Source organism: Lathyrus oleraceus, chromosome 7, assembly GCF_024323335.1.
Source record: "Lathyrus oleraceus cultivar Zhongwan6 chromosome 7, CAAS_Psat_ZW6_1.0, whole genome shotgun sequence".
NCBI lineage: Eukaryota > Viridiplantae > Streptophyta > Magnoliopsida > Fabales > Fabaceae > Lathyrus > Lathyrus oleraceus.
Window position 1 is genome coordinate 494,627,701 of NC_066585.1, and position 72,089 is coordinate 494,699,789.

Here is a 72,089-nt window from a genome sequence, read left to right on the forward strand (position 1 = left end):
TTATATTGCAGTACTTGGGCCTTTGCACTTGTATTCTCCTGAATTTAAGGTCACGCGAGTTCCCCTAAATTCCACATCTAGGTTACTAACAAATAGGCTATTTGTTAGGTTCATTAAATGTAGCTTGGTTGTTGATTTCCTGGATTTTCTCTCAGCTGTTGAATCCCTGAAGAATAGCCTGAGAAAAAGCTGAAACAGAAAACTAAACAACCTACAATATAGCATATGCTGTCAGGAATGAATGTCACAACATTCAGCTTGACATCAAGGACCATATGCTAAGTCTGTTTTTCCTGAAAACAGACTGTACAAACTTTGCTGAACTGTACAGGACCAAACTGTCCATTCTACAGTAGCAGCTTACAATAATAAATGCCAAAGCATCCAATTTGACATTTACACATTTAGCCTTTAGTCAGTTCTGTTTTACTCTTGAAGAACAGACTAAGAAACATACTGAAGTGTAGCAGAACTCCACTCTGTTTATTGTTCAGTATATGCTGTCAATGATGAATGTCATAACATCCAGTTTGACATTCAGACAGTAGGCTTTATGCCAGGTCTGGTATTTCCTTGATAACCAGACTGGAAATGAATACTGAGCTCTAACAGAACACCAATTGTTCTATTCCTCAGTATCTGCTGACAGGGATGAATGTCACCACGTCCACTTTGACATTCAATAAATCCTGTATTAGCTAATCCTGCAGTAACTCCTCAAGTATGTCATGACATTAGTCAAGACATCAGAGTACAGTTAGATATTCTAACCTACAATGCAGTTACACAAACATGTCATGACATCAGTCAAGACATTAGAATCCAGCTAGTGTTTTACCATACAATGCAGCCAATTAAACACCTACACCAAGGTATGATCCCAATGCTAATGCATATGATGAAATTGCATGAAGGATCTTATGGTCAAAATTGGGGTCTTACAGGAGGTTTGTTGTTTTTTCTAAAGAAAAATAAAAATGGCCTCTTGGAATGATAGGTGGTTCTTTTCTTTTTAGTGGGGAGTCTCTCCTCACTTTTCTTCACGTGACCGAGAGAGACAAAAAGGAAAAGGACCAATCCTGAGTGCTAACTGTCACATTCGAGGTGGTCCTTCCGGGTACACACTGGCCATACGTCTCTTTCCAAGAGGATAAAAGAGAATTCCGTTGGGGATCCTATGCAGATACTTACCTTGCTTTAAAGTGAATATTCATTATTGCTAAGGAAAGAAAAAAAATGCTTATTTAAAATTCTAATCCAACTTCAAGCTAAATAATAGAAAAACTAATTAATTAATTGGGATATTTGGACAATGAAACAAAAATAAAAATGACTGATTACGAATAAACGTCGGGCGAAAATTCGCTCGAAAAGTTAAATCGGATGCATTAAAATGATCAGCACGAAATATACTTATTGAAAAAATACAGCGTTTCTTTTAATTTTGAAATAAATTTTGACTAGTTAAAAGGCTCAAGCGGGTCAAAAAGTGACCGAAAACTTAGCCGAAAAATAAATCGAGCATACCAGATTAAACTACGTGAAACATAGATTAATAAAACTGGTGTTTGCAAGCTTGATTTTAAATTTTTCCGTCTACTAATTTGACACACATCTAACGATTAATTCAACCCGTTCACCTGTAATTTCAAAAAAATAGTTCGACTTATATTCTAGGCATTATGCGGTATGGAATACATGTTATGCTATGTAGAGATGCAATAACTATGATGAATGTGTTGAATCAGCGGTTCAGGGTCAAAATTTGGGGTGTGACAGTTGCCCCTATTTAAGTATCTTCAACCAGATTATATGCAGCAGGACACTCTTCATATGATCTCGGTGGGAGATAGTTAAATACTAAGAATACCCGAATTTTGATCCTGAAATGAAAATGATATGATGTGATATGCATGGGTGAAAGACTTTTTACTTCTGAATTTATTTGTTAGGGACACAGTGAATCCTCAACAGGAGATGTCATGCCAGACAAAATAATTTGTGGGGAATACTGATGGCCCACAGAGAAACAGACAAATAGGGTAAAACAACTTGTTGGGGATAACAATCCTGCTGGAGAGTCAGACACACACTGGGGAGTACTCAAAGTGAAAGTTGATAAACGACACTTGGAGTACAAAAGATTTCGATAGTAAGTTCACACATGACTTACTAACTACTCGAATATATGTTTTTTTATAGAAAATTCCCACAACAGGTTCATACATGACCTGACAACACTGGAATAATCAAAGAAAAAAAAGTTCTTCCAAAAATAAGTTCAGACGTGACCCGGTAATACTGGAATAAATGGTTCAGCAACAGGTTCATACATGACCTGACAATGCTGAGGAATATCAAAAATAGTTCTGACAACAAGTTCAGACATGACTTGGCAACATCAGAAAATTCAAAGAGAGTATATCAACAAGTTCATACATGACCTGATGACAACTTAAACATTCTTGACAAAAATCCGGAGATTTCTCACAAGAAAAATATCCGATCAAAAATTTTGGAAAATATTGTCACTGAAAAAGTCAAAACGATAACTTTCTAGGAAGCACCAAGGTCAAAAGGACAAAAAACTCTCCATAGGCGCCAACAACAATTGGACTTATACCATAAAAATAGATCACCACCATCCTCAAACGGATTAGTGCCAGTTACAACTGGACTTCAAGGGTGTTGGTGACGACCAACCTTAAAGATACCATTTACAGATGGATTTTAACAAAAATGCTAATTACAACTCGACTCGAAAGGGTACTAGTAACAACTGGATTTGAAAACTGGATGCCAGTCACAACTGGACTTAACATGTAAATACTAATAACAATTGGACTTGCAAACAAAGGTGGTGATAACCAGACTTAACATACCATTTACAAATGGACTTTAACATAGTGCCAGTTACAACCGTGCTTGAGATACCAATTATGGTTGGATTTGAAATAAGATGCCAATTACAACTGGACTTCAAAATTTGAGCGCCAGTTACAATTGGACTTAACAAAGGTTGGTTACAACCAGATTTACAGGTACCAATTACCATTGGATTTTGAAAACAAGATGTCAGTTGCAAATGAACTTGAGAGGTAATGCCAATAACAATTGGACTTAAAAACAATGCTGGTGATACGTCTCGTGATTGTATATAAAATATAGTCTATCGGGTACTTGACTGCAAGTGCACAGTCTAGCCGTTTAGTTTTAAAAGATATCGAACCCACAGAGACCGACGGTCAAACTAATGCTATCGATGTTACTATGTTTAGCTAAGGCGATGATTTTTAGAGGTTTGGTTGACCAAAAATTAAATCTAAAGGAAATTAAGTTTTTAAGAGAATATTAATAGAGGGATATCAGTATGCAACACATTAATCGTCAGGGTTTCGATAAGTCATCGGTGTATATTTTAATTACCAAATATCTTTTAGTAGAAAATACCCATTTAAAAGGCTTTATCTCACACTCTCGTGATTGTTGACTCGGACTATACTTTTAAGTCAGAATGTATGCTCTCGATGTCCCATTTGAAGTTAAAAATAATTTTTGAAAATAAATAAGTTCTAATTGCTTTTAAAGTGCTCTCGCTGTTTTTAAAATCAATGCCTAGTTTTTACTATCTAGTTCGACCCTCACGCTCTCGCGATTGTCGGTTCTAACCTTAGTTAATTTCCCACTCTCGTGGAAAAATCGTATTAAATAGATTCTCACTCTCGTGACAAAGTTAATTAAATTTAAATTAAAAACCACAGCCAAAAATATTATTTGAGAAAAGAAGTTTACGCCGATTATTATTAAATCTCGTCTAATTAAATTGTTTACATACCGATACCGGTAGTTTAGCCGAACATTATAATTAATGCAAACACAGACGAACATAAACAACTTAACGATAAGGCAAACATGATTATTTAATAATAAAGTAATAATAATAATAATGGAATAAAAATCTGGAACTTTGATTAATCGAATATGCCGAATCTTGAAGTACTTGAGCAGTCCTCCACAGGTCGGTAGGATTCTGCTTCTTCGAAACAATTGCTTAAACTAAATTAAATAAATTGCAGTAGTTCCCCAATGTAGGAAACTACTACTTTTGGCTAAGCGAAAAACGGAAAGGGAAGGGAAAAATCAAAGCTCTAAACGGAACGGTAAACAAATTACGGTAAAAGAAAACAATGTTGCTGAAGAAAAATAATAAAAAACAAATTGCAGTGGAAAATAAATGCAGAGAAAATAGCTTGAGAGTTTGCTTCAATGAGGCTCCAAACAAACGTCCCCGTAGGTTTCAACTTCCCTCCTTTTATAGTATCCATTTGGTCTTCGTTGTTGAGAGAAATAAGGATGACTTGGTTGAGTGAGAGATTCACAGGAAAGTGGGTTGAGGAGCGAAAAATGGGGTGTGTGGATCACTTCTGTTGAAAAATTCATTACGCTGCTTTTGGCTTTGTGACGATCGTGGTGGGCCTGTGGTGTTCGTCACACCCAGGGCGTGACGATCGTGACGGGGCATGTGACGGTCGTCACCTGCACATAATTTATACTTTCTAGTTTTTCTGGTTTTTCTGCTGTTTCTTCTTTTTTTCCTTCCTTTTCTATAATTTGCTCATTTAAGTATGTGAATTGAAATACTTGCAAAAATAACTTGAACACTTGCGGAATAATCGGATATAAATGAAAACGGTACGATTTTTGAATGTAAATCAAGGAAAATAAATGATATATTTTCGCGTTATCAAATTCCCCTATACTTGAATCTTTGCTTGTCCTCAAGCAAACAATAAGTATAAAATTCGAAACACTAGTTAAACGCGAATACATGACACATTTCCAATTCGTACGTGGTTGTTAGGTATTTCGTTAGAACGATAGATACTCAAGTAAAACACTAAAGATACAGTGACGACACAAGCAATAAGCATTAACATATATCCCTCTTTTATACAAACCAGTTTGAATCATGCTATTATAGCTCAACCTAATGCTTCTTGTTCCTATTTCACCCGGTTTCATTATAGCGCAATCACATTAAGCCCTTTGCCTTTACACGCACTTAGTGAAGTATCCAGTTAGTGGCTTTGATCCTTTTTTAGCATAGGGTCTGGTACAATAGTGTGGTAACCCTTTATATATCCCATTTGAAGGTTGTGGGGGATCGAACCGTAGTTCTCCCTACCGAGTTTAGTACCAGGTACCTCTGAACCAACCGGCAACGGGTTTTTCTTTCCTTTTGTATACCTTGCAACCGTTTGTATGGTGCATTTTAAATTTCTCCACAGCAAAAGAATCTTCTCAATTCGTAGGCATCAATCACTTATATTCATCGGCTCTTCACATGGTTTGTGTTTAAGACGGTGCTGGCTGCTAGTATAAACTACTAGGGGTTAATCTAGAATGGAAACTTAAGGGATCGGTATAATGGGTATTCAAACTAATCTCGCAAAAGTGAGAGATCTAAGGTGTCAGGACGGTATCAATCTTGTTAGATTTTTCTCAGCTTCCTAACAAAACCTATGTAAGACAACCTATATACTCGTAGGGTATGCATTTAACATAAAAACAAAATTTTTTGTTATGACAAGAGATAGAAATAAATGAACGAGATAAACGCAAATAAACGAAAGACAACTTTTTTGTTATGGATAAAAATAGAAACAAATAAACGAAAGACAAGGATTCCCTCCCACACTTAAACAAAGCATTGTCCTCAATGCGACAAAATAAAGTGAGAAAAATGGAGAAACAGGAGGATCACTACTCTTCGCCACGACGTTGGGCTTTGCGTGCTCTAACTCTTGCTCGTGCACGTTCACTTCTACCATGTTGGGTAGGGTCCAACCCCACATGCTGAGTGTATTTCTGGATGGCATCAACACGATGTGCCAGGGCACTCATTTCTTCGGATAGTTCTGCCATCCCTTGGTCATGCCAGTTTGCATAGTCATGCTGATCTCTTTGTATCAACTGGATCTCTTGCATCATTTTCGTCTGGCGGATAATGAATACAAATGGGCCACTAGGGAATCCTAGAAGGTCAGCAAGGTCTCTACGGTTATAAGTGAAATCCATACCAAACAGCCTAAAGGAAATCAACCCTTTGTTGAGTCTGTAACCATGCTCGGGGTTGTAAACTAGGGAGCTAAGGAATTCTAGGGTAAGCTCACGGTATGTGACAAACCTTCTCTTAATAGCAGCATTCTCCCAACCTAGCTGGTTAAACATAAACAAGATACTATCTCGGATACCTAGCCTATCCATGGTAGGTCCATCATAATATATAGATAAAGCCATTTCCTTCTGAGCTAAATAATCATAACGCCTTCTCTGAACTCTGTCTCTGAAAACTGTATCTACTTGTTTCATGATGAAAGTTAGTTGCTAACTAGTTATAAATTTGCCTGTTAATCGGTATTCAATATTACTAAGTTAGTAGCGAGAAACAACAAGTACATTACTGCATAGAATCAAGGAAAGGGAGCAAAATAAAAGTAATAGTCAAAGAAGGAAAATGCTTAAAATGCAAAACATAAAAATAACAAAATCAATAAAAAAATTAAAAAGAGGCGGGTTGCTCCCACTAAGCACTTTGTTTAATGTCGTAAGTTCGACAGTAACATTGCGATATATTAGTTTTGGGGTTGAGCGGGCAACTCTATAAGTCTTAGACTATTTGAATAATCTCTATTGTTAATATTATGATAATATTTTAATCGCTGCCCGTTTACAATGAACGGTTCACTATTTCTACCCTTGATTTCTATTGCACCGCTTTTAAAAACTTTTGTAATTTCGAAAGGACCTGACCACCTAGATTTAATTTTTCCCTGAAAAAGCTTAAGTCTTGAATTAAATAGTAGCACTACGTCGCTGACATTAAACTCTTTCTTAGATATACTTTTATCGTGCCATTTTTTGGTTCGTTATTTATATATCTTGGCATTCTCATAGGCGTCTAGTCTAAGTTCTTCCAATTCGTGAATGTCTAAAATTCGCTTCTCGCCTGCAGAAGTATAATTTAGATTTAGGGTCTTAATTGCCCAATAAGCTTTGTGTTCTAACTCCACATGGAGATGACATGATTTACCATAGACTAATTTAAAGGGTGTAGTCCCTATTGGGGTTTTGTAGGCTGTCCTATATGCCCACAAAGCTTCATTTAGTTTAGATGACCAGTCTTTTCTAGATATTCCGATAATCTTTTCTAGAATTTGTTTGATCTCTCTATTCGAAACTTCGACTTGCCCACTGGTTTGTGGGTGATAAGGTGTTGCTACACGGTGTTAGACTCTATACTTTAGGAGAAGTTTCCAAAGGTATTTGATATGAAATGGGAGTCACCGTCACTAACTACTAGTTTTGGCACTACTCGTGTGTCATTTGTCGGAGAAGCTACAACCTCGATCCATTTTGAGACGTAATCGATAGCTGCTAGTATGTACTTATTACCAAAAGAAGACGTGAATGGTCCCATGAAGTCAATCCCCCACACATCAAAGACTTCCACTTCTAAGATGCCTATTTGTGGCATTTCATCGCATCTTGAAACGTTGCCAGTGCGTTGGCACCGGTCGCAATTTATAACCGCATTATGGATATCTTTGCATAGAATAGGCCAAAAGAGGCCAGATTGTAAGATCTTAGCACAAGTTTTTGAGGTGCTTGCGTGCCCACCATAGGGAGCGGAATGTCAATGAGAGATTATATCGTCTATTTCATCCTCAGGAACACATCGATGGAAAATACCGTCGGTGCCTCTTTTGAAAAGTAGAGGTTCATCTCAATAGTAATGTTTTAGATCATGAAAGAATTTCTTCTTTTGTTGGTATGATAGGTCCGGTGGAAGTGCTCCAACAGCTAGGTAGTTGACAAAATCAGCATACCATGGTAGAGTTATATTCATATGAATTTCTTCCATGGATTCTTCTATTTCGGTATCATTTAAGGTTAGCTCAGACATGTCGCTTCCCATTTGGGCTATAAGTCGTTCGTAAGGGAAATCTTCATTGATTGGAATTTGTTCAGGCTTATTCCCTTTGATTCGTGATAAGTGGTCTGCTACTACGTTCTTAGTACCTTTCTTATCTTTTATTTCTAAATCAAATTTTTGTAAGAGTAAAATCCATTTTAAGAGTCTTGGTTGGCATCCTTCTTACTTAGTAAATATCTAATAGCAGCGTGATCAGTATAGATGATGATTTTCGCTCCTACTAAGTAAGAACAGAATTTGTCTAAAGCGAACACAACGGTTAGAAGTTCCTTTTCAGTGGTGGCGTAGTTCATTTGGGCAGGATTTAAGGTTCTACTTGCGTAGTAGATCGCATGAAGTTTTTTATCCTTTCTTTGTCCTAGCACTGCGCCTACGACATAGTCACTCGCATCACACATGATTTCGAATGGTAATCTCCAGTGAGGTGGTTGCATGATAGGTGCGGTGATTAAAGATGTTTTTTATTTTTCAAACACTATTAAACATTTCTCATCGAAGATAAAGTCAGCGTCTTTCATTAATAAACCAGTCAGTGGTTTGGTAATTTTCGTGAAATCTTTGATAAAGCGTCGGTAGAAACCGACGTGTCCTAAGAAGCTTCGTATTTCTTGTACGGTTTTCGGAGGTTGAAGATTCTCTATGATTTTGATCTTAGCTTTGTCTACTTCAATTCCTTTATCAGATACTACGTGTCCTAACATGATTCCTTGTTGGACCATGAAATGGAATTTCTCCCAGTTCAAGACGAGATTCACCTTTACGCATCTTTCAAGTAACATTTCAAGGTTTGATAGTCATCCTTCGAAGCTCTACCCACAAACAGAAAAATCGTCCATAAAGACTTCCATAATGTCGTCTATAAAGTCAGGCGAAGATTGACATCATGCATCTTTGGAATGTTGCGGGAGCGTTGCGTAGTCCAAATGGCATTCGTCGATAAGCAAATGTACCATAAGGGCACGTGAAGGTTGTTTTCTCTTGGTCGTCAGGATGGATAGGAATTTGAAAGAATCCTGAATAACCGTCTCGATAGCAGAAGTGGGAATGCTTAACCAATCGTTCTAGCATTTGATCAATGAAAGGCAGAGGAAAATGATCCTTTCGAGTGGCTTTGTTTAGTTTCCTATAATCGATGCACATTCTACTTCCAGTCACAACTCTTTGTGCTATAGATTCGCCCTTCTCGTTCTTAACAACTGTAACACCTCCTTTCTTGGGTACTACATGAACGGGGCTAACCCATTGACTATCGGAGATCGGGTATATGATTCCTGCATCTAATAACTTCTTTACTTCATCCTTGACTATAACACTTAAGTTTGGGTTGATCCTTCTCTGGTGTTCTCTAGAGGTTTTACAATCTTCCTCTAGCATAATGCGATGCATACAGATAGAAGGACTTATTCCTTTTAGGTCGGCGATGTTGTAGCCTAACGCAGTTGGATATTTTCTTAAGACATCTAATAACTTTTCAGTTTCAATCTGTCCTAAGTCTGCGTTGACTATTATTGGTCTTTTGAGTTCAGCGTCTAGGAATTCGTATCTTAGGTTCTTGGGTAGTGTTTTTAATTCTAAGTCTGGTTTCTTCGGGCATGGCATGTGGTTGGGTGTAAGTGTTAAGCATTCGCTTAGACTGTCATTTTGGTATGGTTCACGCCAATTATCATCTTCAAAGATTGGAGGGATTTGGATTTTCATTATATCAAAATATGTTGTTTCTTGCATCTCCATCTCTCTTACGCACTCGTCTATGACATCAAGTAGATAACAGGTATCGTCTATAGTTGGCGCTTGTAAGAATTGTGTCAAGATGAATTCGACTTTTTCTTCTCCAACTTCGAATGTTAGCTTACCTCTTTTCATGTCTATTATGGCTTCGGCGGTAGCTAAGAATGGTCTTCCTAATATAATAGGTGTAGTAGCATCTTCTTTGATGTCCATGATATGAAGTCTGTAGGAATGTAGAGTTATCCTACATGTACTGGGACATCCTCTAGTATACCAACAGGATATTTGATTGAGCGGTCAGCTAGTTGAACAGACATCTTGGTTGGTCTTAGTTCTCCCATGTTGAGCCTTTTACAGATGAATAGGGGCATTACACTAATACTGGCTCCTAAGTCGCATAGAGCTTTGTCTATGAAGAACTTTCCAATGACACAGGGTATGGAGAAACTACATGGGTCTTTTAGTTTGGGAGGCATGTTGTTTTGGATTATTGCGCTACACTCAGCAGTCAGTGTAACTGTTTCGTTATCCTAGATCTTTTTCTTATTGGATAGGATATCTTTAAGAAACTTGGCATATGAGGGCATTTGTGTGATGGCTTATGTAAAGGGAATTGTAATATTCAGTTGCTTCAGAAGTTCAACAAATTTCTTAAATTTCCCTGTAGTTTTAGAATTTGTGAGTCTTTGAGGATATGGAATGGGTGGTTTATAAGGTGGTGGAGGCACATAAGGTTTTTCTTTCTCTTCGGCCTCTTGGGTGTTATCTTCCTTCTCCTTTGGTTCACTTACCTTCTCAGTTGTTGTTTTGTCAGGTTTTTGGTACATGGCAGGATTTTGGAGTCTTGGATCTACGGGTTTGTCTAGTTTTTTTTCACTTCTCAATATAATGGCATTTACATGTCCTTTTGGATTAGGTTGTGGTTGTCCAGGAAATGTGCCAGCGGGAGCAGCAGTAGATGCTTGTTGTTGAGCCACTTGTGAAATCTGTGTTTCAAGCATTTTGTTGTGGGTGGCTAAGGCGTCTAGTTTGCTCGCTAATTGTTTAAGTTGCTCACTAGTATGTATGTTTTGGTTCAAGAAGTCTTTGTTTGTTTGAGCTTGGGTAGATATGAATCTTTCCATCATTAATTCAAGGTTGGACTTCCTAGGCATGTTAGGAGCATTAGTAGCTGGCTTTTGATATCCAGGTGGAACAGCGAGTGCTTGGCCAGGTGCATACAGGGCGTTGTTGTTCTTGTATGAAAAGTTGGGATGGTTTTTCCAACCTGGGTTGTAGGTATTCGAATAAGGATTTCTTGTGCATAATTTACTTGATCAGTGGGGACTCCTGCTAATATCTGACATTTTGGTGCAGTGTCTCCAGGAGTTCCACATAACTCGCAGTTTGGAGTCACGGCAGCCACTGTGGCTGCGGGTGGTATGGTCAAGTTGTCTAACTTTTGAACAAGGGCATCTACCTTTGTGTGGATGTGGTCAAGGCTACTGATTTTGTACATTCCACTTTTTGTTTGGGACTTTTCTACTGGAGTTCTTTCACCTCCCCATTGGCAATGGTTTTGCGCCATGTTTTCGATGAGTTGATAGGCTTCATTGTATGGCTTGTCCATAAGTGCACCGTCCGTGGCATCGTCTACTGTCAGTCTTGTGTTATACAGAAGCCCATTGTAAAATGTGTGAATGATCACCCAGTCTTCGAGACCGTGATGTGGACATATCCTCATCATATCTTTGTATCTCTCCCACGCGTCGTAGAGAGATTCTGCATCTTTTTGTCAAAATCCGTTGATTTGAGCTTTCAGCATAGTAGTTTTGCTTGGCGGAAAATATCGGGCTAAGAAAACGTTCTTCTGTTCTTCCCATGTAGTGACTGAGTTGGATGGAAAAGATTGCAACCAATCCCAAGCTCTGTCTCTTAGAGAGAAAGGAAAAAGGAGTAGTCTTATCACATCTTGAGATACACCATTCGCCTTCGCAGTGTCTGCGTACTGCACAAATTTGGTCAAATGTTCATTAGGGTTGTCCTTAGGATTTCTCGCAAATTGATGTTGTTGGACAGCTAAAAATAATTAGGGTTTCAACTCGAAATCGTTTCGATCGATAGCAGGGGCAACGATGTTGTTGTGAGGTTCTTGTTGGGAAGGGGTAGCGTAGAACTTAAGAGGACGATTTTGTGGTCCCACTCCAACCATGGTTAGTTTTTCAACTGGTTCAGTAGTAGGAAAGAAGATATCGGGAATATTGTACCTTCGTTGGTACTCTAGTATTCGGCGTCTTAAATATAAGAAATGCTCTAATTCTGCGATTGGTGGTACTAACCTTTCGCCTTGTGAGCGAGTACTTGGCATACAACCGAGAAATAAGGGAAAGGAAATTAGTTTTTACCTTAGTCTATATTGCGTAACGAAAGAATCGCACTATTTGACTAAATCAGGTCCCCGACAACGACACAAAAAACTTGATACGTCTCGTGACTGTATAGAAAATATAGTTTATCGGGTACTTAACTGCAAGTGCACAGTCTAGTCATTTAGTTCTAAAAGATATCGAACCCACAGGGACCGATGGTAAAACTAATGTTATCGATGTTACTATGTTTAGCTAAGGCAATGATTTTTAGAGGTTTGGTTGAACAAAAATTAAATCTAAAGGAAATTAAGTTTTTAAGAGAATATTAATATAGGGATATCAATATGCAACGCATTAATCGTCAGGGTTTCGATAAGTCACCGGTGTATATTTTAATTACCAAATATGTTTTAGTAGAAAATACTCATTTAAAAGGTTTTATCTCACACTCTCGTGATTGTTGACTCGGACTATACTTTTAAGTCAGAATGTACGCTCTCACTGTCCCATTTGAAGTTAAAAATACTTTTTGAAAATAAATAAGTTCTAATTGCTTTTAAAGTGCTCTCGCTGTTTTTAAAATCAATGCCTAGTTTTTACTATCCAGTTCGACCCTCACGCTCTCGCGATTGTCGGTTCTAACCTTAGTTAATTTCCCACTCTCGTGGCAAAACCATATTAAATAGCTTCTCACTCTCATGACAAATTTAATTAAATTTAAATTAAAAACCACATCCAAAAAGATTATTTGAGAAAAGAAGTTTACACCGATTATTATTAAATCCTGTCTAATTAAATTGTTTACACACCGATACCGGTAGTTTAGCCGGACATGTTAATTAATGCAAACACAGACGAACATAAACAAATTAACGATAAGGCAAACATGATTATTTAATAATAAAGCAATAATAATAATAATTGAATAAAAACCTGGAACTTTGATTAATCGAATATGCCGAATCTTGAAGTACTTGAGCAGTCCTCCACGGGTCGGTAGGATTCTGCTTCTTCGAAACAATTGCTTAAACTAAATTAAATAAATTGCAGTAGTTCCCCAAAGTAGGAAACTACTACTTTTGGCTAAGCGAAAAACGGAAAGGGAAGGGAAAAATCAAAGCTCTGTACGGAATGGTAAAGAAATTGCGGTAAAAGAAAATAATGTTGCTGAAGAAAAAAAATAGAAAACAAAATTGCAATGGAAAATAAATGTAGAGAAAATAGCTTGAGAGTTTGCTTCAGGGAGGCTCCAAACAAACTTCCCCGTAGGTTTCCAACTTCCCTCCTTTTATAGTATCCATTTGGTCTTCGTAGTTGAGAAAAATAAGGGTGGCTTGATTGAGTGAGAGATTCACGGGAAAGTGGGTTGAGGAGTGAAAAATGAGGCGTGTGGATCACTTCTATTGAAAAATTCGTTACGCTGCTTTTGGCGTTGTGACAGTCGTGGTGGGCCTGTGGCGTTCGTCACACCCAAGGCGTGATGATCGTGTCAGGGCGTGTGACGGCCGTCACCTGCACAGAATTTATACTTTCTGGTTTTTCTGGTATTTCTGATGTTTCTCTTCTGTTTCTTCTTCTTTTTCTTCCTTTTCTATACTTTGCTCATTTAAGCATGTGAATTGAAATACCTGTAAAAATAACTCGAACACTTGCGGAATAATCGGAATATAAATGAAAACGGTACGATTTTTAACTGTAAACCAAGGCAAATAAACGATATATTTTCGCGTTATCAGCTGGTTACAACCAGACTTTAAAAAGGTACTAGTTACAACTGGATTTCGAAATCGGACACTAGTTACGACTGGACTTAACAAAATATGCTGGTGACAACCAGATTTAAAGAGATACTAGTTACAACTGGATTTGATCAAAGACGCTGGTGACAACCAAACTTAACAAACGACGCCAATAACAACTGGTCTTAGAGATCAAGGGATAAAAATAACAGAGAAACCTGAGATTATGCAAACGAGCACGAAGTACTTCGGGTCATGCATGATTTTGATTTTTCTTATATGCATGATATATGAATGATCATGATGTGCAAATGCTGACAACATGCAGTCTGGGAGTTTAAAGAAGGCTTTATGGAGGTACTGAATCCTCAACACTAATAAATCAACCAAAGGAGCGATGATAGATGCATCAAAGGAGGATCCATAAAGCTGAACAGTTACAACTGGCCCATCAATCCTTTTAGAGAATGGTGAATTGTGCTCTCTAGAGATATATGTTGATTATTCCAAGAAAAGTCTTGCAAATTGAGACTTGTGGGGAAAGACGAAAGATTTCCTTTTAATATTTCCACATGTCAAAGCAAAAATCGTGTTTCTCAATATGTTGAAAAATTATTTTTAAGTTTAAAATTTCAATATTGACAAATAAATGGCATTTTGCATAACAAAGAAAAATCAGAGAAAAACAACAAATGATAGAAATTGATAGGCAAACTTGTATTTATTCAAGAATGGTAGCACGCAAATGATGTAGCTCCATGGAATATTACAAATATTTGAAAATGGCATGGGAAGAGGTTTACATTGAATCACAATGATTAATACTAATCCTAATAACAATGACTCCACAAAACTTCGCTTCTGAAGGGAGCCACTAGATTGATCCTCTATCTTTAGCTCTTTGTGTTGATCAGTGACAACTGATGCAGTCTATGCCTTCATGGCACAGAGCGGTCATACGCTTCTCATCGATAAGGTTAAGCTGATCGTAACTGTTCTGGATCCATTCAGCTTCATCTAGCTTGGCCTCCATCAATATTCTCATTGAAGGTATCTCTATTTTGACTGGGAGAACTGCTTCCATCCTATAGACCAAGGATAATAGGGTTGCCCCTGTTGAAGTGTGGACTAAGGTTCGGTACCCATGCAAAGCAAAGGACAGCATCTCATGCCAGTCTTTGTAGGTTTTCACAATCTTTTGCAGGGTCTTCTTTATATTTTTGTTGGCAACTTCAACAACACCGTTCATCTTTGAACGATATGGAGAAGAATTATGGTGGTCAATCTTGAAACTCTCACATGATTTTGTCATTGTCTTGTTGTTCTAGTATGAATTGTTGTCGGTGATGATCTTGCTTGGGGTTCTATAGCGGCAAATAATCTCCTTCTTGATAAAATGAGCGACCACATGTCTCGTCACATTGGTGTAGGAAGCAACCTCCACCCATTTAGTAAAGTAATCGAAGGAAACCAGGATGAAACGATGACCATTGGAAGCCTTAGGCTCTATAGCACCAATCATGTTGATGCCCCACATTGAGAAGAGCCAAGGAGATGTCAAAACATTCAGCAATGTTGGCGGTACATGCACTTTATCAGCATAAATCTGACATTTATGACATTTTCTAGCATAGCTGAAACAATCGGACTCCATGGTCAACCAGTAATAACCAGCTCTCAAAATCTTCTTGGCCATGGCATGCCCATTAGCATGGGTTCCAAAGGATCCTTCATGAATCTCCTTGATTAACAGGTCTACTTCGTGTCTATCCACGCATATGAGCAGAACCATGTCATGGTTTCTCTTATAAAGCACATCATTGCTCAAAAAGAATTTGGAAGATAACTCCTCAGAGTTTTCTTATCCAACAATGTAGCATCTTCTGGATACTCTTGACTTAGTAGATAACTCTTGATGTCATGAAACCATGGTTTACCATCAGTTTCTTCTTCAATCAGTTGACAGTAGGAAGGCTCATCTCTTCGTCTATTCGAACAATTGGAGCTTCATTACAGAATCTGACTTGGTACAATGATGCTAATGTTGCCAAAGCGTCAGCCACTTGATTTTCTACTCTTGGGATGTGATGAAAAGTGATATCATCAAAGTATTCAATCAGTTTTACAACATGAGCATGATACGAGATTAACTTTGTATCACGGGTCTCCCATTCACCTTTGACCTGATAGATCACCAAGGCTAAGTCTCCATACACCTCCAGGATCTTGATTTGGAGATCAATTGTGGCTTCAATACCAAGGATACAAGCTTCATACTCTACGACATTAATTGTACAATCAAAACACAATCTTGTTGTGAAAGGGGTAAAGCCACCATTTGGATTCATCAAAACAGCTCCCACACCATGACCACTGTAATTGGAGGAACCATCGAATGCAAGCTTCCATCGAGATCCTAGTTCTGGTCCTTCATTTGGACCTGGGATTTCACAATCCTTTATCACCATGATATCCTCATCAGGGAAATCAAACTTCAATGGCTGATAGTCTTCAATTGGTTGGTAAGCGAGATACTCTGCTAAAACACTTCCCTTGATTGCTTTCTGGGTTACGTACTGCATGTCTTATTCTGACAAGAGCATCTGCCAACAGGCAAGTCTTCTAGTTAAGGCATGTTTCTAAAAGATATACTTTATTGGATCCATATTCGAGATCAATAAAGTAGTATGGCAGATCATATACTGCCTCAAACGACGAGTGGCCCATGCTAGCGCGCAACAAGTTTTCTCCAAAAGTGAATATCGACTTTCACAATCTGTAAACTTTTCGCTCAGATAGTAAATATCATGTTCTTTCCGACCAGTTTCGTCATGTTGCCCCAGCACACATCCCATTGACCCTTCATGCATAGTTAGATACATGATTAATGGCTTTCCTGGGACAGGTGGAATCAAAATATGAGGCTTTTGCAAGTATTGACGGATCTTCTCAAAAGCACTTTGACAATCAGAATTCCATTCGATAGCTTGATCTTTTCGAAGCAATTTGAAGATAGGCTCATATGTGGCTGTCATGTGTGAGATAAACCTTGAGATGTAATTCAAACGTCCAAGGAAACCTCTAACTTCCCGCTCGGTGCGTGGAGCAGGCATTTCTTGTATAGCTCGGACCTTGTTAGGGTCCACCTCCATTCCTCGTTAACTAACGATGAAACCAAGCAACTTCCCTGAATGGACACTGTAGCACCTCAAATTTGCACCCCCCATTTGTACATTCATTTCATTTTTTAGGTCATTAACATTGCATAGTGCATTGCATTTCATTAGTCAAGACTGGTATCAGGAGAATTCATCTGTGCAAGAGGGCAAGCATTTTCATGAGAAAGAGGCCCTATGGTTGTTCTAGAGAGCTTGTGTGAACCCAAGGATCATTTTGAAGCAATTTAACCAAGTGTTAGAGGCTCAAAGTCCACAGTGCAGTTTCAGGTCATCTAGGGCCCATAAAGGTCAACTGCAAGTCAACTAAGGGCCAGGAGGTGGAGAAATGGTTTGAGACACTTCATTCATGTCCCAAAGAGGTTTATTCAACATGTCAAACATCTACCTTGAAGATTTTGAAGCCAGATCAAAAGTTTCCCAAAATGGAAAGTGACCTGTAATTTCAAGTTTCCAAAAATGGCAAGTTTTTGGACCAATTTCAACTTGACTTTCCAACATCAAAGAAGCTTCAAATGAAGTTTTGTCCAACATGAAAGTTGAATATCTTTCTCTCCCATTTCCAAAAAGTCCAAGATCATGAGCATCTGATGAATGGTTGAGGAGATATGGTCCAATCATTGCCAAGTGTGCATGGAACTTCAAATGGCCATAACTTTTGATTCATAACTCCAAATTGAGTGGCTCTTCTTGCATTTTTCTTCTCATGACATGAAGTTTCCAAACCATTCATCACATTGCATAAAATGTTATGACATGATCTTTTGCTATTCCATGCTCATTTTGGAGGGAATTTGTAAAATTTAAAATTGGTGCATCATGGGAGCTTTTTACCATTGCCATTGTGTTTGAAAAATGATTTTAAGTGACTTGGACCATGCAATTGGCACTGTTCACGTGGATTACTCCATGCACCATGCAATTTTCAAGTTTTGGTCATAACACCTTATTTTCATTTAATCACACTTAACCATGCCTAATTTCAATTAGAATAGGATTAGTACAGAGTATATATAGAAAATCATAACAGAATTTGAGGGAGTCACCATTTTTGAGATCTAGAAATTTTTCCCTCCAATTTTTTCTCTTCATCATAATTCAAATTTTTCTCACATAACCTTGCCATATTATTGCATTTTCTTGTTCTCTGGTGTGGATTTGGTATAGATCAAGCTTTGGATTGCAGCATTTGGCCAAGGATCGTGCAATTGAAGTTCAAGAACATAGCCATGGAAGTTGATTGTTGAGCTAGATCTACACAGTTCCAAGCTTCAAATTCTTCACCAATCCTCATAACAAGTGCCTGGAGTTGATTTGGATCATTGCAAGCTTTGAATCATGCATTTCAAGAAGTTGCTCTTCAAGAGGTAAATTTTTCGAACTTCATAATTCTCAAATCCATGCACATGTTCATGTAGATCTACTCTTGTTGATCAATTTGATGTAAATTTCGTGTGATTTGGTTAAGAATTAAGAGAGATATGTTTGATTGAAGTTTGTTGCATCAAAATGTTTTCCATCGTTTCTCTCTATTCATGTTGAATTAGGATTAAATATTGGTTGATCTGTAATCTCCATTGAACAATGGTTCGTTTGGTATAGGCATTCGTGATTTCTGGAAAAATTTGTTTGAACTTCATACTGTTCATCATCGTCTTCGCGAGGAAGACGATGTAGCGTCCGTTTTGCGTCCATTTTGCCACCGCCTGGTTCTTGTACATGTGGCTAGGGTTTTGTCCCCTTGTGCATGCCACGCGAGCGCTAGTTGTCCAAATGATTGGTTATGATTCTCTTGACTTTGCCACATGTGCGTTTGACCATGACTTGGAAGCCAGGTCATTAAATGAAACGACTGCATATTGTGAGTGGCGCGCTTCACTTTGAATGGCAACACGGTTCGATCCCAGCGTGCAACATTTTTCAAATTCATTCACATTTATGCCTTTCCCTCCAAACTTCACATGCTATGCTTCATTTCATTTCAATTTTTTTTAGCCAACTTCCAAAATTCATAACAATTTGAAAAATGCTCCAAATAATCCCTGGTTTTTTGCTACTTGTTCATTGAGATGTCCTCTATTTTATGATGATAAATTCTGAAGTTGTGCATGGCTGGATTTTGGATTGTGTTAGAATATGTGAACAGGTGTACATTTGTGATATTGCTCCACTCTTTCTATTGTGAAATGCTTGATATTGATCCAAATGCCATGAAATTTTGCATGATTGTTCCCAACATGTTAATGGATGTTTGAGGCTTGATTGTGCATTTTTCACATTTACCATTTCTATTTTATGCATGTGTTTGCATGGTGTGACAATATGTGTCACACAATTTGATGTCCAACTTGTGCAATTTCATTTCCATATCAAATGACCTCTGTTGATTCTGATTTTTTGTATGACGATTGGTTTGAATGTGTTGAATGCTCATTAAAATTTCCAGAATTGTTTGACTCATTTCTGTTTTGATTTGGAATTTTGATTCTTAATGTCCAAATATATGCTTTGAAATTGTCTTTGACTTCTCTTGCTTATCACATGGCCTTGCTTGATGATTTTGACTTGGTCCTTTTTAGGACATGTTAATATGTGTTTGAAGTTGCATTGTGTTGAATATTAGCTCCTGTTTTGATTTTTTTCTTCACCTTTGACCCTAGGCTTTGACCTAGTGGTTTGTACTTACATGTGAGCTTTGAATTTCAGGACCAAGCACCCAAATTCCATGGTTGATGTTGCTTCATCATTTGAATGTTGATATTTTCTATTGATTGCTGACATTCATTTGTTTTGTAGGTTGATGATAATTCACTTGAGTTTGCCTTATGGCTTATATGTTGTACATTGGGATTGTCTGTTTGTTGTTGACTGTTGTCTGTTTGTCTGAATGTTGTACTGATTTGTTTAGTTGTTTACACAGGTACCTAAGTTGCTTTAAGTTCATTTGAACTTTGCTTTGCTTGTGGTTGGCATACCACTTAGGTAAATTCCTAATCTCCATGTAGTCTGGAAGACCTGCTGTTATTGGCAGGCACCTGTCTGAAGCCCTCCTTAAGAGGCCATGTTTTTGTTTGTTCAATTTTGTGCCAAGCAGGTTAAGTCCTCTTAAGAGGCAATTGGAAGATAGAAGGGATGTGCAATCCATCCCCTGCTATTCAGTTGAGTCATTCATCCTGCTCACACCATGTGTTGATGCACTTTGAATAAAAACCCAAAATCTTGTTGTGTCAGTCATTGTGGAATAGAGTCCCACATTCTGGACTCCCACACTTTCATTGATTGAAGCTCTCCCAGGCCAGGGATAAGAGTTGTGAGGTCTTACCATTATCTCCCATTTCATCTGCTTCACCCTAACTCTCAATGTTAGGGTTAAGAGCTCAAAACACCCTTTCCAGTTGGCTTGTTTGTCGAGGTTGATATGACCGCTTGACTAAAGCCCAGCCTTGTATGAGCCATTTGTTTGCATATAGTGTGTGTGCTTGCTCTCTTGTGCTTGTGTTTACTTGATTGATGTTTAGGCTAGCTTGCTTCCTGTGCAAGTTAGGACTAGAGACCTCAACATAGGGATCGTATGCATGACAACTTCTAGGCTCGAGTCGTAGTCTCTCTAGTAGCTTGTTATCTCCCTAGTCTCTGGTTAGGATAGAAGTTTTTCCCTGTTAAGGGGAACTACGTCGCACTGATCCTCATACCAGATGAGGTACGTAGGCAGGAGATGAGCTGATCTCTCCGGGCGCCCTTTTTCTTTTTCAACCCCCTTGTGTTGTGTGGAGTCTGACGTAAGTCCAGCGATTGGCAGTCGGTTTCCTGTGTGTGGTTGTTTGTTCGGAGTCTAACATAAGTCCAGCGATTGGCAGTCAGTTTCCTGTGAGTGTTTGTTTGTTTGGAGTCTGACATAAGTCCAGCGATTGGAAGTCGGTTTCCTGTGAGTGTTTGTTTGTGTGGAGTCTGACATAAGTCTAGCGATTGGCAGTCGGTTTCCTGTGAGTGTTTGTTTGTGTGGAATCTGACATAAGTCTAGCGATTGGCAGTCGGTTTCCTGTGAGTGTTTGTTTATGTGGAGTCTGACATAAGTCCAGTGATTGGCAGTCGGTTTCCTATGTGCGTTTGTTTGTTTGGAGTCTGACATAAGTCCAGCGATTGGCAGTCGGTTTCCTGTGTGTGTTTTGTTTGGCGTGCGTTAGCTGAGCTACGAGTGCTCTGCTTCTTTCTCTGGTTAGAGAAGATACGTATGCATAGGATGCGACATCCTAGCGAGCACGTCTCCCCTCTCCCCGAACTACGTCGACTCTGATGTCTGTGTCTGGTAGACTATGTATGTAAGAACAAAAATTGTTCTACAACAGATTCCAGGATTTTGATGATAACAAAGGATGAAACCAAAAATGGCACTCTAACGAAAAGTTTCTAAGTGTGCAGGACTCTAAAAGGAATCTGATTACGTCATCAGATTCAGAATAAAATCAGATACAAATTATCAGAAGATCAGAAGCATCTGAAGTAGAAATGCGCTCTAGAAGTTCTAACTCTGAGCTTACAGCAGATCAGAATATCAGAAGCATCTGAAGAAGAAGTGCGCTCTAGAAGATCTGACTCTGAACAACGGCATATCAAATTCCAGAAGCTCTCAACAGTATCTGAAGTCACCATCAGAACTCTAAGCAATCAAAATCATCAGAAGCTCTGAAGCCACATAGCCAGATATCAGATTAACAAAGTTACGTAGACTCTGATAATGGATCTCCTAATTCAGAATGAGTAACGTCAACTTCGAATTTAAATGGAAAGGAACTATTATTGGAAAGAAGTTAATCAGGGAGACAAAGTTGTTTTGGCAAGAAACAACAGAAGTTATGGCATTAATTTCTATTCAAGACAAAATATCTGCCATCAAAATTCAACGGTTCTTTCACCTTTATATAAAGGACAACTAACAGCATTGAGAGACACACAAGCGCACATAAACTTTTTCCTCTCTCTCTCTCAATCCTTCACGAAGCTTTTGCTCAGAACGTGAAACATTATTTTGTTCTTACTGTTGTAATACTTGCTTTATCCTAGAAGCACTCTAGATTGCAAAGTCTTTTTATCTATTATTTTATTTCCTCAAGTGACTCTGCGCAGTCTGTATACTTGAAAGGACTAAGAGATCCATCTCTTAGACGTTGGTTGTAACAATCTTTCAAGATTAGTGGATTAAGTCCTTATTGAAGGCGAAATCACCTTGGCCGGGTGGACTGGAGTAGCTTTGTGTTATAAGCGAACCAGTATAAATTCCTTGTGTGGTCTTTGTCTGAAAAAGCGCTTATTTTCCAAAACAACTCAAACCCCCCCTTTCTTGTTTTTCTCACCTTCAATTGGTATCAGAGCTTCGGCTCTGTTATTGATTTTCTAATCAAACACTTAACTGTGTAGAGAGATCCAGAACGAGAAAAACCATGGCCCACACAAATGAAAGAGACAGTTACAATGCTAAGTCTCCTGTCTTTGATGGAGAAAAATTCGACTACTGGAAAGATAGGATTGAGAGCTTCTTTCTAGGCTATGATGTTGATCTCTGGGACATTGTCACAGATGGATACAAACCTCCTGTCACAGAGGATGGAGTTGAAGTTCCCAGAAGTAAGATGTCAGATGATCAGAAGCGAGTTTTCAAAAATCATCACAAGGCCAGAACCATACTTCTCAATGCTATATCTTATAACGAGTATGAAAAGATCACCAACAGAGAAACAACCAAAGACATACTTGACTCTCTAAGGATGACTCATGAAGGAAACTCTCAGGTCAAAGAGACAAAGGCTCTGGCGCTTATCCAGAAATATGAAGCCTTCAAAATGGAGGATGACGAAGCCATAGAGGTAATGTTCTCTAGATTCCAAACTCTTATTGCAGGTCTCAAAGTTCTAGACAAAGGGTACACAACTGCAGACCACGTCAAAAAGATAGTCAGAAGCTTGCCAAAGAAGTGGAGACCCATGGTCACTACTCTGAAGCTGTCTAAGGATCTGAATAATATCAGTCTCGAAGAGCTTGTCAGTTCCCTCAGAATCCATGAGATAGAACTAGAGGAAGATGAGCCTCAGAAGAAGAACAAGTCTGTAGCATTAAAGTCCAGATCTGAAAGACGCAAATCTGACAGAACAAAAGCATTCCAGGCCGAGACAGAAGATGCAGATGACTCTGAACAAGAAGATTCTGATGAGGAAGAAGAATTGTCCCTCCTGACCAGGAGAGTTAAACAACTCTGGAAAAAGAGGAACAACAACTTCAGAAGACCAAGACCCAGAGGGGATCGATCAGAATCAACGTCTAAAGGTAAAACTAACAAAGATGTCACATGTTATGAATGTAAAGAAACAGGTCACTACAGGAACGAATGCCCAAAGTTAAAGAAAGACAGTTCCAGAAAAGAGAGCTTCAAGAAAAATTCCCCCAGAACCAAAAAGGGGTTAGTCTGACTCATCAGAATCTGACTCTGATGAACAGGCCAATGTAGCATTCATGGCTACCACATCCAATGACAATTCAGATGAAGAATCTGAAGAGGTATTTTCTGAACTTTCTCGATCTGATCTAGAATCATGCTTGTCTGAAACTCTTAGCTCATATCAGAAACTAAAACAAAAGTTTAAAGCAATAAAAGGCTGTCTTGAAGAAAAATTTGAAGAATGTGGCAAACTTGAGATGACAATTCTAGAATTAAAAGATGAAAACATATCTTTAACATTACAAAGAGATGCTGCAAAGAAAAATTGTTTAATACTGGAAGAAGCGTTATCTCAAGCTCCACAAACCTCAAATACAATAATTTATAAATACGAAAAAGCCTTTCAAAAGTTTCTGAAAAATGGGATAGGAAGGAGTGTAATGGCATCCATGATTTATGGAGTCAGTCAGAACAATAGAAAAGGAATTGGGTATGATCCTAAGGAAGATAAAACTTCTACCAGTGATCAACTTAAATCTCCATTTTCATATCACTATATACACACACACAAGAACAAAAATTTGAAAATGCTAGAAAACCCAAAGTTATAAGAAACTCTGGGAAAACTAATCAGAAAGGACCCAAGAGACTCTGGGTACCAAAAGATAAGATTGTTTATGTTGCAGATATCCTATGCAGCAAAGTTCAAACACCAGTCATGGTACCTGGACTCTGGATGCTCGCGACACATGACGGGAAGAAAGTCTATGTTCCAAAGCCTGGAACTTAAAGACGCTGGATTCGTAGGCTTCGGAGGAGATCAGAAAGGAAGGATCAGAGGCTCCGGAACTATCGGTAATGGTACTCTTCCCTCTATATCTGATGTCCTTTACGTAGAAGGATTAATGCATAACTTGTTATCCATAAGTCAATTAAGTGATAATGGTTATGATGTGATCTTTAATCAAAAAACATGTAAAGCCATAAATCAAAACAATGGTTCTGTCCTATTCACAGGCAAGAGGAAAAACAATATTTATAAAATTAATCTTTCTGATTTAAAAGAACAAAATGTGAAATGTCTGATGTCTGTTCACGAAGAGCAATGGGTATGGCATAGACGCTTGGGCCACATTAGCATGAGGAAACTTTCTCAGCTAAATAAACTTGAGTTAGTCAGAGGCCTACCTAAACTGAAGTTCTCTTCAGATGCTCAATGTGAAGCATGTCAGAAAGGAAAATTTTCAAAAACATCTTTCAAAAAGAAAAATTTTGTTTCTACCTCTAAGCCTCTGGAACTTCTCCACATTGACTTATTTGGTCCTGTGAAAACAGCATCAGTCAATGGAAAGAAGTATGGACTAGTCATTGTTGATGATTTCAGTCGTTGGACATGGGTGAAATTCCTAAAACACAAGAGTGAGTCTCACTCTGTATTCACTAGTTTCTGCTCCAAAGTGCAAAAAGAATTTGACTCTAAGATTATCAGAGTCAGAAGTGATCATGGTGGGGAATTCGAAAATAAATCCTTTGAGGAATTATTTGACTCTAATGGAATATCCCATGATTTCTCCTGCCCTAGAACTCCACAACAAAATGGAGTTGTAGAGAGGAAGAATAGGACACTCCAAGAGATGGCCAGAACTATGATCAACGAAAATAATGTGGCTAAGCACTTTTGGGCCGAAGCTGTAAATACAGCGTGCTACATTCAGAATAGAATCTCCATAAGACCTATTCTGGAAAAGACTCCCTATGAACTTTGTAAAGGAAGGAAACCAAACATTTCATATTTTCATCCATTTGGATGTTCTTGCTTTATTTTAAACACTAAAGAACATCTGAACAAGTTTGATTCCAAAGCACAGAAAGGTATTATGTTAGGATACTCAGAACGCTCTAAAGGCTACAGAGTATACAACACAGAAACCAAAATTGTGGAAGAATCAATTCATGTCAGATTTGACGATAAGCTTGACCCTGAAAAGTCAAAGCTAGTTGAAAATCTTGCAGATTTAGAAATCTCTCTTGCAGGATCTGATAAAACTCCAGAAGCAACTGCCACTCAGAACTCTGAGGAAATTAATTCCCCAATAATCCCAAAGAAAGCTAAAAGTCGCATCAACGTATCTGAAGAATTGATTCTGGGCAACAAAGACGAACCTGTCAGAACCAGATATACCTTCAGGACCTCTGAAGAGACGCCTCTGGGACTAGTGTCTCTGATCGAGCCTACGTCCTGTGATGAAGCACTTCAAGATAACGACTGGGTTTCAGCTATGCAAGAAGAGTTAGATCAATTCACAAAGAATGATGTCTGGGATCTTGTTCCCAAGCCCAGAAGCACTCACATTATTGGAACCAGATGGGTATTCAGAAACAAGCTGAATGAGAAAGGAGAAGTCGTCAGAAACAAAGCTCGACTGGTAGCTCAAGGTTACAGTCAACAAGAAGGTATTGACTACAATGAAACCTTTGCTCCAGTCGCAAGGTTAGAATCTATTCGTCTTCTTGCATCTTTTGCTATTAACCATTCTATTAAATTATATCAAATGGATGTCAAGAGCGCATTCCTTAATGGTTATATATCAGAAGAAGTGTATGTCAACCAACCTCCAGGTTTTGAAAATCTAAATTTTCCAGAACATGTCTTTAAACTTAAAAAATCTTTATATGGACTTAAACAAGCTCCCAGATCTTGGTATGAACGTTTAAGTAATTTTCTTCTGGAACACAATTTTATCAGAGGGAAAGTTGACTCCACACTCTTCTGTAAGAACCTTAACAATGATCTCATGATATGTCAGATATATGTTGATGATATTATTTTTGGTTCTGCTAACGCCTCTGTTTGTCAAGAATTCTCTGAGTTAATGCAGACAGAATTTGAAATGAGCTTAATGCAAGAACTAAAGTTCTTTCTAGGAATTCAAATTAACCAAACTTCAGAAGTCACGTACGTTCATCAAAGCAAATACATAAAAGATGTTCTGAAGAAATTTGACATGGCTGAATGCAACTCTGCAAAGACTCCCATGCATCCAACATGCATTCTTGAAAACGAAGAAGTCAGCAAAAAGGTTTGTCAGAAGCTCTATCATGGTATGATAGGCTCTCTTCTCTATCTGACTGCTACTCGACCTGATATTCTCTTTAGTGTCTGTCTTTGTGCCAGATTCCAATCAGATCTTAGAGAAACTCACTTAACAGCAGTTAAGAGAATTTTCAAATATCTGAAAGGAACTCCTAACCTGGGCCTGATGTATGAGAAAACATCAGAGTATAGACTTTTGGGTTACTGTGATGCAGATTACGCAGGAGATAGATTGGAACGAAAAAGCACATCTGGAAACTGTCAGCTCCTAGGAAATAATCTGATATCCTGGGCCAGAAAAAGACAGTCAACTATCGCTCTATCAACTGCAGAAGCAGAATACATCTCAGCATCACTGTGCACAACTCAGATGCTCTGAATGAAGAATCAGTTAGAAGATCTGCAAATCTTCGAGAGTAACATTCCTATCTTCTGTGATAATACTGCTGCCATTTGTTTAAGTAAGAATCCCATTTTACACTCCAGAGCTAAGCACATTGAAATAAAACATCATTTTATCAGAGACTATGTGCAGAAAGGGATAGTAACATTGAAGTTCATTGATACAGATCATCAATGGGCAGATATCTTTACTAAGCCTTTAGCTGAAGATAGATTTCTTTTTATCCTAGAAAATCTGAACATTCAAAATTGCCCTGAATAACTTGTGCCTCTGAAGATGTAAAATGAGACTCTGACATAAACATATGAGCTTTTGCCTCTGACTCTGATACTTCTACCAAGTTAAGAAGATATCTGAGTTAGAAATCTCCAGGAACCAATCCTTTGGTATTCCTAAAAGATCAGATACATCTACACGTGGAATGAATTGCGTCTAACCTTGGAACTTCTAGACAGCTGTCCAGAAGAAATTCAAAGGACAGACGTTTGAGATCTTCTCGAGCAGTGTGCATACTGTTGGGATTAGACATTCATTAATGAGCCATAATCATTTCTCCCTCTAAGCGTGCTAACTTGGTTTTTGTGCTAAACTCTGATTGTTGTGTCGTTTTGCATGCGTTTCTTTTTAGTATATAAACACTTCTCTCACATTGTGCACACACTTCACTCTCACTCACTTTCTCAAACCAGCTCTCTCAGGCATTTCTGCAAGCAGTTCATCTTCATCTCGTTCTTCTCATCAATGGATTCTCAACAACAATCCGTGTTCAACTATTCTCAACAAATGGACTCCAGCAACGCAGCTCAAAGCACAAGCATTCCTACTCCAACAGTTACAGGCGTAACTACAACACCAGTGTACAAGGAGCCTCATATTCTTGACCGTGAGCCTCATATCAATCTTGCAACTCCTTTCGAGAAACTGGATGTTTTGTGTGAATCACTTGTGGATTTCAACAACATGAAGAGGAATGGGGTAGATCTTACTGAAGAACTTCATCAACAAGGTTGGGAAAACTATTTTCAACGCCTTTATGGTCCTGTTTACCCAAACCTCATCAAGGAATTCTGGAGGTTTGCTGACGCTGACGACCATTTCATCGTCTCCTACGTTTTGGGGGTAAAAATCGTGATTACTGAAAAATCAATAGCCTCATTGCTGAACATGGAGAAAGCTGGAGGAAGAAGGATTTACAACATCAATCCTAGGGCAAAGTACATTGCTCATGAAATCAACCCCACCATCTTCAAACTCAACACAGAAGGCAATCCCTCAAAGAACAAAGAACTTCATCAGAACCTCCGGGTATGGCTCAAAATCATTCTGGGAACCATTCATCACCGCCCAGCATTCAACTCCTCATATTACATCAATACAGATCAGAAGTGTATTCTGTACTGTATTCACAAGGGTTTGAAGCTCTGCCTCCCAGCACTCCTCTTCAAATACCTCAGAGACTCTGTACGGGAGACCAGGAACAACATGAAACCCAGAACCTACATCCCTCTGGGAAGACTTCTATCAGATGTACTGATAGAAAATGGGCTCGTAGATCATCTGGAAAAACATAAACTCATGGAAGATATGGCAATAGAAACTGGAAGGCCTCTGAACTCCAGAAATCTGAAGAGCATGGAGATTCTGAAGAAGATTCAAGTCAAACCTACTCTGGACACCTCTTGGGACGCTTTAAAAGATCAGAGGGATATGCTAAATGGTCTCGCAAGGTTCTACAAGAATGAACCCAAAGAGGCAATCCTCCACTATCTCCAACGTCTGAAGGATGAAGGAGTGGACATCTCAGACTTCAGATTAGACGATCTGCTAGATTCAGCCCCAGACTTCGTGAAGTTCAAAAGAGGTCCATCTGAGAAGTCTTCAAAAGCGAAGAGAGCAAAGCTAGGAGAATCTTCTGAATCAAGACCTCCAGCGCCTCTGTAAGAATCTTCTGGTAAGTCTGCCTCTACTGTTCCCTATGTACAGCCACTGGCTTCTTCTACTCCTCTACCAACACCCATCTACACCACATCTGAAACCCCTCCTTCCACAGCCAGAACACAACAACCTCTACCAAAATTCAATCTTGCAAATACCTCCCTACCACTATCCGAAGCTGAAGAATTAAACCAAACCACTTCCTCATCCTCAGCCCCAGAATCACCTCCCTACTTTATCATTTCCTCTGACACAGAACCATCTGACCCCGCTTCTCCCACTCTAGCCCAACTTCAATCTCTAAACCGTAATTCCCAACAACCACAACAACCTCCACCTGAACCTGAAGTAACTTCACCACCCACAGAACAACCAACCATCACTCCATCTGAACTTCAACCCTCTGACCTCCATGCCTCTGACATTACCCCTCCAAACACTTCCGCTGAACCTCAAACACTCAACCTAAGCCCTCCAACCTCTCCACCTCAAACATCTGAACCAGAACATTCCCTGCCTATCCTAGAGGAAGCCATTATGCTGTTCGCAGGGGCATCAGTGCAAAAGGTCAAGTCTCTGACCATAAACTCTGGCATCAGTGATGATCCTGACTCTGTTAGGACACACTAGAACAGGGTCATTGGCTGGATGACATCTGAGGCCTTCAAGCTGAAGCACATCTTTGAGCAAGTCAGAAACGACTTTATCAGAGACGCTGAGGTAAGACTACAGGAGCGCTTGGCCAGAGAAGCTGAAGAAAAGGCCAGAAGGGAAGAATAAGAAAGAGCCAGAGAAGAAGAAATCCAAAGGGCAAGGGAAGCTGAAGCTAAAGCTCTAGCTGACGCTGCTGCTGCTGCTGAAGCTGAAGCCAAAGCCGCTGAAGAACAACATGCTCTGACGCAGGGGGAGTCTTCTTCTTTTGCCCCCTGGTTCTCAGGACGCTAGAAGAACTTTAGAAAGAGCAGAAGGAAGTTCGAGCCAGACTGGATCAACAGGACACTGTCAACGCCAACATCCAGAACCTGCTGAATCAACTGCTTCAGAGAATGCCTCCTCCTCCCAACCCTTAGGCACTTAGGATTTCTTGCTTGTTGCCTTGTTTTTCCTTGTTTCTGATGTTTGTTTTTCTTGTCATTATCTCTGATGTTCTGTTATCTGAATATATAATGTTTTGTTGCTTATTTTGTTTAAGTCCTTTTGATTCTGACAAAAAGGGGGAGAAATCAAATAGCTCTGATGAAAAATTGCCTAATACCTTAAGCACTCTGCAAACATACTATTATCTAAAATAAATTCATCTAACACTCATCTAACACTGGACTTAAGAAAATTGCAGAAGGTATCAAGAAACTTCGTTGCTTGGAAGCTCTGGTAAGAACTTCTGAACTTCATTGCTTGGAAGCTCTAGTAAGAACTTCTGAACTCCCTAGCCTATCTCAGGGGGAGCTCATTTCTATCTGATCTGATAAACTTTTTTTAATGTTTCATCTGTCATTTGAGTTTGTTTTGTCATCATAAAAAAGGGGGAAATTGTAAGAACAAAAATTGTTCTACAACAGATTCCAGGATTTTGATGATAACAAAGGATGAAACCAAAAATGGCACTCTAACGAAAAGTTTCTAAGTGTGCAGGACTCTAAAAGGAATCTGATTACGTCATCAGATTCAGAATAAAATCAGATACAAATTATCAGAAGATCAGAAGCATCTGAAGTAGAAATGCGCTCTAGAAGTTCTAACTCTGAGCTTACAGCAGATCAGAATATCAGAAGCATCTGAAGAAGAAGTGCGCTCTAGAAGATCTGACTCTGAACAACGGCATATCAAATTCCAGAAGCTCCCAACAGTATCTGAAGTCACCATCAGAACTCTAAGCAATCAAAATCATCAGAAGCTCTGAAGCCACATAGCCAGATATCAGATTAACAAAGTTACGTAGACTCTGATAATGGATCTCCTAATTCAGAATGAGTAACGTCAACTTCGAATTTAAATGGAAAGGAACTATTATTGGAAAGAAGTTAATCAGGGAGACAAAGTTGTTTTGGCAAGAAACAACAGAAGTTATGGCATTAATTTCTATTCAAGACAAAATATCTGCCATCAAAATTCAACGGTTCTTTCACCTTTATATAAAGGACAACTAACAGCATTGAGAGACACACAAGCGCACATAAACTTGTTCCTCTCTCTCTCTCTCTCTCTCAATCCTTCACGAAGCTTTTGCTCAGAACGTGAAACATTATTTTGTTCTTACTGTTGTAATACTTGCTTTATCCTAGAAGCACTCTAGATTGCAAAGTCTTTTTATCTATTATTTTATTTCCTCAAGTGACTCTGCGCAGTCTGTATACTTGAGAGGACTAAGAGATCCATCTCTTAGACGTTGGTTGTAACAATCTTTCAAGATTAGTGGATTAAGTCCTTATTGAAGGCGAAATCACCTTGGCCGGGTGGACTGGAGTAGCTTTGTGTTATAAGCGAACCAGTATAAATTCCTTGTGTGGTCTTTGTTTGAAAAAGCGCTTATTTTCCAAAACAATTCAAACCCCCCTTTCTTGTTTTTCTCACCTTCAACGTAGGCCCAGGATGCGATATCCTGCCGAGTCTCGTTTCCCCCTTCTTCCATCTGTGTTTTATTCCAGCGTGTGTGCAATTTTGAGCAGTCTTTTTAGCAACATTCTTTTTATCCTTTCTGAGCGTGGATCCCGTCGAGTACGACGGATGCGTAGGGGTGCTAATACCTTCCCTTCGCATAACCGACTCCCGATCCCATCAATCTCTGGTCGTGAGATCATTCCTTTCCAGGTTTACTTCGAGCGTTTCCTTTCCCTCCTTTGGGATAAATAACGCACGGTGGCGGCTATGTGTCTTTTTCTCGCCGGTTTTTCGCGTAATGCGACAGCTGGCGACTCTGCTAGGGATAAGATAGAGAAGTTGACCTCTTGCTGGTCCATCTTCCCTAAGCGAGTCAATCCTAGCGCCCTTTAGGATAGGTGTTGGTTGCTTTTACTGCTTTATTTATTGCATTTATGATTATGATGTGATTGTATATGTGCATTATGTGTTTGCATGCATCATATTATCATGCTGGCTGTGTGTTTCTCTGTTGGGTGGGAGTTACCAGAGGTAAAAGGCCCAATACCCAGGCTATGAGTGAACTCTAGGATACCTAGGAATAGAGTGATTCATGGGAAGCGGGTGGTGTGGGGCCACTTAGCGGAACATGATATCACGAGCAGTTCAGATCCTGATAGGGTATTATCGTTGCATTCATCTGGTGTGTATATGATGATATTCTCGAAAGGGTTGTTTATCCTGCATTTCTCTTGACCTTACCCTGGCCTAGATGACACCCGTGAGTGGGGAGGGTTTGAATCATTTTACAGGTACTGTTGGTGACTTGATCTGTTGGTGACCGTATCCTGTTGGTGACTCTTGGCTCAGATGGTGACTTGGTTCTGAAGTATGGGTTCCAGATGACCTTGGGTTCCAGATGATTTTGATCTGTGGTTTCCGGTTCCGAATTCATGCCGAAGCTCTGATTCTGTGCCTTGGGATGCACAGCCAACCATTCATGGTCTCATCATTTGCATCATAGCATGTTTATTTTCAAAAAAAATAATGCATACAAAAAAAAGAACAGTTAACCCGCATACGCATATCCTTTTCAGGATCATTCATGATAAACAACAGCATACGCATCATGCGCATATCATTCTTGCACTACAGGTGTTCTTGAACAAGACTTCTCACTCTGGTTCCTGTCCTAGGCAGGATTGCTGATCGTCGTCCGCACCGCTACGCTACGAGACTGAATCAACAGAGAAGTATGGACCAAGTTCAAGCTGAGTTGGCTGAGATGAGGGCTAACATGGCCCAGTTTATGAATATGATGCAAGGGGTTGCGCAAGGTCAGGAGGAGCTTCGAGCTTTGGTTCAGAGACAGGAAATTATGGTTCCACCTGTCAACCGTGCTTCACCAGAAGGGGTCCCTGTTAATGACAACGTTGCTGCTGCTACTATCCCCGTCAACAACTATGCTGTGGGTGATGAGTTGAGGGGTATTAGAATCAATGGAAAACCTATGGCTGCTGAGACTGCTAATGTCAGAGTAACCCGTGCTCTGGTTCGCCATCCTGCTCCGTTGGTAGACAGACAGGAGGACATGTTTACTCTCCTCAGTGAGGATGATGAAGTTGTAAGGACCGAAGAGAGGGACAGAAAAGTTGACGCCCTTGCTGAGAAAATTCGTGCCATGGAGTGTCAGAACTCTTTGGGATTTGATGTAACCGATATGGGTTTGGTTGATGGGCTGAGGATCCCTTATAAATTCAAGGCGCCATCCTTTGACAAATATAATGGCACTTCTTGTCCTCGCACCCATGTGCAGGCTTACTACAGAAAAATCTCCGCATATACAGATGATGAGAAGATGTGGATGTATTTTTTCCAGGATAGCTTGTCTGGAGCTTCCTTGGATTGGTACATGGAGCTGAAGAGAGAATCCATTAGAAGTTGGAAAGACTTAGGTGAAGCCTTCTTGAGGCAGTATAAGCACAACATGGATATGGCTCCGAGCAGAACTCAGCTGCAGAGCTTGTGTCAGAAGTCTGATGAGAGCTTCAAAGAGTACGCCCAGAGGTGGCGTGAACTAGCCGCAAGAGTGCAACCTCCTATGTTGGAGAGAGAGAGCTGACTGACATGTTTATTGGAACACTGCAGGGTGTGTTCATGGACCGTATGGGAAGTTGCCCGTTTGGTAGCTTTTCAGATGTTGTAATCTGTGGAGAAAGAACGGAGAGTCTTATCAAAGCAGGAAAGATACAAGATCCTGGCTCTTCAAGTTCTTCGAGTTCTAAAAAGCCATCCTCTGGGGCACCCAGAAGGGGAGAGGGTGAAACAAATGTTGTGCACCGACGGAGGAATGTGATCAGAGGACAGTATCGTCAGGCTGCTGTTGTGACTATTCCAGCAACTCAACCTCAACAACAGCAAAGAAGACCAACTCAACAATATCAACATCAACAACATCGTCCTCAACAGCAGGCATACCAGCCTCACAATGGTAATCAAGCTAATACGAGTAATGAGAGGAAGAAGATCACTTTTGATCTGATCCCTATGTCATACGCAGAACTGTATCCCTCTTTGATAGAGCGGAACTTGATTACTCCCAGAGACCCGCCGGCTATACCCGTCAACCCTCGGTGGTGGTATAAGCCTGATCAGCATTGTGTGTATCATTCGGGTGCTCCTGGTCATGACGTGGATAGTTGCTTTCAGCTGAAGATAAAGGTTGAAGACCTTATGAGATCAGGTATTCTGAGTTTTGAGGACTTAGGTCCCAATGGTAATCGAGCTTGAAGACAGCAAGTCCCGGGCTGGCGTTGGCTTTTCTACTGAGGTCTTCAACGAAAGAAGGGTTGTTCAAGAGTGGAGGTTTTATCCACGTCAATCAGAGTGGGGAAGCTGATGATGCAGAGGATATTGACATTTGTCATCCCTGGTGGGATCTGCCACAATTGGGTCGCTGTGGGTGTTCCTACAGTCATTCATAAGTCAGAGTAATAATCACTTTGTTTAAAAACCCTTCTCCCATGCCAAAAGGAGAAGTGATGACATTGTTGGTAACATTTGTGCAATGATATTTTCATTCAAATAAATTTGTGTTAAAACATTTGTTTTTCCATTTGTTTTCCCTTTTCGCTTTTTGCATGAAATTGGTGATCACAAAAAACCCTAAAAACAAGAATAAAAGCAATCTTTTTATCTGCATAATGATTGCCTTGTTTGATTTCCAAAAAGCTTTTATATTCAAAATCATTATGCAGGTTAATTTGAAAACCCATTGAACATAATGATCCAACGTCATCTCCCAATTTTGAATTCCCTGTATTCGAAGCAGAGGAAGAGTTGAAAGGATTCCTGACGAGATTTCCCGACTTCTTGAGCAAGAAAAGAAGATCACTCAGCTGCATCTCGAGAATCAGCAAAACAGTCCAACTGGGGCATTACAAATGTAATCAAAAAAAAAAGGAGGGTGAAAAATCAAAATCAAAATCAAAATCAAAAGAAAGAAAAAAGAAAGAAAGAAACAAAAGAATAATAGCACCCTTAAATCCCAAGTGGACTGATGCTGAATGGATTCAGAGTCGTTACGACCAAATGAATCTGATCGAAAAGAAGAGATTAACTGCCATGTGTCATGGTCAGTTATATCAGCAGAGAATGAAGAAAGCATTCGACAAGAAGGTCAAGCCTCGTGTGTTCCGAGAAGGTGACCTTGTGCTCAAGAAAGTCTTGTCTTTCGCGCTCGATTCCAGGGGCAAGTGGACTCCAAATTATGAAGGTCCATATGTTGTCAAGAGAGCCTTTTCAGGCGGTGCTTTGACACTTACAACAATGGACGGGGAGGATTTCACTCGTCCTGTGAATTCAGATGCAGTCAAGAAATACTTCGCCTAAAAAGCAGAATAGCTCGCTAAGTTGAACACCCGAAAGGGCGACTTAGGCAAAAAGGAGCATCTCGGTGGATTGAAAACCCGAAAGGGCGATCCAGGCAAAAGTTAGAGACATTGAAAAAAAAGAATTTGCATCCCGCTAGATTGAGTACCTCACACTGGGGCAATCTAGGCAAAAATTAGGGATTTGGCAAGTAACTGCATCCTGACAAGACTGTGTTCTACATCTGTCATCCGCCAGAAAATTCTTGATTCGTCGTCGACTGAAGCTTCGAATACATCGAAATTCGGAATTGGTAGAGAAAAGGTCATTATGTTCAATGTAGCCCTCTTCCAATATATATCACTGATTTCAAACTTGTACAGATTTATGGAGTCTTGCCATTTGCAGACTACCATTCCATCACATCAATTTGAGCTTTTATCCAATTATTTGCACTCTTATTTGTTTCAACTCAACAAATGTTTTGCATGTTTTAATTGATAAAGTATCATTGTTTTCAAAATAAACAAATCTTTTACAAAATTATTCTTAAACAAAGTGAACATTCACGATGATGGAAGGATACTTAGGAGATCTGCAGTGCTCTCCCAAGGGTGGTATGATACCCAACAGGGTAAGACTTTTGTTCATATCTCTGACATAACTGTATCTTTTTCCTGTAGAACCTTTCATGGTTTCTCCTCAGCGGGGGTGCTCAGTGCAGTGTTGTTCGAAGTTGTTCATCTTCATTTCCCCGGCAGCGCAACGTTCTTCCTCCAAGCCCTATTAGCCCCTATTGTGGTACATCCCCAGTAGGGTGCTGTTTGAGCCCTATTGTGGGTCATCCCCAGTAGAGTGATGTTTGAGCCCTATGGTGGGTCGTCCCCAGTAGGTTGCTGTTTGAACACTTTTGTGGGCCAGTTCCCAAGCAGAGTGTTTGTTGAAGACTTCAACTTTCTTCTCTCCAGCAGAGCAGTCTTCTCCTCTCCCCAGCATGGGTGCTTTTCTTTGAAGATTCGGTATTTGGTGGACTGACATCCCAATACTCCATCATTTCCTCGGATAGATCCCCAGCGGAGTTGTTGGCATGATGAACTTTATCAATGCCTATCTATCCCTACCAGAGATCTGGTTGCTTCTTGGTATCTTGGACCCCCAACATGAGTTGTTGTTGTGGCAGTGTCTGCCTGTGCTATGAACTCTTTTCTCCGGTTGTGACTGACGATCCCTCCGACAGCTTCTTGTGGCCTTCCTCCCCTGCAGGATGGTGTTGTCCCTTGATATCCCAGTCTCCGGCAGATCTCTTTTGCCCTCGGGTGATCCCTTGGCTTTCCCTCTGGAAGGGTAGTACCGGGTGGTTGATTCCTGGACCTATGTGTGTTAGACATGTCTATTTGTCAGCATTCATCATGCATAATGCATATACGCATAATCATAGCATTCAGGTATTCATGTTGCATCTTTTGCCGTATATCTGTTGATTGGTGTCTCCTGCTAATTGGTGATACAGATCTCCCCAGTAGATCTCCCCAAGCAGATGTTGGTGTGTCTGATCTCTCCATATAGAGTCAGCCCCTTAAGCAGAAAGTGTCTGTCCTTTCCTTCTGCATTTCCCCACTGAGTTATATCCTCGTGGATGACGGTTGTTTCCGTTCCCTCCCTACACACATAACGGGATGGGTTTTCCCTATTGAGTTCTTTCCTCATTAGGATGAGTCTTGATTCAGTTTTCCTTTTTGGATCGATCCTAAATTGGCTTCCTATTGGCCGTCTCTTGTGCCTCCCTGTGGTATAAATGAATAGTTGCTCACTAACCGGCACTCATTCATCTTATCCTCAGTGGAATTTGTTGGCTTCTACCTACTAACCGGTAGTTGTAAGTCCTATCTTTACGGTTTTCTACCTACTAACCGGTGGTTATAAATCCTACTTTCATCCCCTAGCAGAGGTAACCTTTGGGATTCATTCTGGTTGTTGGTGGATTTTTGCAGTTTTCTACTTAACCGGTAGTTGTAAATCCTATTTTCTCCCATTTTGTTCCTCAGCAGATTGTTGTGGTCTTCTACCTACTAACTGGTAGATGTGAACCCTCTTTTCTCCCCTTTGTGGAGTCAGCCCTTGTGCTCATCCTAGTCGATGACGGTTACTTTTCCGTGGTTTTCTACCTACGAACCGGTAGATGTAATCCCCTCTTTGCGGTTATCATTATCCAGTTTTCGGTATTGATAGTCCTTTTCCCTTTTGGATATTTGCTTTGATCAAGCAATCTTATCCCCAGCAGGTCTTCCCCTTCCTTTTGGATAAATGCTCTGAGTAAGCCATTTTATCCTCAGTGGGTCCTCTTTCATTCACCGTTTGCCGGTAATGTTTGTGGTTTCCCCTTTTGATTGGTCATCTTTACATACTTAGTCTGGTATCCCGATGCCTTTCTTTTCGGTGGATTTATCCTTTGACAACCTACAACCCGGTTATGGATAATCTTCCATGCGAGAGTATTATCTACGTTTTGACGGCTATAGATAATATATCTCATGCACTCTTCGGTCGAAGCCCTTCGCGTTTCCCCGGTCGAGTAAGATTCGTTGTCCCTTGGCGGAATCGAATATTCATTCTACCCCAGTTGTTGGGATAATTGCCTTATTCGCGCAATTTATCCCTAGTGAGTCATCTCTCGTCTACCCTGTTGTTGTTGGTAACGATTGTTTCTCTTTTCGGTCGATTTATCCTTTGACAACCTACAACCCGGTTATGGATGATCTTCCATGCGAGTATATTATCTACGTTTTGACGGCTATAGATAATATATTTCATGCACTCTTTGGTTGAACCCTGTGTTTGTTTCCCCAACTGAGTAAGATTCGTATTCCTTGTGGAATCGAATATCCATCCTTTAACAAGTTTGCTTTCGCTCTCTTCAGGATGATGAGTGTTTTGGAACACACACCAATTCACGATTTTGGTTGATTTATCCTTTGACAACCTACAACCCAGTTATGGATGATCTTCCATGCGAGTATATTATCTATGTTTTGACGGCTATAGATAATACATCTCATGCACTCTTCGGTTGAACCCTTTGTTTGTTTCCCTAACTGAGTAAGATTCGTATTCCTTGTGGAATCGAATGTCCATCCTTTAACAAGATTGCTTTTCTAGCTCTCTTCAGGATGATGAGTGTTTTGGAACACAAACCAATTCACGCCTTGGTCGGTCACCTGTTATATGCCTACAACCCGGTATCCTTGGTGTTCCTCCCTGTCTGCTCCCTATTGCGACCTTGGTCCCCTGTGGAGTCAGATTTTTCTGAGTCGAAATATGCCTCTTCAGGTTTTCCTCAGATGTTTTTGGTTGATTGATATATCTCCCCCGTACACCGGTCTTAGATATTCCTTCTTCCCGAGCGTGTTACCTACTAACCGGTAACGCTTCTCCCTTTCTTGCTTCCCCAAGAGAATCTTTTATAGACAGTTGTTGTTGTATCGGCGTTTTCCCCAATACATGCATATTCCCGGCAGGGACATCTTGTTAAGATCTTTCTCCCATTCATCCGTTGATGTCTGGTTGAGTCCTTCATATTCGTCTGTTGGCGTCTAGTCGTGGTTTCTTTCTCCCATTTATCCGTTGATGTCTGGTCGAGTCCTTCCTATTCGTCCGTTGGCGTCTAGTCGTGGTTTCTTTCTCCCATTCATCCGTTGATGTCTGGTTGAGTCCTTCCTATTCGTCCGTTGGCGTCTAGTCGTGATTTCTTTCTCTCATTCATCCGTTGATGTCTGGTTGAATCCTTCCTATTCGTCCGTTGGCGTCTAGTCGTGGTTTCTGTCTCCGAAAAAAAAATCAAAATCCCCAGTAGAGTCGTTGGTAAACGTCTTGTCGGGTCCAGTGATAAATATCAAATCCCCATTGGGAGCTGCCATTGGTGAACATTCTTTTCTTCACTTCATCCCCCGCATAGTGCAAATTTCTACGGTTCTTTGGTATTCAATCCCTGATTACCTTGAAAGTATGATAGCCGTTGCTTTCATCCGTTCAGGTTCTCAGTTGATTGAATAGGGGCAGTTGTAGCACCTCAAATTTTCACCCCCCATTTGTACATTCATTTCATTTTTTAGGTCATTAACATTGCATAGTGCATTGCATTTCATCAGTCAAGACTGGTATCAGGAGAATTCATCTGTGCAAGAGAGCAAGCATTTTCATGAGAAAGAGGCCCTATGGTTGTTCTAGAGAGCTTGTGTGAACCCAAGGATCATTTTGAAGCAATTTAACCAAGTGTTAGAGGCTCAAAGTCCACAGTGCAGTTTCAGGTCATCTAGGGCCCATAAAGGTCAATTACAAGTCAACTGAGGGCCAGGAGGTGGAGAAATGGTTTGAGACACTTCATTCATGTCCCAAAGAGGTTTATTCAACATGTCAAACATCTACCTTGAAGATTTTGAAGCCAGATCAAAAGTTTCCCAAAATGGAAAGTGACCTGTAATTTCAAGTTTCCAAAAATGGCAAGTTTTTGGACCAATTTCAACTTGACTTTCCAACATCAAAGAAGCTTCAAATGAAGTTTTGTCCAACATGAAAGTTGAATATCTTTCTCTCCCATTTCCAAAAAGTCCAAGATCATGAGCATCTGATGAATGGTTGAGGAGATATGGTCCAATCATTGCCAAGTGTGCATGGAACTTCAAATGGCCATAACTTTTGATTCATAACTCCAAATTGAGTGGCTCTTCTTGCATTTTTCTTCTCATGACATGAAGTTTCCAAACCATTCATCACATTGCATAAAATGTTATGACATGATCTTTTGCTATTCCATGCTCATTTTGGAGGGAATTTGTAAAATTTAAAATTGGTGCATCATGGGAGCTTTTTACCATTGCCATTGTGTTTGAAAAATGATTTTAAGTGACTTGGACCATGCAATTGGCACTGTTCACGTGGATTACTCCATGCACCATGCAATTTTCAAGTTTTGGTCATAACACCTTATTTTCATTTAATCACACTTAACCATGCCTAATTTCAATTAGAATAGGATTAGTACAGAGTATATATAGAAAATCATAACAGAATTTGAGGGAGTCACCATTTTTGAGATCTAGAAATTTTTCCCTCCAATTTTTTCTCTTCATCATAATTCAAATTTTTCTCACATAACCTTGCCATATTATTGCATTTTCTTGTTCTCTGGTGTGGATTTGGTATAGATCAAGCTTTGGATTGCAGCATTTGGCCAAGGATCGTGCAGTTGAAGTTCAAGAACATAGCCATGGAAGTTGATTGTTGAGCTAGATCTACACAGTTCCAAGCTTCAAATTCTTCACCAATCCTCATAACAAGTTCCTGGAGTTGATTTGGATCATTGCAAGCTTTGAATCATGCATTTCAAGAAGCTGCTCTTCAAGAGGTAAATTTTTCGAACTTCATAATTCTCAAATCCATGCACATGTTCATGTAGATCTACTCTTGCTGATCAATTTGATGTAAATTTCGTGTGATTTGGTTAAGAATTAAGAGAGATATGTTTGATTGAAGTTTGTTGCATCAAAATGTTTTCCATCGTTTCTCTCTATTCATGTTGAATTAGGATTAAATATTGGTTGATCTGTAATCTCCATTGAACAATGGTTCGTTTGGTATAGGCATTCGTGATTTCTGGAAAAATTTGTTTGAACTTCATACTGTTCATCATCGTCTTCGCGAGGAAGACGATGTAGCGTCCGTTTTGCGTCCATTTTGCCACCGCCTGGTTCTTGTACATGTGGCTAGGGTTTTGTCCCCTTGTGCATGCCACGCGAGCGCTAGTTGTCCAAATGATTGGTTATGATTCTCTTGACTTTGCCACATGTGCGTTTGACAATGACTTGGAAGCCAGGTCATTAAATGAAACGACTGTGTATTGTGAGTGGCGCGCTTCATTTTGAATGGCAACACGGTTCGATCCCAGCTTGCAACATTTTTCAAATTCATTCACATTTATGCCTTTCCCTCCAAACTTCACATGCTATGCTTCATTTCATTTCAAATTTTTTTAGCCAACTTCCAAAATTCATAACAATTTGAAAAATGCTCCAAATAATCCCTGGTTTTTTGCTACTTGTTCATTGAGATGTCCTCTATTTTATGATGATAAATTATGAAGTTGTGCATGGCTGGATTTTGGATTGTGTTAGAATATGTGAACAGGTGTACATTTGTTATATTGCTCCACTCTTTCTATTGTGAAATGCTTGATATTGATCCAAATGCCATGAAATTTTGCATGATTGTTCCCAACATGTTAATGGATGTTTGAGGCTTGATTATGCATTTTTCTCATTTACCATTTCTGTTTTATGCATGTGTTTGCATGGTGTGACAATATGTGTCACACAATTTGATGTCCAACTTGTGCAATTTCATTTCCATATCAAATGACCTCTGTTGATTCTGATTTTTTGTATGACAATTGGTTTGAATGTGTTGAATGCTCATATAAATTTCCAGAATTGTTTGACTCATTTCTGTTTTGATTTGGAATTTTGATTCTTAATGTCCAAATATATGCTTTGAAATTGTCTTTGACTTCTCTTGCTTATCACATGGCCTTGCTTGATGATTTTGACTTGGTCCTTTTTAGGACATGTTAATATGTGTTTGAAGTTGCATTGTGTTGAATATTAGCTCCTGTTTTGATTTTTTTCTTCACCTTTGACCCTAGGCTTTGACCTAGTGGTTTGTACTTACATGTGAGCTTTGAATTTCTGGACCAAGCACCCAAATTCCATGGTTGATGTTGCTTCATCATTTGAATGTTGATATTTGCTATTGATTGCTGACATTCATTTGTTTTGTAGGTTGATGATAGTTCACTTGAGTTTGCCTTATGGCTTATATGTTGTACATTGGGATTGTCTGTTTGTTGTTGACTGTTGTCTGTTTGTCTGAATGATGTACTAATTTGTTTAGTTGTTTACACAGGTACCTAAGTTGATTTAAGTTCATTTGAACTTTGCTTTGCTTGTGGTTGGCATACCACTTAGGTAAATTCCTAATCTCCATGTAGTCTGGAAGACCTGCTGTTATTGGCAGGCACCTGTCTGAAGCCCTCCTTAAGAGGCCATGTTTTTGTTTGTTTAATTTTGTGCCAAGCAGGTTAAGTCCTCTTAAGAGGCAATTGGCAGATAGAAGGGATGTGCGATCCATCCCCTGCTATTCAGTTGAGTCATTCATCCTGCTCACACCATGTGTTGATGCACTTTGAATAAAAACCCAAAATCTTGTTGTGTCAGTCATTGTGGAATAGAGTCCCACATTCTGGACTCCCACACTTTCATTGATTGAAGCTCTCCCAGGCCAGGGATAAGAGCTGTGAGGTCTTACCCTCATCTCCCATTTCATCTGCTTCACTCTAACTCTCAATGTTAGGGTTAAGAGCTCAAAACACCCTTTCCAGTTGGCTTGTTTGTCGAGGTTGATATGACCCCTTGACTAAAGCCCAGCCTTGTATGAGCCATTTGTTTGCATATAGTGTGTGTGCTTGCTCTCTTGTGCTTGTGTTTACTTGATTGATGTTTAGGCTAGCTTGCTTCCTGTGCAAGTTAGGACTAGAGACCTCAACATAGGGATCGTATGCATGACAACTTCTAGGCTCGAGTCGTAGTCTCCCTAGTAGCTTGTTATCTCCCTAGTCTCTGGTTAGGATATAAGTTTTTCCCTGTTAAGGGGAACTACGTCGCCCTGATCCTCATACCAGATGAGGTACGTAGGCAGGAGATGAGCTGATCTCTCCGGGCGCCCTTTTTCTTTTTCAACCCCCTTGTGTTGTGTGGAGTCTGACGTAAGTCCAGCGATTGGCAGTCGGTTTCCTGTGTGTGGTTGTTTGTTCGGAGTCTGACATAAGTCCAGCGATTGGCAGTCGGTTTCCTGTGAGTGTTTGTTTGTTTGGAGTCTGACATAAGTCCAGCGATTGGCAGTCGGTTTCCTGTGAGTGTTTGTTTGTGTGGAGTCTGACATAAGTCCAGCGATTGGCAGTCGGTTTCCTGTGAGTGTTTGTTTGTGTGGAGTCTGACATAAGTCCAGCGATTGGCAGTCGGTTTCCTGTGAGTGTTTGTTTGTGTGGAGTCTGACATAAGTCCAGCGATTGGCAGTCGGTTTCCTGTGTGCGTTTGTTTGTTTGGAGTCTGACATAAGTCCAGCGATTGGCAGTCGGTTTCCTGTGTGTGTTATGTTTGGCGTGCGTTAGCCAAGCTACGAGTGCTCTGATTCTTTCTCTGGTTAGAGAAGATACGTATGCATAGGATGCGACATCCTAGCGAGCACGTCTCCCCTCTCCCCGAACTACGTCGACTCTGATGTCTGTGTCTGACAGACTACGTAGGCCCAGGATGCGATATCCTGCCGAGTCCCGTTTCCCCCTTCTTCCATTTGTGTTTTAGTCTAGCGTGTGTGCAATTTTGAGCAGTCTTTTTAGCAACCTTCTTTTTATCCTTTCTGAGCGTGGATCCCGTCGAGTACGACGGATGCGTAGGGGTGCTAATACCTTCCCTTCGCATAACCGACTCCCGATCCCATCAATCTCTGGTCGTGAGACCATTCCTTTCCAGGTTTACTTCGAGCGTTTCCTTTCCCTCCTTTGGGATAAATAACGCACGGTGGCGGCTCTGTGTCTTTTTCCCGCCGGTTTTTCGCGTAATGCGATAGACATCAAATGTGCATTTTGCAGGGTTTAATCGTAGTCTAAACCTTTTGAGGCATTCAAACAACTTCTTTAGATGGTTCATATGATCTTCTTCATTATGAGATTTAGCGATCATGTCATCGACATAGACCTCTATATCTTTGTGCATCATATCATGGAAAAGAGTGACCATAGCTCTTTGGTAAGTTGCCCCGGCATTTTTGAGACCGAAAGACATCGCCTTGTAGCAAAACATGCCCCAAGGGGTAATAAAAGTGGTCTTGTCCATGTCATTTGGAGCCATCTTGATTTGATTGTATCCAGAAAATCCATCCATAAATGAGAATACAGTAAAACTTGCAGTGATGTCTACCAGAGTATCAATGTGTGGTAGAGGGAAATCGTCCTTTGGACTAGCTTTGTTTAGATCCTTATAGTCAACACACATCCTTACCTTGCTATCCTTCTTAGGCACATGTACGATATTAGCTACCCATTGTGGGTATTTCTCCACTACGAGGAAACCAACATCAAATTGTTGTTTGACTTCTTCACGAATCTTCAGAGCCATGTCTGGTCTTGTTCTTCAGAGTTTTTGTTTTACTGGCGGGCAGTCTGGCTGAAGCGGCAACTTGTGCTCAATGGTGTCGGTGTCCAGGCCTGGCATATCCTGGTATGACCATGCAAATACATCCACATATTCTTCTAGCAGCTTAACCAATCTCTCTTTGACGTTTGCTTTAAGTGTGGTCCCGACTTTGACTTCTTTCTTCTCTTCCTTTGTGCCAAGGTTGATTGTTTCCACCGGTTCTTTATGTGGCTGAAGGGCTTTGGACTCGTGCTTGAGCAGCCTTGCCAATTCGTCGGGGATGTAACAATCTTCTTCACCCTCTTCTTCCGCTTGGTAGATAGGGGAGTCAAAGTTATGAGAGGGAGTAGAGTCATTGGATTCAACGTGGTTATCATTTATTTTGCATGTTTAAATGATTGATTTTTTTTAGAAAAGTAAAAATAAAAGATGCACAAATAAAAACGTTTTTGTTTGCAAAGATTGTATTTTCTTAAGAGGAAGCAAATAAATGAATAATAAGAATTTAACAAAATGCCTTTTATTCACTGATAATGATTATTTGAAAATGAAAAGGGGCCCTACAACATTATCCATTAGCCTTGGGCAGAGCTAAGAATTTGAAAGGAAAAACAACAATTATTACTTTGACAAAGGAAAAATTTCAGGGATCTTAACCGCCTTCCAATTGTTCAAAGTTGTCTCACACCGATAAACCAAACATGGCTCATCTTCATCTTCGGTGCTATCTTCAATTGCGTTGACCTGATCTCCATGGATGAATCCTGTACTAAGGAATACTTCCTGCATGCTTCGGCTATTTTCCTTTGCAGGGACCCGGGCTCCTTTCGCAACGGAAGGCACATATCTCAGACCAAAGCGATCATGCTTCTCACGAACATCAATAAGCTGACCCCAATCTTCAGGGTTTCCTCCTTCAATGCTAGACTTTACGCTTTTCAGAGAAGCGAAAGATGAACAAGCTTTTCCAACAGGGTCCTTCATCTCCACAAAAGTGGCGTTAGCTATTTCAAGAGCTTGGAAAGAAGTTTCTAAAACATCCTCATCATCCTCGATATACCTAAAGGATGAAAGGTGACTGACCACAAAGTCCTCCTCTCCAGAAATGATGATCAATTAATTGTCCACTACAAACTTCATTTTCTGATGTAAAATAGAGGTAATTTCCCCTGTAGCATGAATCCAGGGATGCCCCAATAAGCAGCTATACACCAGATTAATATCCATGATTTGGAAAGTAATCGGGAATATGTGAGGGCCAATAAATATGGGCAGTTCAACCTCTCCAATTGTGGTTCTTCGGGAACCATAGAAAGCTTTCACTATCAAGGCACTGGGCTTCATGGCTGGTCCTTGATAAGATAACTTGGCGAGTGTTCTCTTTGGCATGACATTCAAAGAAGATCTAGTATCAACCAAAACTCTTGACAAAGCATCATCTTTGCACTTTATTGAGATATGGAGAGCACAGTTATGATTTTGTCCATCTTCAGGTAATTCCTCTCCACTAAAGCTTAAAGTACTACAAACTTTGATGTTCGCAACCACCCCATCAAATTGGTCTACTATTATGCTTTGTGTTACATGCGCTTGGGAAAGCACCTTCAACAAAGCCTCCATATGGGCTTGGGAGTTCAATAGCAGAGACAAAATAGAAATCTTAGATGGTGTCTGATGCAGCTGATCCACAACTTTGTAATCACTTCTCTTTATCAACTTTAGGAATTCAACAACTTCTTCAGATTGGACCACTTCGGGTTCTTTAGCAGGAGCTATAATTGTAAACTCCTTGGCTGGAACTTGAGGAGTCACATTGAATTCAGGCGTATAAATTCGACCACTACGGGTCATTCTGCTCATTCTTGCAATATTGGTGACGTCCTCATTCACAATTTCTGTCACTTCACCATCTGCATTTCCTTCAACGATCTTATCCACTACGGTAACCTCATATTTCCGAGGCACAACCTTGGTGTTTTCATATGGAAACGGCGTAGGCATACAGATCTCAACAAGTAACAGATGACTATTCGCAGGCACCACTCTTCTACTATAGTAAGGGATTTCAACCGGTTCAGATAAATTGAAACAAGGTTCAATTACTGACACGTCTTCATTCTTCGCAATACTGGAGATTTGAAGCACTCCTTGGTTCATCAAGTCTTGAATATTATCTCGTACCATCTGAAACCCCTTTAGGTGTGTGGCACACTTTTCACAACTGTCATGACAAACATCAATCAAGCCAGCTTCCACCAATCGAGCATGGAATGCTACCAAAGGAGTCTTAACATCATCAACCTTCTCAACCATAACACCATCAGAGGCATCTTCAATTGTGTTCACTGTAGGGTCTCCATGGGGAGGAAGAGGATTGTTCTTCACGTTTGGTCCCATGTCCCTAAAAGATAGAATCTTTCTATCAATAAGCTCACGAACCCTATGCTTCAAAGCATAGGAACCCTGTAGGTCATGCCCGGGGGAACCCTCATGAAAAGGACAATGTGGATTGGGGTTGTACCATGGATGCAGACGATCAGGTGGAGGTCCCATAGGTCTAGGAACCACCAAACCTTTTTGCAATAGATAGGGATAAATCTTAGTATATGACATCGGAATTGGATTGAAGGTTTCCCTATCCCCTGCCTCCTGTTCTGATTCGGAGCATTTTGTCTTAGAGCTTGAGCTGTTGGTTGTTGATAGACAGGAGCTGCTGGTGCTTGCTGATAAACTGGGGGAACAGGAGCACATTGTTAAGAAGGAGTTGGTCGATAAACTGGAGGTGGTTGATAAGCCCGAGCAGGTTGTTGATTAAAGGTGGGCGTCACAGCAGCTACGTACGGTTGCGGGGCGTACTGAACAGGACACATAGGCTGCTGATATGGAAAGGGTTGTTGAACATACTACTGTTGTGAATATTGTTGTTGTCTTCTTCTCGGAGGGGCTCTTCCTTGGCCAATAGACACAACATTGGTTTCACCTTCTTTCTTTCTAGGAAACCCTCCAGAGATCTTCTTTGAATTAGGACTTGAAGTTCCAGCCACAACTACAAGTTTACCATTTCTTAAGCCATATTCAACGCGAGCTCCTATAGAAACAAGCTCAGAGAATCCCAAGGAAGCACTTACAACCATATTCTCATAGAATTGGGGTTGGACAGTGTCGATGAATAGCTCAGTCAACTCTTTTTTGGCAAGAGGTGGTTCAACTTGAGAAGCTAGTTCCGTCCATCTCTGAGCATATTCCTTGAAGGACTCTTTCTCATGATGGAACATGCTTTGCAGCTGTCTTCTATCAGGCGTCATGTCCATGTTATATTTGTAGTGTTTGATGAACGCGTTTGATAGGTCTTGAAAGCATCTGATCCTACTTTGATCCAGACTTAAATACCACTTGGAAAGAGCCCCACTCAAGCTATCTTGTAAAAAGTGGATCATCAGCTTGTCATCTTTCACGTGAGCATCCATTTTACGGTAATACATGATGAGATGGCTTTTTGGGCAAGTATGCCCCTTTTATTTGTCAAAATCCAGAGTTTTGAACTTAGTCGGAATTACCAACCCATATACAAGGCACATTTCTTTGGCAGCAGAACCAAATACGTGGTCTCCTTCCAACGCTCGAAACTTCTTCTCAAGGAGTTGCATGTTCTCCTTCACTTCTCTGAAATCTTCAAGTCTTACCTCATCACCACTAACAGTTGAGTCGAAAGTCTGATACATGCTATGTTGATCTTCAAAATGCGGAACATGCCTAGTGTAGGCAGCTGGTGGAGCAATAGTGTGGATGACTGGGCGTGCATCGGTGTAAACCGGCAATGGCACAGCTGATTGGACAGATTTCCCCGTGTTGTGCACTACTTCCGCTCAAGGGATGAAGTTGTAAGGTAACCCATATGGAGGTAGGGTTGAAGGTAAAGACCTCTGAAGTTGGACTTCGACTGTTGGGCCCGTGATCTCCGAAATCACGGTCATTTGTGGAGCTTCAAATCTGAAAGTCAAAGCTTGTAGGATTTCCCTCATCTGGGACATGCCCCCCTTGATCTCGTCTAATTCAGCTCTAACTCGGGCGCTCTCTTGCTCTTGTTCATCCATCCTTTGTCTTGTTCGGGCGCGAGTATTGTACGGGTGTTGAAGATTCAACGTGAAACTAGAGGAAGAAAGGGCGGAGTGAGACATTATTTTGAAAATGTATGAATGCATTTTGTTTGCAAAACTCTTGGTTAGTTTCAGTCATTGATTTCAGAGATGCCACAACATTTGTTCGCAAGTATTTAAAGCAATAAAGCAATAAAACACAAAAAAATGAATCCCAAAAGCGATATTTCATTAATTTAGAACAAAGTTCAAATACAAACAAAATGCCTACGGCATATGGGCCTTTCGAACAAGGTCGGTAGTCAGCCCCTCCAAAATCACCTTACAAAATTTAATGAAATTAAAAACTTGATGCGGAGTATTCTTGGACACATGCATCAATCAGCTTCTTGCAATTTCTCAGGTAACTCTTGCATGATGGAATTTGTAAATCTAGACAACCTCAGAAATTTCCCCTTCCACTCAGTGTAAAGTCCTTGGAGGTTTTGAATGATCCGTAAGTCTTCAGCCTTGGTTACCTCTATGTCCCTATAGAGGTTTCTCCAATATCTGCACTCACTCAGCAACATCAGATAGGCAGCATCATGATCCTTACCCTCAAGTGCCTGGATCCTATCATTGGCTTGTTCCAACTGATAGTTCAAACGTGTACAAAATCTTTCCGACTCTTCAATCCTCAACTTGTCACGTTCCCAAGCATCCTTGTACTTCTGAATAGTGTTCTCAAGTTCACGAGTATGAATCTCAAAAATCAGTCGTGCTTCCCTCTTTATTTCAAGAGTCAACTCCAGAGTTTTGTTGAGCTTTTGGATCCGGAGTACATCTTTATCCAACTCTTCCTCCTTCATCTTGAACACATATTTAATAATGTAGAGCGTTTCTCCGAACTTTTCTCCCCTTGCCTCAGACTCCCTGACCCTTTTGATGGAAATTTCAAGTTCTTTGTCCTTCTTCTGCTGACTATCTTTCAAATTTCCACTCTCTATCAAGACTCGTCCGAGCTTAATCCTCAAGTCCATATTCTCCAATTCCAGCTCCTTAATACGGGCATTAAGCTTCTCCACATCTTCAGGTAATATGGGTTCTGGCTCAGGAACCAACGGATAGATAGAAGGATCAAATGGAAAAGGGAGCTTAACCATTTGAACCCTCTATCTCACCTAACAAGTATAAGGCTCTCGAGCGATGACGTTTCTCTTACCCAATTCTTTACCCTTTATGATAATTGCTTGCCATGACCTCTTGATCTTCTTCACCGTGGGGTGATCTGCTTCAGCATTGTGCAAGATGAAGGGCTCTAAAGCCTCAGCTTTTGGAGGGCCATTCATAGGATAATCATGACGCCTCAAGGATAACACGGGGTTTTAGTTGATGCAACCCTTGGTTCCTATCAAAGGTACATTGGGGGAAGTCTCCAATGCTAACAATAACATCCTCGGTTTCCCAATCCCTAATATACCACTTAACATGATTGGAGGTGAGAGAAGCTAACTTCTGAGAGGGCTTGAGTTCCTTTGAGACAAAAGAGCCTTCTTCGGGCATATGAGATCTAAACCAGGCATGCAACAGTTGCGCACAACATAAAATGGTTCCTCCTTTCTTCTCATGGCGCTCATAGAGAGCATAATGAAAGTCTGCTAGGAGGAATGGTACAGGGTTACCAGAGAGGAAGATCTTCACTGCCAGATGGTCCACAAAATGGTCAATATTTGAGAAGAGAACTATCCCATATACCAACACAGCTAACACAGCATAGAAAGCTTTCCCATTCCCTTCTTTTTCCATCTTCTTGGCTTGATCTTCCAAGAAATTCCTAGAAAAACCATTGAAAGCTCCCTTGACATCCCGTTTGTCCACGACTTCAGAAACCTTCAAACCCAAAGTTAAAGCTATCCTCTTGGGAGGAATACCTTCATCAAACTTAGGAAATGTATTATGATCCTTCAAATTCTGGCCTATAATCCTCTCAAACTCTTCCAAGGTAGGAGCCAACTGGAAATCAGAGAGTGTGAAACAACGTAGAGGTGGATCATAGAACTGAGCAATAGTCACCGCAGTCATCATGTCCATCTTCTGATTTAAGATGTCCAGAATTCTTCCATAGTCTTGCATAAAGCTGTTGAGTTTGATCGGTGTCACTTTGGCACTTAACTTCTACAGGTTGGCAAGGTCCACTTTCTTGTATTTTACCTGAAAAGTGCTTCTTCTCTCAGGATTCATGTTGCTAACAAGTCTTGAATTCCTGAAACAATGTGAAACAAACTAAGAGTTTTGCTTTTTATGCGTATGCAATGAATGGATGAATGCAATATTTTTGGTACAGGTTTAAAGGTTCGGGGTAAGGATAAATCTGATTGCTTTCTAAAACGGGGTTCTCACCGGGTATTGTAACACCTCAAAATTTGCCCTCCTCTTCTTGAGACTAGTTTGACACATTGCATTTCATATTTTAGAGCATTAGGCATTGCATTTTGCATATCATATGGAAATGAGAAGGTCATCCTTCAAAATCTTTTTAAAAGATGGAGAAGTTACATGATTCAAGCCTGAGGGTCTCTATGAATTGATCATCAACCATCTGAGGGTATGAGCTTCAATTAGGGTTTCTTGATTCTTCAAAGGTCTTGAGCATTATTTTTTTTGCAAGGATATATTACCATCATCATGGTTCTATCATCATCAAGGGTTTCAGAGTTCTTCCTCAAGTTCCTTTGGATTAGGGTTGTGACATCTGGTCAACCTTAATCAATGCCATTCTTCCAACTAGGGTTTCTCAATGAGATGAGGTATTTTCTTGGGATGAAGATCACATGATTTTTATGAGGAGCTTACATGAGCTAGGGTTTCATTTTTGAGCAATTTCCCCAAGTGGTAGAGGCTCAAGTGGATCAAGGCATTTCAAGGTCATCTGAGGACCAAAAAGTCAACTGTGCAGTCAACTGAGGGCTATGAGGTGGGGAAATAAGTTGAGACACCTCAATCATGTCCAAATAGGGTCCATTCATCATTTTAAACATTCATCTTGAAGATTCAAAGGTCATGGAAAAAGTTACTAAAAATGGAAATGACCTATAATTCAAAGTTTCCAAATTTGGCAAGTTTTTGGTCCAATTTCAACTTGACTTTTCAATATCAAATATGTTTCAAATGGATTTTTGGTGAACATGAAAGTTGTATATCTTTGTCTCCCCTTTCCAAAAAGTCCTAATTCATGTCTATATGATGAATGGTTGAGGAGTTATGGTCATTTGATCACAAGGTGTGCATGAAAATTCAAAATGGCATAACTTTTGATACAATGCTCCAAATTGGTTCATTCTTTTTGCAAAATGCTTCTCATGTTCAAGACATCTCAAAATGAGCTTTGCCATGCATGGGAAAAGTTTGTATACTCATTATTTCACACATGTGCAAATTGGAGGAAATATTCAACATTCATTTTTGGCTTAAGATACAAGCAAATTGATCTTCAAATCATGACCATTGGATAATTTTGAGTGGATTAGAAGCTCAGCATGGGATATTGCACGTGTATTATGGGCATGGTAGCTCATTTTTCATTTTTGCAATTTGCTTCATATCTCATTAATCATGATTAACCAATGGAAAGTGTGATTAGCATTGTCATTAGCATGAAGTATAAATAGCCAAACCCTAATTGTAACTGCCATAACTAACTTTTAAGATCAAAATTCAAGAAACTCTCCAAACTTTCTCTCTCTTCGAATCTTCATTTTCTCCACATAATTCTCAAAGATTATTGGATATTCTTGATCCTCATCCTTCACTGATCAAGAATCATCATTTGTTTGGAGCAATTCAGCCAGAATTTGAGCAGATCAAGAGCATGAACATGGCGATGGATTTTGGAAATTGAAGTGGATTCAAGTGTTTTCAGCCATTACTTTTTGCTTAAAGCTTCAAAAGAGGTGCAAGGGAGAAGATTTGGAGCATATGAGCTTGAGAGGACGCGAATTCAGAGATCTCCATTTGAGGTGAGTTGAAATTCACTTCCTCCTTTTGCTGTTTTCATGATATAGAATTGTAGAGCTTGATGTGTAGATCACGAATATATAAGTAGAATTTAAAATGGTTAAGAATTGAGGTTGTTATGTGGAATAGAAGTTTAGATCTAGGAATTTATGCTCTTCGATTTGCAAAATATAGGTAGAATTAGGATGAACCAAGGTCATATTTGAGATCCTCGTGGAGAGACGGTTCGAATGGTGTAGGCCTTTTGAATTTCTGGAAAATTTATGGTGGCGCCGCCGTGGGAGCCACCGGAGTCTCATCGGGGAAGACGACCGGAGTTGTAGCTCCGGCGTCTGTATATTGCTAGGGTTTGTGCTGAGTAGGAGCCACATGGCCTCATGCGTGGAATGTTGATTGGCTGAGCTTTGTTTGACCATGGCCACGCGTGTATTGAACCGTGACTGGGCATGCTGACGCATTAATGAAACGGCGCGTTTCACCATTTGAATGTGAGCCATTGATCTTGGCGCGCGCCAGATCGTGTGGTGGTTGTATTTTCTGAGTTAATTCAAATGTTTTCATTTCCCTCCATTTTTGTTTGGTTATTCAATTATTTTGCTTGTTTTATAAAAATCATAAAAAATGCAAAAATTGTCCAAATGAATCCCAATTTTTTTCATGGTTTTTTATGGATGTCTTCTTTCTTATGGTGCTGCTTTCATGATTTTTGGATGTCTGGAATTTTATTTGGAGATTTTTGAATTGATGTTGGGCCAAATTGATATAGTGTATTCAATGCATTGTGAAATCCTCATTTTTGAGCTTTTTGATCCAATTTTTTGCATGCTTGACATTCACACATGATATGAATTATTGGTCACTGGTTTGGAATTTTCCTCACATGTTATCATCATTTTTGACACATAGAGAATAATGTGACAATTTGTGTCACATTTTTGACATTGAATTGGTGCATTTTTATTCAAATAGAGTTTGTATCATTCTGGATTTGATTTTTTGCATGTTGAACATTCATGGCATGAGAAACTTATAAAAAAAATCTCAAAGTCATTGCATGCATTTCTGATTTGATATGAATTTTCTAGGTTGGAAGTTCATTTTGTGCCTATTTTTGGTCATTGCATGGCATAGGCAATTTGAGGCATTTGATTTTTGATTTGATTCTGGTCCTTTTGAGGACATTTAGGGGAGTGTTTGAGGGTGTAATATGTAGAAGATTGGGTTCTGTTTTGGTCATTTGGTTAGATTTTGAATCTTGTCATTGTATTAGGGTTTTGTACATGAACTAACCTTGCTTGTTGTTTCAGGTTTGGATATTGTTCATGGATGATTAGGTTTGCTCTCACCTTGTGCGATGCATTGAGCCCTAACCTATGTTTGTTTTGTATGTTTTAATTGGTGTGGTGAGCTCATGAGCTCATTTGAGTGCTAGGACACTCATGCATTGAATTGTAAAACTGTGGGAGAGTTTCACTGCTTGTTTTCTGGTTTTATGACTGAAGTACTAACTGTTTAGTCTTTGTACAGGTACCTTAGTTGCTTGCTTGCTTTTGCTCTTGCTTGAGCATTGGATTGTGGTTGATACACCACTCCAGGTAGTTAGCTTCTTACTTCATGTAGTCTGGAAGTCCTGTCACCTTTTTGGCAGGCATTTTGCTGGCAAGTCCTCCTTCAGAGGCTCTGTTTGTGTTTGTTTACAATTGTGCCCAAAGACCTCCAAGGAGAGGCATGTGATATTTGATAAAGACCTCCAAGAGAAGAGGCAATTGACGGATAAAAGGGATTAGCAGCCAATCCCCCGTTATTCAATGTGTCGTTCTTTATGCTCGCACTACGTGCTGATGCTTCTGAACATGTACCCCAGATCTTTTGTCCAGAGTCTGTCAAGTGGAATAGGATCCCACTTTCTGGATCCCCACGCTTTCTTTGTCATTAGCTCACCCTGGCCAGGGTTAAGAGCATGAGGTCTCATCCTCATACCATTTTGATCAGCTTCACCCTAACGTTCAATGTTAGTGGTTAAGAGCTACAAATTACCCATTACAGTTTGGCTTGTTTGTCGAGGTTGATATGACCCCTCTTGACTAAAGCCCACCCATTGTTTAGGCCTCTTGTATGGATATAGTGTGTGATGCCTGTTCACTTGTGCTGGTGTGTTTATCTGCTTTCCTCTTCTCATCTTCATTTCTGTAGGAGTTGTATGATTGATTTTTGAGGAAGTTGAATGCATGTTAGATGAGATACGTAGGCAGGAGGTTGTGAGCAATCTCTCCGGGCACCCTTTTTCTATTTTGCGGTGTTGTTTTGTGTGTTGTTCACCCTTTTCTTTGTTTTGGTGTGAGTACTTGTTTGTCCAGCGTGGGCGTGTGTGGTATGTTTATACCTTATGGGGTTCATCTTTGAGATTTATTTGGGGTTCATATCGGGGTTCATTTGTGACGGTTGTCATTCACTTGGGGTTCATATTGGGGTTCATCTTCGGGGTTCATTTATGACGGTTGTCATTCACTTGGGGTTCATCGTTGGGGTTCATCCTTGGGGTTCATTTGTGACGTTTGTGGTGATTATTCACTTGGGGTTCATCTTTGGGGTTCATCTTTGGATATTTGGTTAATTTGTTGGGGTTCATTCTGATAACCTTTTTCTTTGGTGTTCGTTGGTTAGCGTTTGTTGTTGTTAGGAGTCGGATGTAAGTCCATGTATTGGCATTCTGTTTCCTTTTGTTTTGTTATTGTTAGGAGTCGGATATAAGTCCATGTATTGGCATTCTGTTTCCTGTTTTTTGTTATTGTTAGGAGTCGGGTGTAAATCCATGTATTGGCATTCTGTTTCCTTGTTTGTTGTTGTTGGGAGTCAGGCGTAAGTCCATGTATTGGCATTCTGTTTCCTTTTGAGTGTTTCTTTTGACGTCTCAGCGTCTCTTTTTGGTGTCTTGTTTCGGCGTGCGTTAGCCGAGCTACGAGTGCTCTGATTCTTCTCTGGATAGAGAAGATACGTAGGCATAGGATGCGATGTCCTAGCGAGCATGTCTCCCTTTCCCCGAACTACATTGACTCTGATGTTTGTTTCTGACAAACTACGTAGGCCCAGGATGTGACATCCTGCCGAGTCCATTTCCTCCGTCTTCTTTCTTCTTTCACCTGTTTATTATTCCAGTTTGTGCAATTTCTTTGAGCAGTTTTATTAGCAACCTTTTTCCTTTCCTTTGAGCTATCTTTTGAGCGTGGATCCCGTCGAGTACGGCGGACGTGAGGGGTGCTAACACCTTCCCCTTGTGTAACCGACTCCCGTACCTTGTAATCTCTGGTCGTAAGACCGTTCCTTTCCCTTTCTTAGGTTAGTCCTGCACTCCCTTTCCGTCATAGGATGAATAGCGTCGGTGGCGGCTCTGTATTTTTCCCGCCGGTTGTTTTTCGCGTTGCGACAGCTGGCGACCCTGCTGGGGAATGAAGTTGACCTCTTGCTGGTCCATCTTCCCTAAGCGAGTCAATCCTAGCGCTCTCTAGGGTAGTTTGAGTTGCTTTTACTGCTTTATTTATTGCATTTGTGATTATTATACTGTGATTATACGTATCTTTGCCTATATGTTTGCATGCATCATATTATCACTGTGTTGGATTCTGGACAGGTGTGGTTCCTCTGATTTGGGGGTGGGTGTTCTGAGTGGGGCTAAAACCCAAAGCCCGAGTATACACCTAGGATTAGCGTGGTCTCACGTTCCTCACATGTTGGTTCGGCATGTTGTTGCGACGTGACATACCACAAGCCGGACGAGGTTCTTTTGAGAGAGCTTTTCCATTGTGGAGTTTCCACTATGGTTGGGTTACCTCTTCTGAGTTGTTGACTTCGGTGACCGTTCTTTCCTGGATCTTTGGTTTAGATGATCTTATGAGAGCTGCACGGCACACCCGAAAGGGCAAACCCGTTGAGTATCTTGTTCGATTGTCGAGACCATTATCCGCCTTAGGATGGCCTTATTAGAATTCACCGGTGAGGGGAGGGGTTTGATTCCTACATATACAGGTTCTGTTGGCGACTCTTTGATGGTGACTTTGGTTCGGTCCGTAATTTGGGTTCTATTTATAAGTTGGATTTATGGATTTATTTCCGAGACGTCGGAGTTCTGTCCGTGGTATTTATGAGCGGGTTCCGTTTATTTTGGATCCCTTGAGTTGGATTTGAGGTTACTTGTTCAGATGATCTGGTTACTATCCGTTCAGTGACTTTCTTGTGATGGTGGTGATGTATCCTCTGGTTCCGTTTATTTCGGAACCCCCGAGTTGGATTTGTGGTTACTTAGTCCCTTGGATGGTTGTGATCAGTTCAGAGACCGGAATCCAGTACAGTTGGTGTTCAGATGTCTTGGAGGATGGCATTATGCATTGCATGCATGCATCTGCATCATTCCCATTTCGCATTCATCCGCATCTAACTCGTGTTTATCCATATGCGAGGTACATTCTTGATTGAGATCCTGGTTGAGAGACATCTTCATAACTTTCCGTTCCGTACGGCAAAGCCAGATGATTGATGTCAGAATGTTGCTGTCAAATTATTATCCGTCTCAATGAAGCCAGGATCGAAGGACAGAATGTTCCTCATACGGATAGACATTGCATGCATGCATGAATCATAATAACTTGTCTTCTATTTTGCAGGTGTCAGTATCTAACATGTTTGATTGACTCAGGAATCATTGCTCAGGCACGCCGAGTCATTCCTCTGCACGTAGCTCGTCCGCACAGATACTTTACCAGACGCAACAAACCCAGACTGATGGATCCACCCAACGCTGACATTCTCGAGCTGAAAGAGAAGATGAGTGAGTTGATCAACACCATGTAAGGGTTCGCCTTGGGGCAGAAAGCACTCGCTGATAAAGTGGAGAAGCTTGAGCTGGCTTCGGTTGCCAATAGTGGCAATAATAAAGAGGGTACCTCCAACAATGGTCCTGGTGGTTCTAGGGATGGTGGCGATCCCAGAAGGAAGGCAACTACTGCTGGTGTAGTCCTCAACAATGGTGGTGGTTTTGGTTTTGCTATAGGCGGTGGTCTAGGTCCTGTGGGTAACACTCTGAAGGACACTCAGTTTCCTCCTTTCTTTGGGGCTGTGGAGGATAAGGAAGAGGATCAGTTCTCTATGCTGAATGAGCAGTTCGGTCAATATGGTGTTCAACCGCCGAATAAAGAGATTCAGGTACTAGCAGAGAAGATCAGGGCTCTGGAAAGCCATACCTCTCCTGGGACTATTAATATGACAAACATGGGGCTGGTTGAGGGGATTGTGATTCCACAGAAGTTCAAAGTGCCCACGTTTGATAAGTACAATGGGAGTTCTTGCCCGGAAACTCATCTTCAGGCCTTTGTCCGAAAGATATCTGCCTACACCATGGATCGGAAGCTCTGGATGTACTTCTTCCAGGATAGCTTATCTGGTGGGTCTCTTGAGTGGTACACCAAGTTGAGATCATCAGATATTAAGAGTTGGCAGGATCTGGGGGATGCTTTCTTCAAACAGTACCAATTTAATGCTGACATGGCACCAAGCCGTACCCAGTTGCAGGGTATGTCTCAGAAGCAGAATGAAGGGTTTAAAGAGTATGCACAAAGGTGGAGAGAGTTGGCTGCCAGAGTTCAACCTCCATTAGTGGATCGGGAGATGTCGGATTTGTTCATGGGTACCCTTCAGGGGACTTTTACTGAAAGGATGGTGGGATGTCCGGTTACCGGCTTTGCAGATATAGTAGTGGCTGGTGAGAGGATTGAAAGCTGGCTGAGAATGGGGAAAATACAGGGAAATGCTCTGTCGTCTGGAGTAAGGAAGCCCTTTGGTAATGGTCAGTGCAAAAAGGAGGGTGAATCGAGTGTTGTGTATGCCCAGAAAGGACACGGTAGGAATCATTACTACCAGCATACGGCTGCAGTAACGATTCCTGCTGATAATCAACCTGCACAACAACAACAACAACAACAGCCACCTCAACAGAGAACACAAAGGCCTGGATACCAAGTTAGGGGAAGGATGGCAGATCGCCAGTTTGATAGGCCACCCGTAACGTATGATCTTCTGTTTAAGAAGTTGAAGGATCTTGGGTTGGTTCAGCTGAGGACGTTGGCTCAGTTAAGACCAGATTAGAGGCCTGCCAATTATGATGAGAATGCCAAGTGCGAATTCCATTCTCGTTCTCCCGGGCATAACATTGAGGGTTGTAAAGCTTTTAAGCATGTTGTCCAAGACTTGGTGGATTCCAAAGCCATCAATTTTGCACCATCGCCGAATGTTAATGCTAATCCCATGCCGACGCATGGTCAGATGGGGGTGAATGTAATTGCTGAGGATCCAGATCGGATATGTGCCGTGGGTGAAGAGACTGACAGTGACTGCGAGCTTGACTCGTAGATAAAACCGTGCGTACCAGGAATGGAGAACCAGAACTGGAAGGCCGAAAAGATCATCACTATCACTCTGCGTGAAGAGTAATATTTCTGTTTTTTAATTCTGTTTGCATGAAAGTCATACGTTTTTCCCGAAACGTAATGGTCCATTGTAAGGGCCACCTCATGTTTCATTTTGCAACATTTGCATCATTAATAAAGGGATGTTTTTCGCATTAAAAGCGGTGTTCCCTGTTTTTCATTTATTTTTGCAGTTAATAAAAATAAAATAAAAATGGCAATGTTTATTTTCATTTTTCTTCCTTTTAATTTGTCTCGTTCCGAGTCTAAAGCAATGCATGAATCAACATTCATGCAGATGCGATCATTCTCCGGATCTCATTGATAACAATTATGTTACACCCCTATATGACTTCGACAACCCGATCTATCATGCCGAAGAAGAAGGCGAAGAAGATTGTGAACTGCCGGAAGGGTTAGCCAGGTTGTTGAAACAAGAGGAGAAGGTGATTCAACCGCACGAGGAGCAAGTTGAGGTTGTCAATCTGGGCACCGAGGAGGTCAGAAAGGAAGTGAAAATTGGGGCTGCTTTGGAGGTGAATGTCAAGAGCGAAATGGTAGCACTGTTGAAAGAGTATGTTGATATCTTCACCTGGTCTTATCAAGATATGCCAGGGTTGGATACCAATAATGTTGTATACAAGTTGCCATTAAGAGAAGATTGTCCTCCAGTAAAGCAGAAGTTGCGTAGAACTCGACCCGAGATGGCCATGAAAATTAAAGAGGAGGTTCAAAAGCAGTTGGATGTTGGTTTCCTAACTGTCACTAATTATCCGCCTTGGGTCGCGAACATTGTGCCGGTACCGAAGAAGGATGGAAAAGTGAGGATGTGTGTGGACTACCGGGATTTGAACAGAGCTAGCCCGAAAGATGATTTCCCATTACCTCACATAGATGTGTTGGTAGATAATACAGCTCAATTCTCGGTGTTTTCCTTCATGGATGGCTTTTCTGGCTATAATCAAATTAAAATGTCGCCAGATGATATGGAGAAAACAACGTTCATCACACCGTGGGGCACTTTTTGTTATAAGGTGATGCCATTCGGTCTCAAGAACGCCGGTGCCACGTATCAAAGAGCTATGGTGACTTTGTTTCATGATATGATTCATCATGAGATCGAATGCTATGTTGATGACATGATAGCGAAGTCCCAAACAGAAGAGGGGCATTTGGTAGACTTAGCCAAGTTGTTTGACCGGTTTAGACAATTCAAATTGAGGTTGAATCCGAATAAGTGCACTTTCGGAGTGCGGTCCGGCAAGTTGCTGGGGTTTATTGTAAGTGAAAGGAGAATCGAGGTTGATCCTGCTAAAGTAAAAGCGATACAAGAAATGCCTGAACCGAGAACAGAAAAAGAGGTTTGTGGTTTCTTAGGTAGATTGAACTACATTTCACAGTTCATATCTCATCTAACGGCCACGTGTGAACCCATATTCAAGTTGTTGAGAAAAGATCAAACTGTCAGGTGGAATGATGATTGCCAAGAGGCATTTGAAAGAATAAAAGAATATTTGCAGGAGCCTCCGATTCTGATGCCTCCTGTGGAAGGGCGACCGTTAATCCTGTACTTGACAGTCCTCGAGGGGTCTATGGGGTGTGTACTGGGGCAGCATGACGAGTCTGGTCGAAAAGAGCATGCAATTTACTACCTTAGCAAAAATTTTACCGACTGTGAAACAAGATATTCACTACTCGAGAAAACTTGTTGTGCTTTGGCATGGGCTGCTCGCCGACTGAGACAGTATATGCTGGTTCATACCACTTTGTTGATTTCCAAGATGGATCCGATCAAGTATATATTTGAGAAGCCAGCATTGACCGGACGGGTTGCGAGATGGCAAATGATTTTGACTGAATATGATATCCAGTACACTTCTCAAAAAGCAATAAAGGGGAGTGTATTGTCTAATTATCTTGCCCAACAACCCAATGAGGATTATCAACCGATGAAATATGAGTTTCCTGATGAGGACATCATGTTTCTCAAATCGAAAGATTGTGAGGAACCTATCCCGGAGGAGGGGCCTGACCCTGAATCCGAATGGATTCTGATGTTTGATGGGGATGTTAACGTGAATGGTAGCGGAGTTGGTGCTGTTTTGGTTACGCCGAAGGGATCCCACATTCCTTTTGCTGCCCGGCTAACATTTGAATGTACCAACAATGTGGCTGAATACGAAGCTTGTATCTTGGGTATCGAAGAGGCGATTGATTTACGAATCAAGAACCTTGTTATCTATGGAGATTCAACTTTGGTTGTGAACCAGGTTAATGGGAAATGGCTTACGCATCAATCTCACTTAATTCCATATCGGGATTATACGAGGAGGTTGTTGACGTTCTTCACCAAGGTGGAATTACACCATGTGCCGAGAGAAGAAAATCCTTTGGTAGATGCTTTGGCTACTCTGGCCGCTTTGATTAAAGTGCAGTGGTGGAATCAAGTTCCTAGTGTTGAGGTGGGACGATTGGATAGGCCGGCTTATGTGTTTGTTGTCGAAACGGTGCCTGATGATGAAAAGCCGTGGTATTATGACATCAAGCGGTATCTAAAGACCCAAGAGTATCCCGAGGGAGCGTCTAAGAAGGACCGAAAGACTCTGAGAAGGTTGGCCATGGCGTTCTATCTGAATAAAGATGGGGTGTTGTACAAGAGGAATTTTGATTGGGTTTTGCTCAGGTGCGTCGATGACAAAGAAGCAAGCCAATTGATGAAAGAGGTGCACGAGGGGTCGTTTGGTACCCACGCCAGCGGGAATGCGATGGTAAAAAAGTTGCTAAGGGCTGGATATTACTGGATGACAATGGAGGCTCAGTGTTTCAACTTCGTGCGAAAATGTCATAAATGCCAGATTTATGATGACAAGGTGCACGTGCCTCCGAATCCGTTGAGTTTGATGTCATCTCCGTGGCCGTTTGCTATGTGGGGCATTGATATGATCGGAAAGATCGAGCCTACGGCTTTGAATGGGCACCGGTTCATATTAGTGGCTATTGATTACTTCATCAAGTGGGTGGAAGCGGCGTCTTATGCAAACGTGACGAAACAGGTCGTTGTCAGGTTCCTGAAAAGAGACATCATTTGCAGATATGGGGTTCCCGAAAGAATCATCACTGATAATGGTTCTAATCTCAACAACAAGATGATGGCAAAACTGTGCCGGGAGTTCGAGATCGAGCATCACAATTCTTCTCCTTATCGTCCGGAGATGAATGGGACGATCGAGGCGGTTAATAAGAATATTAAGAAGATTGTGCAAAAAATGGTCGTGACCTATAAGGATTGGCACGAGATGTTGCCGTTTGCATTGCATGAGTATCGAACCTCAGTGCGTACGTCTACTAGGGCAACGCCTTTCTCGCTGGTGTATGGGATGGAAGTTGTGCTACCAGTTGAGGTCCAGATTCCGTCATTGAGAGTCCTGATGGATGTGAAATTGGAAGAGGCTGAGTGGGTAAGGACTCGGTATGAAGAGTTGAGCCGGATTGAGGAAAAGAGGCTGGCAGCCATTTGTCATGGGCAGTTGTACCAGCAACAAATGAAGCGTGCTTTTGACCGAAAGGTGCGACCTCGTGTGTACCATGTGGGAGATATGATGTTGAAAAGGATCCTTCCTCCTCAGAACGATCTTCGGGGCAAGTGGACACCCAATTATGAAGGTTCATTCGTGGTGAAGAAGGTTTTCTCTGGCGGAGCCTTGTTGTTGACGACCATGGATGGTGAGGATTTTCCATCCCCTGTAAATGCGGACGCAGTTAAAAAATACTTCGTATAAAAGACCCGCTGGACGAAAAGAATAAAATAGTCCAGGAAAAAATGGGCATCCCGGCGAACCAAAGAAAATAATGAAAAAGGTTCGGGCAAAAATTAGGGATAAAAAGAAAAAAAAACTGTACACCCGGCAAGTCGAAAACCCTACAAGGGCGGCCTGGGCAAAAAAGGGTATCCCGGTGGACTGAAAACCCGAAAGGGCGGTCCAGGCAAAAGAGGGAATGAAACGAACAACTGCGTCTAGCATGATCGTTTGTACTTTGGATATGACACATGGATAATCTGAAAGCGGAGATCGGTCGGAAGCGCCTTGTTTCGGAAGGCAGAAAGTGCGGAGAGTCTTGAGGACATATGGGTTGTAACCGGGTTGGAAATCGATGAGATCACGGGTTCACATTGCCATTAGGATAGATTTTCCTTTTGTGCGCAATTACCTCTTTTCAGGGATTGCTTCCTGTGTATTGCTCAATTACGAGCCACCTTTTTCAATCAATAAATGCATATTCAGTCAAATAATTTTGTTTTTGTTTTCATTACCGCTTTGATTGCAAAAACATTCGTTTATTTTGATAAAGAATCTTTGCATTTTGAGACATAGGGGTCCCTTCCAATGCATGTTTATAGGATTGAAAACTTGAAATCTTATTCGGAAGGTTGAGTGACCTAGGTGTTGAAATTTTGGCACGCCTGGGGCACGTTTTATCTGACGATCTCTTTTGCAGGTGCTGTTGGTTTATTTTCACTCACTTGCAGGTTGTGATATGAAGCTTTTTGACAAAAGATTCCTTTGAGGTCCAATCAGGGACAAGGAGTTGAGGAATGGTGTAAAGATGGCGAAAGAATTGCGACGATCCTAGAGGGTTAATCAAGAAGACTCTTCAAAGTCTAAGGAAGTGGAAAGTTGACACTATAGTTAGATGGTGAATGCCAGTGTTCGACAAGTCGATAGGTGTTCCGTGTCAAATATTTCGTATCTCCCCAGCGGGTTCGAGGTCGGTGTTTCCTCGGCAGCCAGGCCTGAAGTTTGCTGTTTCCCCTAGCAGGGTTGAGATTGTTATTTCCCCAGTAGGTCTGAAGGTTGCTGTTCCCCGGCAAGGGTGTGCGTTGGCAGTTTTTCCCCAGTAAAGTCCCCAAGCAGATCGAGTTCAGTGGAGGTCATCCCCGGTGAGGGTTGCTCTTTCCTCAGCATCGGTGTTATCCCAAGCAGGGATGGAGATTGGAGTGATATCGAGTTCCTCAGCAGAGTTGCTTGTGTTGTCCCCTGAGGGGATATTTTTTATGCATTCATCATTTAGAGAAGCATAGCATATTGCATAACTAATTGCGTAGCATTTCCATGGTTATGGAGCATTACGCTGTAAGGTTCATGCATCGGCATTGCAAGCATAAACTAGTCTCGAGCCGTGGTTACCGTTTGAGATTTGGTTTAGCTGGTTGGTGAAGAGGTTACTCTGAGGAGTTTGGCATCGTGATTTTGAATCAACAGTATTCCCCAGTAGCGCGATATTGGAGGAAGAGATTCCTTCGTTCGGAGATGGAAGTGAAGATTGGAGAACGTTACGCGATCAGCGCGGAGATCGGGGTCCATCAGGAGAAAAGGAGACGCAGAGTGTCTTCTGGAGAATGGGGTTCAAATGGATAACGGGGTTCATTGTTTGGTAGCGAGAGTGACATGAAGTTGTCAGGGTTCAAATGCGGTGATCAGGGATCATCCGCGCAAAAGGAAAATATTTGTGTAGGGGTCCAAGAAAGAAAAATCAAAGAAGTTTTGGGGGTTCAAGAAAAGAAAAAATAAAAATAAAAATAATAATAATAATAAAAACAAAGAGAAAATCCCCCAGCAGAAGTGGCATTCAGGCCAGCTTTCCGGTATTCAGACCGAAGTGGCATCTAGGCCAATTTTCCGATGTTCAGATCGAAAAACTTTCCGACATTCAGGTCAACGTAACTTGTGGCATTCAGGCCAGCTTTTCGGTATTCAGACCGAAGTGGCATTCAGGCCAGATTTCCCGATGTTCAGATCGAAGAAGTTTCCGACGTTCAGGTCGAAGCACTTGTGGCATTTAGGCCAGCTTTCCGGTATTCAGACCGAAGTGGCATTCAGGCCAGTTTTCCCGATGTTCAGATCGAAGAAGTTTCCGACGTTCAGGTCGAAGTAACTTGTGGCATTCAGGCCAGCTTTCCGGTATTCAGACCGAAGTGGCATCCAGGCCAACTTTCCGGTATTCAGACCGAAGTGGCATTCAGGCCGAATTTCCGGTATTCAGACCGAAGTGGCATTCAAGCCAGCTTTCCGGTATTCAGACCAAAGTGGCATTCAGGCTAGATTTCTCGATGTTCAGATCGAAGAATTTTCCGATGTTCAGGTCGACGTAACTTGTGGCATTCAGACCAGGTTTCCGGTATTCAGACCAAAGTGACATTCAGGCTAGTCTCTCGGTGTTCAGCCCGATATTAATAATCTCATATCGTCCGACGCTCAGGTCGAAATCATTTCCAGTAATCAGACTGATGAGCGGCATTACGGCCATGGGTATTTCTGTGTACCATTTATTTTGGTATCCAAGTTAACATTCTTTTTCGGTATTCAGACCGACTCTCACCGTACCAGACGGATTCTTCTTTCAGGACCACCTCTTTGCCGATTCTGACAAGCATTGTTACTTCACTTCACTCCGGTGCAAATTTTCAGGCTTTTATTGTATTCAACCACTCTTCACCCTGATCATCTGAAAGCCGAGGTTGTTCATATCGACAGGTTCACAGTGGATTGAATAGGGGCAGCTGTAACACCTCAAAATTTGCCCTCCTCTTCTTGAGACTAGTTTGACACATTGCATTTCATATTTTAGAGCATTAGGCATTGCATTTTGCATATCATATGGAAATAAGAAGGTCGTCCTTCAAAATCTTTTTAAAAGATGGAGAAATTACATGATTCAAGCCTGAGGGTCTCTATGAATTGATCATCAACCATCTGAGGGTATGAGCTTCAATTAGGGTTTCTTGATTCTTAAAAGGTCTTGAGCATTATTTTGTTTGCAAGGATATATTACCATCATCATGGTTCTATCATCATCAAGGGTTTCAGAGTTCTTCCTCAAGTTCCTTTGGATTAGGGTTGTGACCTCTGGTCAACCTTAATCAATGCCATTCTTCCAACTAGGGTTTCTCAAAGAGATGAGGTATTTTCTTGGGATGAAGATCACATGATTGTTATGAGGAGCTTACATGAGCTAGGGTTTCATTTTTGAGCAATTTCCCCAAGTGGTAGAGGCTCAAGTGGATCAAGGCATTTCAAGGTCATCTGAGGACCAAAAAGTCAATTGTGCAGTCAACTGAGGGCTATGAGGTGGGGAAATGAGTTGAGACACCTCAATCATGTTCAAATGGGGTCCATTCATCATTTTAAACATTCATCTTGAAGATTCAAAGGTCATGGCAAAAGTTACTAAAAATGGAAATGACCTATAATTCAAAGTTTCAAAATTTGGCAAGTTTTTGGTCCAATTTCAACTTGACTTTTCAATATCAAATATGTTTCAAATGGATTTTTGGTGAACATGAAAGTTGTATATCTTTGTCTCCCCTTTCAAAAAAGTCCTAATTCATGTCCATATGATGAATGGTTGAGGAGTTATGGTCATTTGATCACAAGGTGTGCATGGAAATTCAAAATGGCATAACTTTTGATACAATGCTCCAAATTGGTTCATTCTTTTTGCAAAATGCTTCTCATGTTCAAGACATCTCAAAATGAGCTTTGCCATGCATGGTAAAAGTTTGTATACTCATTATTTCACACATGTGCAAATTGGAGGAAATATTCAACATTCATTTTTGGCTTAAGATACAAGCAAATTGATCTTCAAATCATGACCATTGGATAATTTTGAGTAGATTAGAAGCTCAGCATGGGATATTGCACGTGTATTATGGGCATGGTAGCTCATTTTGCATTTTTGCAATTTGCTTCATATCTCATTAATCATGATTAACCAATGGAAAGTGTGATTAGCATTGTCATTAGCATGAAGTATAAATAGCCAAACCCTAATTGTAACTGCCATAAATAACTTTTGAGATCAAAATTCAAGAAACTCTCCAAACTTTCTCTCTCTTCGAATCTTCATTTTCTCCACATAATTCTCAAAGATTATTGGATATTCTTGACCCTCATCCTTCACTGATCAAGAATCATCATTTGTTTGGAGCAATTCAACTAGAATTTGAGCAGATTAAGAGCATGAACATGGCGATGGATTTTGGAAATTGAAGTGGATTCAAGTGTTTTTAGCCATTGCTTTTTGCTTAAAGCTTCAAAAGAGGTGCAAGGGAGAAGATCTGGAGCATATGAGCTTGAGAGGACGCGAATTCAGAGATCTCCATTTCAGGTGAGTTGAAATTCACTTCCTCCTTTTGCTGTTTTCATGATATAGAATTGTAGAGCTTGATGTGTAGATCACGAATATATAAGTAGAATTGAGGTTGTTATATGGAATAGAAGTTTAGATCTAGGAATTTATTCTCTTCGATTTGCAAAATATAGGTAGAATTAAGATGAACCAAGGTCATATTTGAGATCCTCGTGGAGAGACGGTTCGAATTGTGTAGGCCTTTCGAATTTCTGGAAAATTTGTGGTGGCGCCGCCGTGGGAGCCACCGGAGTCTCATCGGGGAAGACGACCGGAGTTGTAGCTCTGGCGTCTGTATATTGCTAGGGTTTGTGCTGAGTAGGAGCCACATGGCCTCATGCGTGGAATGTTGATTGGCTGAGCTTTGTTTGACCATGGCCACGCATGTATTGAACCGTGACTGGGCATGCTGACGCATTAATGAAACGGTGCGTTTTTTTCCGTTTGAATGTGAGCCATTGATCTTGGCGCGCGCCAGATCGTGTGGTGGTTGTATTTTCTGAGTTAATTCAAATGTTTTCATTTCCCTCCATTTTTGTTTGGTTATTCAATTATTTTGCTTGTTTTATAAAAATCATAAAAAATGCAAAAATTGTCCAAATGAATCCCAATTTTTTTTCATGGTTTTGTATGGATGTCTACTTTTTTATGGTGCTGATTTCATGATTTTTGGATGTCTGGATTCTTATTTGGAGATTTTTGAATTGATGTTGTGCCAAATTCATATAGTGTATTTAATGCATTGTGAAATCCTCATTTTTGAGCTTTTTGATCCAATTTTTTGCATGCTTGACATTCACACATGATATGAATTATTGGTCACTGGTTTGGAATTTTCCTCACATGTTATCATCATTTTTGACACATAGAGAATAATGTGACAATTTGTGTCATATTTTTGACATTGAATTGGTGCATTTTTATTCACATAGAATTTGTATCATTCTGGATTTGATTTTTTGCATGTTGAACATTCATGGCATGAGAAACTTATACAAAAAATCTCAAAGTCATTGCATGCATTTCTGATTTGATATGAATTTTCTAGGTTGGAAGTTCATTTTGTGCCTATTTTTGGTCATTGCATGGCATAGGCAATTTGAGGCATTTGATTTTTGATTTGATTCTGGTCCTTTTGAGGACATTTAGGGGAGTGTTTAAGGGTGTAATATATAGAATATTGGGTTCTGTTTTGGTCATTTGGTTAGGTTTTGAATCTTGTCTTTGCACTAGGGTTTTGTACATGAACTAACCTTGCTTGTTGTTTCAGGTTTGGATATTCTTCATGGATGATTAGGTTTTCTCTCACCTTGTGAGATGCATTGAGCCCTAACCTATGTTTGTTTTATAGGTTTTAATTGGTTTGGTGAGCTCATGAGCTCATTTGAGTGCTAGGACACTCATGCATTGAATTGTAAAACTGTGGGAGAGTTTCACTGCTTGTTTTCTGGTTTTCTGACTGAAGTACTAACTGTTTAGTCTTTGTACAGGTACCTTAGTTGCTTGCTTGCTTTTGCTCTTGCTTGAGCATTGGATTGTGGTTGATACACCACTCCAGGTAGTTAGCTTCTTACTTCATGTAGTCTGGAAGTCCTGTCACCTTTTTGGCAGGCATTTTGCTGGCAAGTCCTCCTTCAGAGGCTCTGTTTGTGTTTGTTTACAATTGTGCCCAAAGACATCCAAGGAGAGGCATGTGATATTTGATAAACACCTCCAAGAGAAGAGGCAATTGACGGATAAAAGGGATTCGCAGCCAATCCCCTGTTATTCAGTGTGTCGTTCTTTATGCTCGCACTACGTGCTGATGCTTCTGAACATGTAGCCCAGATCTTTTGTCCAGAGTCTGTCAAGTGGAATAGGATGCCACTTTCTGGATCCCCACGCTTTCTTTGTCATGAGCTCACCCTGGCCAGGGTTAAGAGCATGAGGTCTCATCCTCATTACCATTTTGATCAGCTTCACCCTAACGTTCAATGTTAGTGGTTAAGAGCTACAGATTACCCATTACAGTTTGGCTTGTTTGTCGAGGTTGATATGACCCCTCTTGACTAAAGCCCACCCATTGTTTGAGCCTCTTGTATGGATATAGTGTGTGATGCTTGTTCACTTGTGCTGGTGTGTTTATCTGCTTTCCTCTTCTCATCTCCATTTCTGTAGGAGTTGTATGATTGATTTCTGAGGAAGTTGAATGCATGTTAGAGACCTCAACTTAGGGATATTGTTTGCATGACAACTATTAGGCTCGAGTCGTAGTCTCCCTATTAGTTTGTTGTTTCCCTGGTCTCTGGTTAGGAGAGTGTTGTACCCCTGTTAAGGGGAACTACGTCACCCTGATTCTCATACCAGATGAGATACGTAGGAAGGAGGTTGTGAGCAATCTCTCCGGGCACCCTTTTTCTTTTTTGCTGTGTTGTTTTGTGTGTTGTTCACCCTTTTCTTTGTTTTGGTGTGAGTACTTGTTTGTCCAGCGTGGGCGTGTGTGGTATGTTTATACCTTATGGGGTTCATCTTTGAGATTTATTTGGGGTTCATATCGGGGTTCATTTGTGACAGTTGTCATTCACTTGGGGTTCATATTGGGGTTCATCTTCGGGGTTCATTTATGACGGTTGTCATTCACTTGGGGTTCATCTTTGGGGTTCATCCTTGGGGTTCATTTGTGACGTTTGTGGTGATTATTCACTTGGGGTTCATCTTTGGGGTTCATCTTTGGATATTTGGTTAATTTGTTGGGGTTCATTCTGATAACCTTTTTCTTTGGTGTTCGCTGGTTAGCGTTTGTTGTTGTTAGGAGTCGGATGTAAGTCCATGTATTGGCATTTTGTTTCCTTTTGTTTTGTTATTGTTAGGAGTCGGATATAAGTCCATGTATTGGCATTCTGTTTCCTGTTTTTTGTTATTGTTAGGAGTCGGGTGTAAGTCCATGTATTAGAATTTTGTTTCCTTGTTTGTTGTTGTTGGGAGTCAGGCGTAAGTCCATGTATTGGCATTCTGTTTCCTTTTGAGTGTTTCTTTTGACGTCTCATCGTCTCTTTTTGGTGTCTTGTTTCGGCGTGCGTTAGCCGAGCTACGAGTGCTCTGATTCTTCTCTGGATAGAGAAGATACGTAGGCATAGGACGCGATGTCCTAGCGAGCATATCTCCCTTTCCCCGAACTACGTTGACTCTGATGTTTGTTTCTGACAAACTACGTAGGCCCAGGATGCGACATCCTCCCGAGTCTATTTCCTCCGTCTTCTTTCTTCTTTCACCTGTTTATTATTCCAGTTTGTGCAATTTCTTTGAGCTGTTTTATTAGCAACCCTTTTCCTTTCCTTTGAGTTATCTTTTGAGCGTGGATCCCGTCGAGTACGGCGGACGTGAGGGGTGCTAACACCTTCCCCTTGTGTAACCGACTCCCGTACCTTGTAATCTCTGGTCGTAAGACCGTTCCTTTCCCTTTCTTAGGTTAGTCATGCGCTCCCTTTCCGTCATAGGATGAATAGCGTCGGTGGCGGCTCTGTATTTTTCCCGCCGGTTGTTTTTCGCGTTGCAACAGGTATGATCTAGGGTTTTGTTACAAAGGACCCCCAGAGTCACTGATTCATAAGAATGTTTGATGCTTACGGAAAATGCTTTTCGGTCATCAACTCCATCAAGGGAATCTATTCTGGGTGAGGTTCTCGTACCGAATCTTACGAAGTATTCACCTCGGGAGTCTGTACTACGCAACCATCGACTTGGTTCTAGACAGGGTACTTAGAGTCATGGATTCAAAAGAATGTTTGACGCTTACGGAAAATACTTTCTGGTCGTCAACTTCATCTAGAGAATCTATTCTGAGCGAGGTTCTCGTACCGATTCTTACAAAGTATTCACCTCGGGAATCCATACTACGCAATCCTCATTCCTAGTTGGCCAAAGGTTTAATGTTCTAAAAGGTCCTTAGAGTCATTGACCCCTTTGAAATATTGAAGCTTACGAAGTATTCACCTTGGGCGATAATAATTGCAAAAGGATTTACTCCAAGTGAGGTTCTCATACCGACTCTTACGAAGTATTCACCTCGGGAGTCTGTACTACTCAACCATCACCCTATCTTATGTGTTTTTACTCTAGACTCGGGTATAGAGTCTTTCCCACATGATTTGCAATCAAAACATCTAAATACCCACATCATAATGGAACCAATATACAACAGATATATCAATATAACAATAAGTATAAGAGAAGCAATAAATAAAGAAAATCCACACAATTAAACGAACAAAGGCACACAAACGTCCTAACTAGTCTTGACTCACTTAGGGAAACATGGCCCCCAGTGGAGTCGCCATCTGTTATACCTCGAAAAAAATGTGAAAGACACGACCTAGCGAAACGCACTCGCACACTCGCAATGATGGACTGAACAGAGTCGCCACCGAACTTTATTTGTTCCTAAAAGGAAAGGGGAAATATTGATAAAACCCAAGAAAGAATGACAATGATTATGGTCGTTGCAACCAAATTAGGGTTCGGGAGTCGATTACGCAAGGGGAAGGTATTAGCACCCCTCACGTCCGTTGTACTCAACGGGAACTATTAGGTTAGTTGTGTGCGTTAGTGTTAGTTTGAAATGTTAGGCTTCCTCAAGTTATTAGGTGGTAAAGAAAGAATAGAAGAGAGAAGAATATTTTTGGATTTTTGCAACGAGGAGGACTAAACCTAAGTTTTTTTATTAATGGGCCTGACAAGATTTACAAATCCTGCTCCTACATATCTCCGGGTGCAATAGAGAACTCAAGGCTTACGTAGTTATGGGTAGAAAAATGTTTCTTTGTTGGTCGATTTTAGA

The 72,089-nt window shown here is 40.7% G+C and overlaps 1 protein-coding gene and 1 non-coding gene across 2 annotated transcripts; one reads left to right on the top strand and one right to left on the bottom strand.

Annotated features, from left to right (window-relative positions):
• The first annotated feature begins 11,421 nt into the window (after positions 1-11,421).
• LOC127108678 (small nucleolar RNA R71) lies at positions 11,422-11,528 on the top strand. The gene has a single exon (XR_007796201.1). It is a non-coding gene; the product is annotated as a small nucleolar RNA R71 (small nucleolar RNA).
• A 33,631-nt stretch (positions 11,529-45,159) lies between these two features.
• Positions 45,160-47,289, bottom strand: LOC127104530 (uncharacterized). Its single transcript, XM_051041713.1, has 2 exons — positions 45,749-47,289; positions 45,160-45,598 (listed from the first exon to the last, which is right to left on the bottom strand). Exons 1-2 carry the CDS (start codon positions 47,287-47,289, stop codon positions 45,160-45,162), a joined length of 1,980 nt encoding a protein of 659 aa, XP_050897670.1.
• Positions 47,290-72,089: the final 24,800 nt, after the last annotated feature.

Excerpts from the sequence above, each read along its gene's own strand:
- LOC127104530 (XM_051041713.1), bottom strand. The coding sequence starts at position 47,289 with ATGTGCTCCTGTTCCCCCAGTTTATCAGCAAGCACCAGCAGCTCCTGT. Across the intron at positions 45,599-45,748 it reads ATCATGGATATTAATCTGGT|GTATATCGAGGATGATGAGG; the intron begins GTATAGCTGCTT and ends TTCATCCTTTAG.